At 35.6% G+C, this 72089-nt stretch overlaps 1 long non-coding RNA gene across 1 annotated transcript; it reads left to right on the top strand.

Moving 5' to 3' along the window:
• The first annotated feature begins 15333 nt into the window (after window positions 1-15333).
• Window positions 15334-60414, top strand: LOC123386666. The gene is made up of 3 exons (XR_006600922.1): window positions 15334-15648; window positions 43346-43380; window positions 59888-60414. It is a non-coding gene; the product is annotated as an uncharacterized LOC123386666 (long non-coding RNA).
• The last annotated feature ends 11675 nt before the right edge of the window (window positions 60415-72089 follow it).

Raw genomic sequence — 72089 nt, 5'->3', positions numbered from 1 at the left:
TAACCTTTGTTGTATACAAAACACCCAGACTCAGTGGCTAATAGCCCACCACCACAGCATAGTACTCCCTGTACGCTTTTGCTAATTTCACTGGCCTCACTCATGTAGATTCACTCAGGTGGCATTCAGCTGGGATGGATAGTCTCGGGTTCTTTTTTTTTTTTTTTAATGTATATTTATTTTTGAAGGAGAGAGAGACAGAGCATGAGTGGGGGAGGGGCAGAGAGAAAGGGAGACACAAAATCTGAAGCAGGCTCCAGGTTCTGAGCTGTCAGCACAGAGCCTGAAGCAGGTCTCGAACTTACGAGTTGTGAGATCATAACCTAAACTGAATTAAGATGTTTAACCGACTGAGCCACCCAGATGCCCCGGGAGTCCTAGGTTTTGAGACTTGCCTGGTAGGGCTGGAAATTTGGGAAGTCCAAGCCCTTTTCTTCATGTGGTGTTCCATGCTGGGCTTCTTCACCTGATGACAGAGGATCCACAACGATGAACACAACAATTGCAAGAACTTCTACAGTGTTACCTGTGCCAAATTCTATTGGTCAAAAAAGGTCACAAGAAGTCCAGATTTAAAGGATGGGAAAAGAGATTCTACTTCTCAATGGGAGGAGCTGAAAAAATGGTATAGTCTTTTTTTTCAATGCACTAAAAGTTGATTGCCTCCCAAACAATAACCTAATGAAAAGATATGCGCTGGGTGTTAACACTCAGTTTATTTCAATTTCAATAAATTTCAATTTATTTAAAGAGAACAAATTAATTTTGGCGAGTTTAACACTTTCTGATTGATTCTATGCATGAGAATATCGATATGAGGACAACTAATTCAGTAATTAATAAAAACATCTTCAGTTAATCTCCATTTCTGTACCTTTACCTTTTATCTTCTGTACCTGTACACCTTGAGGCTAGTGCCTGTCCATAATTACTGCAAGAATGTGCTACCTCATCCACTGCAGCCCAATTATTTGCATATTGTAGACTGCTGCCTTTTCCACTTTGTTTCATTTACTGGAACATTTCCATCTCATTTGCATCTTCTAGAACTATGTTGAAATTTCTAGCTGCTGGTGACCTCTCACCCAATCTCTTTGCTGGTTGTGTTATTCATTTCCACTGTGTCCTACGCTTTCTACTCTGTCTCAAGGGGCTGAAAGCCTGGGAACTACATTTCTAGAGTACTTTGCTTCAAAGTTTTTGATGTCATTTCTGTTCTTTTAATAATATGCACTCATAAAAAGTTACAAAGGAAAAGAGAAGCAGAAACCATTCTTCGAACTGCAGTTGCTTTGAACTCTAGCAGGCGTGTGCTTCTGCAGCAGCTGGATTCTATGTTCCACTGCCAGCCACTGGCTTGGGGGTTGGGAGCAATTGTAACCCTGTGAATTTGTGTGGGAGTTTCCTGACTTCTTGACTGCAGTTTGCTGCTGGGTGACCTAAAGAACTAGGAGCTGTTTATTCCTGATGTTTACTTTTGAGCCTTTGGAGTTATTTTGTAAACTGTATCAATTCTGTATCAATTCCCTTTATGCTTGAAATCCCTAGAGTTGTTTCTGATTTCCTAATGGGTACTTGGAGTTATTTCTTTAAGTATTCCTTTATTGTAATTTTAATTCAGTCAGGAGGAAAGGAGGGCAAATGTATGCATTCAGTCTGTTGTTTTGAATTAGAAACCATTTACATTTCTTTATCACCTGTTTTGCTCAGTTGTTTGAGGTTTTTATCCTATATACTTTCTCAAGAAAAAAGTTAGGACATACAAAAGGGTATGATATTGAAAAGATAATTTCTTGATTTTTAAAAATAACCTTAATCTGATGTCTCATGGACATTCTGATAGCAGCTTTCCTAGGAGAACATTATTCCTTCCTCTGTGATGGACAGTTTCTTGTGTCAGCTTGGCTGGATTTTAGTTCCCAGTTATTCAACCAAACACAATCTAGGTGTTGCTCTGAAGATATTTTGTAGATGTGGAAAAAGTCCATAATCACTTGACTTTAAATAAAGGAGATTATTCTCAGTAATTTTGGTGGGCCTGAAATAATTAGTTGAAGGACTTAATGAAATCTTCCTGAGGAAGAAATTCCAACTGTGAACTTCAGCTCCAGCTTTCACCTGAGAGTTTTCAGTCTGCCCTTCTTTTTTTTTTTTAATTTTTTTTTTCAACGTTTATTTATTTTTTTTGGGACAGAGAGAGACAGAGCATGAACGGGGGAGGGGCAGAGAGAGAGGGAGACACAGAATCAGAAACAGGCTCCAGGCTCCGAGCCATCAGACCAGAGTCTGACGCGGGTCTCGAACTCACGGCCCGCGAGATCGTGACCTGGCTGAAGTCGGACACTTAACCGACTGCACCACCCAGGCGCCCCTAGTCTGCCCTTCTTGACGGATAGTCCTCCAGATTTTGGTCTCGCCCAGCCTGCCCTCATACCCCATAATCCTGTAAACCAATTCCTTGCATTAAACCATCTATCTATGTATCTAGCCAGCCATCTAGCTATCTAGGTTCTTATTCCCTGATGGTACCCTGTTACAACCTTTAAGCCCCAAATTGGAAAGTCACTATTTCTCCATATCCCAAACAAACAATGGGATTTTGTCAAGTTTTAGTCTTTTTTGCCCATTTGTTCTCTAGATATTTTATAGTTTTATTTTTATTCTTAAATCTTTCATCTATTTAGAGTTTATTCTGGAGTACAGGGTGAGGAAGATTCAAATTTATCTTTTTCAAGATGACCGCTCAATTGCCCAATGACATTCATTAATATCTTAAATCCCTGTGTAGATGTGAGAATACTTCTGGAGTTTCTATTGTAATACTGTTTTAAATTTTGAGGCTTTATAATATATTTTAATATCCAATAGGGTTTTCCCAATTTTGTTCCTTTTTTTTTAGCTTGATATTCTTGGTTTTTGTTTTTTTTAGCTTTTTCTACAGAAACTTTAAGATGTACAGCTTCACTAAAATGTACTGGTGTTTTTACTGGGATCATACTGAATTTATAAAATCAAGGAGAATTGATATCATCATGAAGTTGAGTTTTCTTAATTACAAATATGGAAAATCTTACTATTCATTTAACTCTACCTTTATGGCCTTTTAGTTTTTTCATTTAGGTTTTGTGTATTTCTTTTTAAGTTCATTTCTAGATGTTCTGTCATTTTGCTGCTATTATAATTTCAATCTTTGCTTCTTTTATAGCTTTGCTTCCTAACGTTTATTCTTTTTACATGATAAAGACGATTGCCTTCTGAATTCTCAGGTATTAAACTAAATCTTCTTACTTTTTGTAGAACTTTTATAATGGATTCTTTTCAGTTTCCAGGTACATGATAATTTCAGCTGCAAGTAGTTATAATTTAATCTTTTCTACTTTTTATTTTTTAAATCTTTAATTTCCTTTTATTTCTTTTTTTCTCTTTTGTTATCAACACTGGCTAACACCTTTAGTAGAATGTTACATTAAAATACTACCAGAGAACCTATTCACTGTATCAATTTCTTTAGTTTAAATATTTCCAGTATGTCCCTGTTCACTTTAATGCTGGCATACTATCGTAAGGAAGTATCTATCAGTTCTTATTTTAATGAAGATTTTTAATTTTTTAAATTTTATTTATTTTGAGACAGAGAGTGAGAGTGTGTATGCGTGTGAGCAGGGGAGGAGCAGAGAGGGAGAGAGAGAATCCCAAGCGGGCTCCATGCTGTCAGCACAGAGCCCAATGCAGGGCTTATTCTTGTGAATCATGATATCATGACCTGAGCCGTTATCAAGAGTTGGAAGCTTAATCGATTGAGCCACCCAGGTGCCCCCAAATGAAGCTTTTTAAAAAGTAAAAATGAGTTGGAGTGCCTAGGTGGCTCAGTTGGAAAGCATCCAACTTTGGTTCAGGTCATGATCTCACAGCTCCTGAGTTCAAGCCCCTGTGTCAGGCTCTGAGCTGTCAGCACAGAGCCTGGAGCCTCAGATTCTGTGTCTCCCTTCCTCTCTCTCTCCCCCTCCCCTGCTTGCACTCCATCTCTGTCTCTCTCAAAAATAAATAAATATTAAAAAAAATTTTTTTTAAGTGAAAACGAGTGCTAAGTTTTTGTCAAATGGTCTTTCAGTATCTATTGAATTGATCACACAATTTTCTAGGTATATTAATAAGATAATTTTTTATTAATAATTTTCTACTGTGAAATTATCTTTGAATACAGGAAACAAATCCCATTTGTTTATGAAATAATAAACTTTCATTAGTCTTCCAATTGTTTTGCAACAATATTCATAACTGAGATACAACTGTCTATTTCTTTTTATTTATTTATTTACCCACGTTTTTCTTTAATGTTTATTTATTTATTTTGAAAGAGAGAGAGAGTGCAAGCAAGGGAGGGGCACAGAGAGAGGGAGAGAATCAGGCTTTGTACTATCTGTGCAGAGCCCGAGGCGGTGCTTCAACTCAGGAACCGTGAGACCGTGAGTTGAGCCAAAATCAAGAGTCTGACACAACCAACTGAGCCATCCAGCTGCTCCTGTCTATTTCTTTTAGATCAGGTTTGTTTTGAGGGTTGCAATTAATTCAGGTAGTAGATTTTTTTGTTGTTGTACCAATTATTCACTACCCATCCCAGTGAAGGATTATAATTCCTCACCCCATTGGCATCAGTTTGGCCTTGTTACTTGCTTTGACCATCTGGGCAGTTGTGACCTATGCTACTCATCAACAGAAAGCTTAGGAACCATCAGCCTTTTCCTTTTGCTTGTGAGGCCAGCATATCTTTCATAGCTGATGATCCTTTAATCTGAGTTCCCAAATGAAGAAAACATGGGATATATAAGCAGTCAACTGTCTAGACATGGAATATGAATGAGGAGTAAACATTTGTTCTGTAAGCCAACATTTGGGACATTTACTAATGTAGCATAACCTTCTGGTTAAAATTATTCTTTAGTATTTAATCATGTTTGCTTGTATTTTTTTTTTTTTAATGCTTGCTGGTATTTTAATTGCAGGCATTTCTCCCATTATTTATTCCTGATGGTTGCTCTTTGTATACATGAAGGAAACTGATTTCTGATATAGCTCAGGGGAAAAATATTAGAAAGTTCTCTTCCTTTTCTTGCCATCTTGAATTACATGATAATTTTCCTTGTGAAGTCATCTGAAACTGATACCTTTTTTGGAGGGTGGAATATCTCTTTGATAGTTTTAAAATTACTTTTTTGTAAAGGAGGATTTTCTTTTTAGGCTTTTTATCTTTCATTGTCAGTGGTGCTAATTTTCCCGGAAAATCATCGATTTATTTCAGATTTTCATCTTTGCTAATAAAACATAGCCACTTTTGATTTAAATAATTTCCTCTGTATTTTTGTCTCAAGCTTTAAAAAATCTTTATTTGTATAGAAAAATAGGTGAATGACTTAAAATTAGCATCTAAATTTGAAATTTTAACATTGAAAAATAAAAATCAGTACTTATTCGGGTCAGGATGGAGGTAAATTTTATTTTTTATAGTTACATATTACAGGGAATACACTTTCAAGTGTTAAAAATCTATTATCATATATGTCATTAAGAATATGCTTCAACTTGCTTGGTTTTCATCTTTTCTATCTCTTATAAAACCTCCACCTTGAAAAAGTTGAGAAAACCTCATTAATATATCGACACTGGTGATATGAGAGGAAAATGACAAAATCTCTTCCATTATAATTGTAGAAAAATAGAGATAAGCAGTCAAATCAAAGATCAATTTGGAGCAGGTTTAGCAGTAGAGAAATATTGATTCACCATCCACGTTTTAATCCTTAACTCGGAGGGTGACAGAAACTTTACTTAAAATTTGCTGCTCTCAAAAAGCTAGGTGAGATAAATAATTATGATGGGTCATAAAATGAACATTCAAAATGACCTCAATCAAAATGAGTGAAGGAGGTCAAAAGTTACAAACATCTGGTTATGAGATAAATCAGTCCTGGGGTATAAGCTACAGCATGTTGACAGTAGTTAATCCTGTATTGTACTTTTGAAAGTTACTAAGGAGCTGGATCTTAAGTTCTCATCCCAAGAAAAAAATCTGTAACTATGTGTGGTGATGGATGGATGTTAGCTAATCTTGCTGTGGTAATTCTTTTGTAATAAATACACACACCAAATCAATATGTTGTACATCTAAAATTGATACAATTGTATGATGATTAAATCTTGATAAAAAAAAAAAAAGGAAAAAATGGCCTCAATTGTTTGGAATACAAGGCTGAAACAAGTAAGATGCAATTTAATGGGATGGAGGGAAACATCAGTATTTTGGTATAGATACGAATTGTCACTCTAATGGAATAAGGCTTAGCACCAGTACAGTGATGCAAGTTTAATTCACCATTACCAACATTCGAGCCAGCATTGTTATGTTGGTTTATGCTATTTAAGAGTTACCCTGTTCTTAGTTTGAACTAACAGACGTGCAAGAAACATATCATAAGAGATACATATCTGACTATTCTCTGTGCTAGAAAGACTCCTTTGGAATTACTGTATTCAGTTTTTAGTCATATTTTAAGAGAGAGACTGAAACCTGCAATTTGTCAAATAGCTATCTGGACTGTGAAGCTGTTATAGAAACAATATCATGAGAAGTATTGGAAGTGTCTGAAAATTTGAATGTGAAGATTAAGACTGAAGGGAATTTCTCTTCTAGGAAGTTTTACATGAATCTCTGTGTTTGTCCAAAGATCCGTCTGCTAAGCCTGTCCCACATACTGCACATTCATTCATTCATTCCATCAAGAATTATATGGAATGTCTGCACATACCAGGAGCTGTTCTACACTTTAGGGCACTTAGTGTGAGGGAAACAGACACTTATGGAACTGACTCTGTGGGAGTCACAGACATTAAACAGGAACACGTTAGTGATAAGTGCCATGAGAAAGTAAAACGGCATGATAATGAAAAGTAACTAAAGAGAGAGTGATTTTTATATCTTAGTTATGAAAGGCCTCTCTGAGGAGGTGACATTTGACACAAGATGAATTACAGGAAGAAATCAGCCAAGATATAGGATTGGCATCTCCCTTGCACAGGGATTCGGGAGGGCAGAGGTCTTCTCTTGTAGGAATGAGCTTGGCTTGTGGCAGGAGCAAGGGATAGAATGGTAGGCGATGAAATTGGAAACATAAGCAGGGCAATTTCTTTTATTTTTATTGTAGAGTGACAGAGAGAGTGTGAGCAGGGGAGAGGGGCAGAAGGAGAGAGAGAATCTTAAGCAGGCTCCAGACTCAGAGCAGAGCCCAGTGTGGGGCTCGATCTCACAACCATGGGATCACGACCTGAGCCGAAATAAAGAGTCCAATGCTCGATGGACCAAGCCACCCAGGTGCCCCAGGGCTATTTCTTGTAGAAAGTTTAGACTGTGGTTATAAGTTTAAATTTTATTCTTAGTGTCTGAGAAGTTCATGGAAGGTTTAAACAGGGAAATTCCATGATCAGATCTGTAAGCTACAAGGCTGCTGTAACTCAGGGGGGAAGTGTGAAAGAAAGAAACACTCAGGGGTGCCTGGGTGGCTCAGTCGGTTCAACGTCTGACTCTTCAACCCAGGTCATGATCTCATGTTTTGGGAGCTCTGTGCTGACAGTGCAGAGCCTGCTTGTGATTCTTTCTCTCCCTCTTTCTCTGCCCCTCCCCTGCTCATGCACGCATATGCTTGCTCTCTCTCAAAATAAGTAAGCTTAAAAAAAATTTAAAACAAAGAAAAGAAACACTTAGGAAGCACTTTATTTTTAGCATTTTCCATATTAAGTAGATGTTGTTTGCTTACTCATATTCATTTTCCTCTAAACTGTAGCTTCCTCAAGAGCAAGAATCATATCTTGTTTATTTTTGTGTGGCCAGCACCCAGAAAAATATCTGGAACCCAAGACATACGCAATAAATGTTTCCTTGAAGATTTTAATGTTATTATCTCTTAAATAAAAAAAAATATTTGGAAGCTGGTGAGATCTATTTCTGTCACAGAAATGGTAGCAAAGAAAGCCAGTTTGGAACAACAGCACAGTGAAACTGACATAGGAGCAAACAATGAGGTGTATTTCTGTTCCCTTTTATCCTATCAGCTCATTCCAGCTTATTCCTGATTGTCTTCTGAATTTGAGTGTCACGAGTCAATATCTGAATCCTTAAACTATTTTTCACCTTTTTTATTAACTGGTGCTGACTTATTTCTGTTACTTTTAAAAGAGAAAGAGCCCTAGGATTAATTTTTGATTTCTACTTACTTGCTGAATGATTTTGGGCAAGTTATTTAACTTCTATAAGTTTTAGTTTTATATTCCTTAAACCAGGTTTGATAAAAGTACAATATCTGATGAGAATACAAATTCAGATAATGCAATTAATTGGGTTCTTCTCTGTCTAGATTCCATTAGTCATACTACGTGTGGAAGGTAGCCATGATGGTATTTGGATTGGAATGAAATGCCAGGTGAGTTAATGACAAGCTAGCCCATTTGGATTTCTTCATCCAAGAAGGAGAGTGAGTCTCCAAGTCCCTAGCACTTTCTTAGCCCAATTGCCCCATATCTGTTTTACCAAATGGGCCCTGAAAGATTCCTGGAACTGATGCCTATGACCTAGAAGTCCAAACTATCATTGTCAGACACATGGAAATATTTAAGCCAGAGTTGATAGCTGTTACTAGATGACACCAAGCTATAATTGGGACCAGCATGGCTGGTCCATCTCAATCCTTTCCCCCCTCTCCCTGATCCGCCTCATCGGAAATCTTGGGCAGGCTCAACCTAATCATTTAATTACACTTATACTAATATTACTTCATATGTTATGCAGTTGAAAATTTTATACATCAATTGTGACATTATGGTGGGGTTCTGCCATAATAAAGTCTACCGATAAGGTATCAAGAGAATTAAATGAGATTATATATGTGAAGTTCTTGGTGTTGAGCATTAAACACTCAATGACTGTGAAACTGGTATCAATCATTAGTATTATAGTCCTCAAAATTATGGTTATTACAGTTGGAGGATGAGCAGTAAAGGAGTTGAAACTCAACATGGCTAATTCTAATATTTCTTATATAGTTGGAGAATAGAGTTAATACAAATGGCTGAAGTGATAATCTGTGAATTTCACTTGTATAAGTTACTTTTTTTTACTCTTCTATCCAGATCAATTGTGAATTGGATGCATATTTAATATTTTCAAAAGAAGAATTGGCAGTGAGTTTGTTCCGTTGGCATTTTTGCTTAGACATATGCTCTATCTATGCCCAGAGATGGTATTATTTTTACCTTCCTGTCAGCACACTGATCTCTTTTATAACAGCAAACATTTCAAAATATGAACTTTTGGGATTTAGTTTATTCATTTTAAAGCAGTCATCTTTTAAACTTGTATTCATTTCCCTTGATATATGAAGTCTGTAGATTCTATGCTACTTAGGATTTGTAAAGCAATTATTAAAAGTCTTTGATATTTATAAAGGATCTGAAGCTTTCAGAGTGATTAATTATTGATTACCCAAATGAATCAACCTATCAGGCCATAATAAATATTTAATATTTCCTTGGAATGAAGTAATGCACTTCATGAAGTTTTTTCATTATATTGTTATTCGGGTTTTAACATTTCTCATGTGTTGTTTTGCAATTAGATGTAATCGGCTTTTTGAAAACAGATATTTTTGGTTCTTATAGCATATTTGTTATTTTAAATAAACCAAAAATATAACATAGTTAATAACCACACATTTCTCATTTAAATCTGAATGGTTTTAAATTTATCTGTTAGGAATTTTTTGGTGTCTGATATTTATAAGCAAGAAAAATATCCTTCTTTCTCCCTCCCTTCCTTCCTTCCTTCCTTCCTTCCTTCCTTCCTTCCTTCCTTCCTCCCTTCTTTTTCTTTACACAAAAACAGGTTTGGATGTTTTCACTGTTCTAACAATGTCAATCAGTACAAGTCACTTCTCAAAAACTGATTGGTTCAGATTAATACTTGTAAGAAATTTGTTAAGCACTAAGTACAAAGTGCTGTTACCTGTGTCTATGGAATCAATGTCTCCATTAAAAAACTGCTGTTCAGTGATGGAAACATGGACCTATTCAACAATGAAAACCTTTACAATGCAGCAACTGCATTCAAATAGTAAAACACTTATGATATATTCTTTGTGTGAACAGGTCCAAGAGTCTTTGAAGAATGTAGTCACATTAGCAGCACTACCCATACACAATTAAAAACTGTGTAAATATGCTGTGCGCTATGACAGATTAGGATGTAACAACAAAAAGGACATAGTTCCTACATCTCAGAGCTTGTAGTGTGAGAGATAAGTGCAAAGCCAATCACATAAAAGTGCTGTGATAATGAAAACATCTAGAACTAAGGCAGTACATAGTGAATATATAACACCCTATGTGTTTATGTCTATGTATGTGGAGAGGGGATAAGTAGGAATTTGCAAAGTGAATAAGTTGGGAGGAAAATATTTGTAATAAAAATAGAGTCCATAAAAATGCTTAGGGTTTTGAAAAAGGTAGTTGGAAGAGTGGGATGAAGGGGAAAGAGAATTATGTTAAAGTAACTGAATAAATAGAGCTTTAAATAAACATTGATGAATAAACAAATGAAATAGTTAAGGGTGTTAGACCAAGTGAAAGAATAAGAACTATGAAAAAAGGCAAAATTTTTTTTAAAAGAATGGGAGGAAAACTCAGAATAATGCAAAATTGGAAATTAAAACACTTATGAATTAAATGTTTAAAAGGTAAATGTGAAAATGAAAGATAGTGACTGGAAAATGTATTTCTATGGGCACTCTTGAGTATTACCTTAAAAATACGTTTCATTGCAATATAAAGTTTAGGAAAAATTGGATAGATTTATTTATCACAGGACTTCTCAGAGCCGTTGATATGTGAATACACACTGTGATTCTTGCAGAAAGAAATATACTATGGCAGCTTTCCCTATATTTCTTGACTACACATTTTTTTCTTACTAGAATTTCCAGGGATTAATATTCTGAGAAACACAATGAAAAATACTATATTAACAGAGATGTATCAAAAAATGGAGCAGAGATGGGGAATAAGAAACCAACTTTACTTGTTTTCCCTGAATTTGACATTAATTCTCCCTGGGCAAACCCCTTTTGGTTTCAGTCACACCTTTTCCCACCTACTTTCCAGTCTGCCATAATTTATTTTTCATATTTTCAAGCATAAAATCCCATTATGTACTGTATGTATTCATGTGTGTATATACATGTACATGTGTAAGTACATACATTCATACATATATGTAGTGTGTATATACAATGTATATATATGTGTGTGTATGCATATATATATATATATATCTCGCATCTTTGGTTCTCCTTAAAAATCAGTTTTCTGAGTTCAAAGGTAAATAGTATCAACAATTTTGACAGCAGTTAAGAGTAGTATATGACAGAAAATGTAATGAAGACCATCTTTGGTTTAAAGTAAAAATAAAAAAATATATAATATACAAAAAATATAATATACAAAATATAATGTGGAAAATGCAGTAGGAATATTCCCGCAGTCTTCAAACATATTACCACACAGAAACTCTTAAGGGATCAATAACCAGAGTGTTTATGCATGCCATATGGAAATATTTCCTCTGCAGTGTGCCTGCATTGCTATTTAAGTGGAGAATAAATGTTATGTTAGCAATATTTTTATATAGCCTAGAATTTTTTTTATTTTTTTCTCCATTGCATCTGGATGGCAAATAAAAGATAAAATTCAGCTAGAGAAAAAGTTATTTATATAATCTTACACAATGATATGATTTTAAATGAAACTTTTACAATTTTACTCTTGAAAGAATAAGCAGCTTTTGCTTTTTCAAAAATAATAAGTTCAGCACATAGGTAAATATGTGCTCCGACAACAAGAAAAAATATTTTATGGACTGTTATTCTATAACTTTAAGCCAATGCTGGACATAACAATGCATTTTATACACTAAAATGATAATTCAAATAGGAAAATTCAGTAACTTTGGAATTTCTAAAGCTATTGTGCTTGGATGTCTATCCAGAGGATTTTCATAATGCACCAATTTCTTTTTATGACTTTTATCTACCAAATAAGAGTAAAGATGAAAATCATCTTAACACTGTTAACTTTTCACATTATAAAGCACTACATATTATAAAGCATTCTTCTCAATCATAGAATAATTGAAAAACAGGAAATTATAGAAAGAATATTAAAATTGTACACATCCACTCACCCAGTGTTAACCATTCTTAGCATTTGCCATATTTGCCTACACATGGCTTGGATATGCACTGCTCTATTTATCATGCATTATAGATACACAGTTTTACTTTGCAGCACAGCATCACTCTGTATGTATTCCAAGCCACATAACATTGTTGTTTTTTTCCCATCAGTGGCACTGTAAGGAGATTCTCATGTTTACTCAGACATAAATCCCATAGTCTACTACATGGTATCCACAGCTTGTTTCCTTTCCTGACTCTAGCAGCCCTTTCATGCTGTCTGTGACTATCACTTCTCTTAGGTAATGTTGTTGCATACTGTGCTGTAATCACACAACAAATCCTGCTCCCTCCTCCATGGGACCCTATCAGAACTGATTTCTTTGAAACTTTTGAGAAGCATCCTTCTATACTCTAGGTAGTAGGGAAGAAAAGACCTTTATCTAAATCCCTAAACTTATGTTTTCCTTGGTGTATTATTAAACTTCTGAGGTCTGGATTTTAATGTTATGCAGATTTTTTTTAATAGAAAAAAGGTTTTAATTATGGTTGCAACTTCTTCCCTCCATGAAATGACAGAGTAGGGCAGGAGTTACATCTAATTGACAATTCTGTGTAGTGAGAATGTCCTCTCCTCTCACACCCTAAAAACTTTGTGACTTTCCCAAATTTATGACTTTCTGGTGCAGAAGTATACCTTTGTCAGTTCTGTACCTCCAGGGTCTAATATCATGTTTGGCATATAATACACCTTGAAAATGTGTTTTATTTGTGTGTATATGTGTGTGTTGGGGTTCGTTAGCATTTGTGTATACATATTTGTATGTGTGTGTGCATTATTTTATTATTGATGATTGGTGGTTATTTTTTTCCTGAATAAATGTTGGTTATATTGGTTAAAAATGTAGAGAGAAATATATATCTTGTTTTAGTAAAAAGAAGCATTGACTCTTGCTAGAGTAGCACTAAATCTTCCTCCAGGTAATTTCCATATATATTAAGACACCAAGGCACTCATATTATGGAGAGAAACGGGGTTCCTATTGTTTATCTGAAGATAGAGCTATAGTACAGTGCAGGTGCAAAGCTATGCCATGATAAGAAACGTTACATAATAAGAATGTACAGCTCCTGCTCAGAGTGAATTACCATTAGGAAAATCCCTAAAGATGTTTTCAGTGATGTCCCATTCATCTTCTTTGAGAGTTTAGGAAAGGGGACATTTATCGAAACCTTAGAATTTGGCCAATTTATTTCTTGGAAGATAGAAAAACTACTCTTAGGAGAACTCTGTTTTACTGAAATTTCTACTTCTCCTTAATTTACTTGACTTCTTTTCTATTGAATAAATTACACTTCACAGAGATCTTGGAAATTCTTTTAATGACTTTGGGATATACAGCTGGGCTCCAACTCATTAAATAGTTCTGTCAACTTCTACCAAATAACTATGTCTAGTCCTTGCCCAATGAGTGTTGGAAAGTTCTAGAACTACCATCCTTTTTGGGGAGTGCAAGTGATATATGCTTGTTTCATCCTCAGAGCAACACCAACCAGGGATTTCCCATATTATGCCAAACCCAGCCACCAATCGTTTAAATGCAAAAAAAAAAAAAAAAAAAAAAAAAAATCAAGGAAGTTTCCCTAAACAGCAGACACTGGTGAACTTATTATCTACCACATTTTGAAATTTCCTAAAAGCTATCATGTAAGCATAGATACATATTTTAACGTTAGCCATGATAAATTACATAAAAGATATAATTCACATTCACAAAATATACAGCTTTCCATTAATAAATATGTATTAGATTTCTTCTATATATTTATAAGATGTCAAGTATTAATATTTCTAAGTTAAATATCACCAAAAAGAGTGTCCTAGTTAATCTTTTATGATTGTAAAAATTAAAGGCAGAAAAGATAAAAAAAATGTAATAATACTAAAATTTGTCTCAAAACACACTTTAACTTTTACTCAAGTGAGTCTTGATTACTGATTTCATACTTAATAAGGATGAACAACTTTCACTTAAGCTGTTCAGTTATGTAGTGGCTACCCCTGAATCATTGGACATCCTTCTGATTTCTCATCAAGTCATCCTTTCCAATGGGAAATTGATTTTTGCCCCCTGTTATCATCCTTGAATTATCTTGTAGGTGAACCTGAAACTCAGCTTTTTGAAGTCAATCCTGTCAAGGTTAGTGTTGTTTTGTAAGCATTAATGAATATATGAGCACATATTGTCGTCTAACTCTAATAAATAGAGCATCAATGGAGAATCCTTAACTCTAGGAAACAACTGGATACAGGAAGGTCAAAAAAAGGAAGAAGTGGTCTTGCTTTGATTCTAGGCTAATGAATGAATTGGCATTAGAAAATCCTCTACTTGTATGCACCATGCCAGGATCCCTGAGATGGCAACAGTCTATACCCCCAAATGGAATGCAACACACATTTCTGTCTGCTCATATTTTCGGGGCCCCCAATCTGATGGTTGCCAAGCCAAATTCTCAGCAAACAAAAAACAAGGCAATAGCTGTCCCTGAGAGATAAAGGACCGACAGCTAATAAGCACCCTAAAGCTAATTCACGAGTCACAGTTCAAAGATCTAATTCTTACAGATGTTTTTAATCTGACAATCTAAATTTGGAAAGAAAGTGACAATGTGAAATTTTACCTTTCTCTCTCAACCAGGCACCTCTATTCGAAATCTAGGAGGGTTGACTTTGATTAACTTTTGCCTGGGTCTGCCAGTTTTCCCAGGATCTTGTCTGCAGGCTCTGGAGTGAGTGCAATGTCCCAGCAGGTATTATCCTGGTTATGAGAAACTGTAAAGTAAGAAAAATAATTTTCCCTGTCCCCTTTATGGTGAGTGCTTGGCTGAGCTCCTTTTTTGTCTAGGACACCTCGTAAATGGATAAACCTATCTAGGTTAAACGTTCTCCACTGTGGCCACTGTAATTCAAGATTATCTTTGGTAAGATTAACCTGCTCGTTCAGGCTTTAAACGAAATTTTATTCACCTGAGGCATAGCACTGGCGCCAGTCCAGCTTAAGTCCGACTAGGTCCTTCCCCCGGAACTAGCCTGGTTTCTGGTTTCTGATTTCCGGGCCGGAACCGGTCCGACCCTGGACTCGGTCCGGTTTTTAAGTCAGACCCGGGCTGGCTCTTACACCGGGTCCGATTTTTAAGGGGGACTCAATTTTTCTTGTGCCAGTTTTTGGGCCCAGTCTGGAAAAAGAAATGGTAAAAAAAAAAAAAGTTCTCAAGCTCCTAAGGCAAAACTGTGAAGGATCCATAAGGACTTAGCTAACCCGTCTTGAAGCGTCTTGAAGCAGCGAGAAAGCGGCGAGCTCCAGGGGCCCAACAGGTACGTACGGTTGGTTGTTGGATGTTCCCGGGAGCTGACGGGGCCTTGTTAGGTTCCTTTTCAAGGTTACTCATAGAACTGTTGAATGATAAACTGAGGCATATTAAAATTTTTAAGTTTATTTGTGCAAAAATTGGGCAGCTTCCAATATAGCAGGTAGGAAGGAGCTCTGAGGAACTTTGCAAAATGAAAGACTTTTATAGGCAGAAGGGAGCAGGAACAAGGAGGTTACGTTAGGCACAAACAAACAAACAAAAACAGCAAAAAAACCCCAGATTTGTTATTGCAGTTACTTTCCTTTGGGGAATGGCAGGCATCTAGGAGGCAGATTATTTAAATAACACTATTTAGGTGAATCCTGATTGGTTTTAAGTTTGCTTTTCTGGGAAAGCCAGAACTGTAATTAAGTTAGGTCTCAGTTTGATGGAGTGGGACTTAGCATAAGCTGCCCCGTTTGGAGCCTGTTGGCTGGTTTTTAACACCTATATGGCTTATATACAATGTCATGCTTAAAAGAGAGTTCTTATTACAACGTGTTAGAATGTTAGTGCCTTTTTTGTACGTTTCTGACCGTAATTAGTATATTTTTTTCTTTTAAAGTTTATTGTTTTGTGAGAATATAAAAAAGATCCACCTATATTTTTCTGTAAGGCTAGTAGAATTTTCTCTGCATCCTTTATTGATGTATCTGTCTTTTCGCTATCTGTTTGGAATACATATTTTTCAGAGATCCTATTTAACTGGTTCATCTCTGAATATTCTGTTGGATTCATCTATTTGTATATTATAGTGTTTCTCACATTGTTTTTTTTTTTTATTTTATTAGAGAAGATGTCGCCTTAGCCAACATGATTAGAAATAGTATTTTCTCGATAATAATTTAAGAAGTGCCTGGGTGACTCGGTTGAGCATCGGTCACACTCTTGATTTCAGCTTAGGTCATGATCCCAGGGTCACGGGATCTAGCTGGATGACAGGCTCTGTGCTGAGCATGGAGCTGCTTAATATTCTCCTTCTCTCTCCATACTGCCCCATTCCCCTATTCACACTCTCTCTAAAAACAAAACAAAAAACCAAAAAACAACAACCAAAAAACTGGTTACATCAATCATAAAAAATGATTATCATTAAAAAATCCTAATTATTTTAATTTAAAAGATATGAATGCACATTTATTTGCAGTCTGTTGAATGAGATCTTAGGCTTTTTCTTTGACTATGGTTTTATTAATTTTGTGTCATTGGTCTTGCATTAATGATGCATATATCTTTCTTTGAAATAGGGCATAACCTTTTCTCATCCACAGAGTTGAAAAGATTTTTTTCTAGCAATTTACATTTATTATGTTTTTCTAAAACATTTAGTTTTCATGGCAATAATTTTCTTTTTGAACACACATTTCATGGGTTTACATAATATGTAATTAAACTAGGTAATTATTTAGCATCAATAGGCATAAACAGTTCTGAGTTTTTAGTTTTAAATACAAGTCATTGGCTGTGCCTTTAGTATTCAGACAGCATCAGATGGTATGTTTGGTGGTGAAAGAATTCCTTAAATGGGTAGATTATTTAAGAAAGGATATTTGTACTTGTGTTACAATCATCTGGGACTCTTGTTATAATAAAATGGCATATTTCCATGCTGTAGTCCTGACCTAGAAAATCAGAATTTTTAATGTTTGACCCACAGGAAAATTTCAGACTTAACATGAATTCTAGGTGATTCTTCTGCATTATTCTTTATTTATACCAAGCTAATTTATGTAATCTTTTTATATTTTAATATTCTGCAGGGCTCCTCCCTCAATTTTCTTTTCTTGATGTTCTTGGCTAGTTCTGTATATTTGTTTTAACAGATCAAAGTTAAAATTTTACTTTCAAATTATTTTGTTTCTAGTAATAACTGCTTTAATAGATTAATTTGGAGACAATTAACATCTTTACAATGTAGAATTTTAGTTTCCACAAACAAGTTATGAGTTTCTATTTATTTAAGGCTTTTAAGTATGAGTCATTAGGGTTTTAAAATTTTCTTTGTATAAACCCTACACAATTCTTGTTAAGTTTCTTCCTAAATGTTTTATCTTCTTTTGTTATCCCTATTGGAAACAAGATCTATTTATCCATTAAATATTATAATTCACTTTGGTTTATATATTGAAACCTTTCGCTTTTATAGTTTGATTTTGTTATCCATCTCCTGATTTATATTTTGTCCCATTGTTTGTAATACATGTTTCAGTGTGTTGTGTTGTGTTTTCCAAATATTTAGTCATATCTACTACAAAGAATAATTGTTCTGCTTTTTCCTTCTCACTATGTTTCTTTCTTTAAAAAAATTTTTTTAATGTCTATTTATTTTTGAGAGCAAGAGAGAAAGAGAGACAGAGACAGAGACAGAACATGAACAGGGGAGGAACAGAGAGAGTGGGAGGCACAGAATCCGAAGCACGCTCCAGGCTCTGAGCTGTCAGCACAGAGCCCGACGCGGGGCTCGAACTCACGAACCATGAGGTCATGACCTGAACCTAAGTGGGACGCTTAACTGAGCCACCCAGGCACCCCTCACTATGTTTATTTCTTGTTTCTCATTTTAACTGACTTCCAGAATGGTACTCTGCTGTTCTGCAATATGGAACTAGGTCGCCACAGGGACCTTGTTTACTCCTCCTGTCTCTGGCACATGGCTATGACTCTTATCAGTACCAATTAATCATGCTGGGATCTTACAGAGCTGCACCATTTTCTTCTTGAATATTCTTCCCTGAAGTATGGAAGGTTATATCCTCCCTCAATTGCTTCACAGAGCTTCATGTTTAGCAGACATTTTTCTTAGTTTGTGTTTTGAGTTTGGAGTGGTTTATCTTATTTAATTGAAGATGCTGTATTTTTTATTTTTGTTGAGTTTTGTATAGAGTATAATTACTTTTATCTACTTAATTGTCACAGGAAATATTCTCCATAAATTTTTTAAAGATATATGAAAAATATATTGTTCGGATTTTAATTTTTTTCTTTTAACATAAATTTACACAGTCAAATATGTAGAATTTTTCTTGGTTTATCAATGTCACAGAAGGTTGCAGAATGTAGTTAATTGCTGAAGCTGGACATGGAAACAGGAATTCGTCATGCTATTCTCACTGCTTTTTGTGTTTATAAATTTTCAAAATAAAAAAAATGTGGTTCTCTCCTTTGAGATCTGTCAGATCTTTACCAAACATTTTCTCCTCTTATGATTTTATTTTCAGTTAATTCTTTCATTAATTTGAATTAATCTTTTTGTGTATTGTTACGTGAGTATATATTTTCCCCCTCAGAGAAGTTTACCAATAATCTTAGCATTATATATTGAATAAACTTCACACACTCTGTGTCATTTTCCCCCAACAGATTTATGATGCTACTTTCATTGTTGTCTAACATCATCATGAAGGTCTGTTCCTGGAAATTTAATTTCATTCCATTTACCTATTTTTCTTTCAATTCTTACATAATCTATTTATAGCTTTTGCAGTTTTAATTATTTTTCATAGGAAATTTCCCTCCTTTTCTTTTTATAAGTTTTCTTTAATCTTTTAATCCATTCACATTTCTTGATGAACTTTGGAACCATTTTGTCAGTTCTAAAAACAACCACTTTGGGATATGATTAAATAGCATTAAACCTACTTAATAATTTGAGAAAACTCTTAAAAGTCTTCTCAGCTGGATGCAAGGTGTGGTTTTCCAGTTACTCCAGTCTTGGTTTTAGATGCTTAATGAAATTTTATAGCTTTTTTTTTTCAAATATGTCCAGCATATTTCTTCTTAAATTTACTTTTAATGTATTTTATACTTTTTATTAGCATTGCAAATTATAGATAAGATAGGTATAGGTATAGATATAGATATATTTATAATTACAATTTCTACTTTGTTGGTTTTTCTTGGGTTATACAGCACCAATGACTTTTTTTTAAATGTTTATTCATTTATTGAGACAGAGTGGGGAGGAGCATTAGCAGGGGAAGGGCAGAGAGAGAGGGGGAGGGAGAAAGAATCCCAAGCAGGCTCTGTGCTGCGAGTATAGAGCCTGATGCAGGGCTTGAACTCACAAACCCTGAGATCATGAGCTGAGCCAAAATCAAGAGTCAGATGCTTAACTGACTGAGCCACCCAGGTGTCCCACATCCAATGATTTTTGTAAGCTTCTTTAGTGTATAGCTCTCTATTGATTCTTTTATCAATTTTCCTTTTGTTTCTAGAAGATTATTTTTTATTTCTTGCATTTACTGGAAGGATAGCCATTTTCAAGGAATAATTGACTTTTAATTTCTTCTTGATATTATTCATTGGGGAAGGGTCCCAGAATAGAATTATATTACAATGATGATACTGGGTAAACTTTTGCTACCTGTTTTAATGGACGTTTCTCTAGTGTTCTGCTGTTAATTATGAGGCTGTAGGTTGATTTCATGTTAACAAAATAATTTTAAACTTTTGAACTTTTGCTTGCTAAGATGTTTGTTTATTGTTTTGAAATTTAAATATTTCAACTTTGTCTCATGTCAAAATGTATCTTATTTATAATTTCTTACTTTCTCATCAATTTTATATATATTTTATCATTCTTAATTTTATATCTTTATATTTACCCTTTATCTTGATTAGACTTATTAGAAATCTGACTATTAATGCTCTTTTAACAGAAAAAAAATCTGGTTGTTAGATTCACTATTCTGCTTTTTTTTTTAAGTTTATTTCTTTATTTTGAGAGAGAGAGAGAGAGAGAGAAGAGAGAGAGAGAGAGAGAGAGAGAGAGAGAGAGAGAGAGAACGTACACAAGTTGGGGAGGGACAGAGAGAGAGGGAAAGAGAATCCTAAGCAGGCTCTGCACTGGCGGCACAGAGCCCAATGCAGGGCTCCATCTCACAAACTGTGAGATTGTGACCTGAGCCAAAACCAAGAGTCAGATGCTTAACCGACTGAGACACCCAGGTGCCCCTCTGTTACTCATGTTTAATTTAGTAATATTTGCATTTATCTTTCTTATTTCCTTTTGTATTCCTTACACTTTTTTATGATCCTCTTTCCAACTTTTTGAGTTGAGCTTTTGATATTTGCTTTCATTTTCATTTATTTTTAGTATGATTTTGGCCACAAACTGAACACTTTGATAGTTAGCTTATCGGTTACCAAGAATTAGCCAAGAATTAAAGATAACCGGTCAAGTATTAATTTATTTAAGAAATCTTTATTTGGATTCTAATATTAGATTTTTCTCTTGAATATTATCATTAACATACATCTAGTATTGAGTTCTCTGTCCAACTACTAGAGGACACTCTATCCTTCCATACCTATAGTTAGAAAGACTAATTATTGCTGTGATAACACTGTGTATTGATCAACTGCAAACTGTTATGATTTTTCAGCACAGAAATTTTTTTCCCCATTCAGGGATTAGAAAGTCAGCCATGCAGCTTTGCTTCAGGCTTTAGGTCAAGATCTGCCCTGCTTATAACTGTACACTATCACTTTTACTCAAATTCAGCTGGTCAAAGCAGGTTATATGGCAAGCCCAAATGGGGTGGATAATTATTCTCTCTCCACAGGAAAATGATGGCAAGAGCAGGGAATGAAGAAAGAATTGTGAGACAGTAATATAGTTGACCTCAAGCATTATGATGGAACAAATGCTTTACTTTCCTGATCTATTTTTAAACAGCAGAGGTAAAGACCAAGAAGGCTAAGCTTAGAGTTTAGCAAAGAATCCAATGAGGCACCTGCTTATTATAGAATTAAGGACTACAGTAATTCTTACTATAATGTGGTTTAGTAGGGAAAGAAAGTTAATAAGGAATTCATTCCAGAACCCTAGCTAAAGTACCCAGACTAAATGTTAGTTTATAAACTCAGGTGTGGAAGAAATATCACATTTCTTTATTTCCTTATATTAAACTGTATTAGACTCAGTCCCTATGCTACTTTGGGATTTATATCACAATCATAGTTTAAGTTTTCCTTATCTCCTCACTGAAGATTATAAGCAACTTGGGAAATTTATGTGGTTCCCAGAAAGTATTGCAAGGGTCTTTACCAAGCCATCAGAATTACTCCAGATAGTCTTATTATTCCACAAACAAAGAGTCAGAAGGAAAATACAACAAAAGGTTAACAATAGTTACATGTAGCGTGGGGGTGCACAGATGGAAGATGAGATTGGAGGGAGGGAGGGGACATATTTTTCTTTTCTATGTATTTCTTTTCTATGTTTATGTGTAGTTTTTTTTATCATTTTTCTATTCTCAATATTTTTCAAGTAAAAAACAAAGATAAATATTGCACTACTTTCATAACATTGTTATGAAGATTAACTAAATAATATATGTAAAGGGTTTAGCACAGTGTCTGCCTCATAATAAACTCCTTAACCCACTGTGTGGGATTTTCCTACTGTTAACATGGTTATATCAGAGACTGTATTTCCTAGAGTATCCTTCCTTGTGTTCTACCAGATTAGAGTTGTCTAAAAGTGAAGTTGCATGATATTTGAGAGGCAGAAGTGAAGCAACAACTATGCTCTGAAGATCATTGTGGGTTAGAGATTAGGAGGGATTGATGTACTTGGGTGGACAGGATCCATTTTGTCCTTGCTCATGCCTATTCCATGTCTAGAATCTCTTCAACTCTCCACCACCCTCCTAATGCAGAGCAGTGAGAGTCACTACAGCATGCTTGATTATGAACTCACAGAGGTATTGGCCATAGAAAGGGGATCAGTTAGGAAAGAATGGGACACTGAAAATTGAGTTAAGTATTTATAACAGATTCCAATGAAATGAGTTGCCTTGAACCCAAAAAGACTCTTAAGCTTTCTTCTCTAGTAAAAGTAGCCATTCCTCCCTAGTCTGAAGTGTTTATTTTTCCTTTCCTTGGAAAACTAAAATGGCCTGTTATAGTTGCCTTGTAGGAGATTGCTGATCCTTTTAAATATCTACCTCTACCACCTCTCATTGCTTCTAGACCTATGATTGCGCTCAAGTTCTGACAGGCTCCTAGGGGTCAGACACAAAATGTGAACAATGAGGAGGTGCCATAAATACCAAAAGACTTGCTAGATTCTGCCAATTTACATCAACAAAACTTGAGGAATATGTGTGAAAATGGAATGAATGTTCTATTTAATTTGGCATAAGTTGATATGAGTGCACTAAGCAGAGATTCTGGATTCAGTGTGTTAGCTTGAGTATCTGGGAGTGACTTTACGAGTTTGTTTTGTTTATTGACTGATGTCTGGACCCAAAATTGGACTATACTGCAGTGTACCTAAAATACCAGAATTTCCTTGGAATAATGTAGAAGAAGGTATCAGAAGGCCCAGAGAGATCAGAGTGCTACAGTGGATTTATAGAAGGTATGCTCACCAACTTCTTAAATGTGTCTCTTGGGAAGGTCAGGTGGACCTCCATTTTCCAAGATTTTGAGAAATATATAGATGAAGGAAGCACTGACATCCTGGATATCCCTTGGCACTTTGTATGTAACTATTGATCTGGCTCATGCTACTTTCTCTACACCTGTTAGGAAAGAACAGTAGAAGTTTACTTTCAGTTGTCAAGGACATTAAATACTTTCACTGTCCTACCTCAGGACTATTTCAATTATTTAGCCCTCTGTCATAATCTAGTGCACAGGGACCTTGATTGTTTCTCTATTCAACCGTATATTACTTTGGTCCACTGAATTGATGATATTTTGTTTGGACCTGGTAGGCAGGAAGTAGCAACTATTCTATATACCTTGGTAAGACAAATATGTGACAGTAAAGTGGGAAATAAATCTCATAGGAATCCAGGGACCTTCAGCCTTATTGAAGTTTTTAGAGGTCCAGTGGTTTAGGGCATGTCAAAATATCCCATTAAAGATAAAGGACAGATGTTGCATCTAGCCCTTGGTACCACTAAGAAAGAGGTACAATGCATACAATGTTTATTAATTTTTAAATTTGCCATTATATCAATAGAATTTCTTCATATTCCTGAAGAGTATGATAGAAATGCTACATTATATAGATGTACTACAATTACTTAATGACTTATGCTATGAATTACTTATGCTGTTTTTGCCTATTATAAAAATAATTGAATGCAAATATAAGTATTAAATTCAAATCGGTTGTCATCTTTCAGAATCAGTTTTCACTAGGCCAGGTAACCCCTGCATAAATTCTCAGATTGTCATATGTTTCATTTCCCTTCTTGCCTTTTGCTTTTCTAAGTTTGGTAGGACATTCTAATTCTAAATCTTAGGGAGATTTTTCATCTGTTATTGCTAAAAGTAAAAATGCTAATAATATTTTATTTCAAAAGTATATTCTAAAAAATATACAGAATTTTTATTGATATCAATAATTTGATATGGAACATTGTGGAATGTGACTTAATTATCATTCCAGATCAAAGTCAAATAAAGCATGAAACACTTTTTATACTTTATCATCTTTGTGTATCTTTTATGTATTCAGGATAGTGGGATAATAAACATTCCTAAATTAGTGATAGAATAAATGCTTTGGTTTATTATAGCTACGTTATCAAGTAATACTAGAGCTTAATTACCCATTTCCTAAAATCATTGTATTTTCTGCTGATAGCTGCTTGGCATAGAGCAAAAAATCCTTCCTGTCTTTGAAAAGAAATCAAAGGATTCACATCAGGCATCTAAAACTTGAGAAGCTGCAGTGAGAGAATCATATAAACTTAATAAGAAAATATCCTCTGACAAGTAGGATTTCACCCACACAATTGAATGATCATGACAAGCTGTGATCAATAATATCAAATGTCCCTGGGACTGTTTCTTATCCATTGTTATATTTCTGAAAAATGATTTATAGTTCTGAATACAGTGACTTCAAAGCAGATTTGAGGGTCTTGATGAAGAAACAGGAGATGGACTTACTTATATCTCTAGGGCATTAATACCTAAATATAATCCGTATAGAATTTTGCATTAGTGTGGACATCAATGTGTATTTAATTAGAAGATACTAGATAGATGATAAATATAGATTTTCTGTAATTGTTATTCACTTAATGCATGCTACAAATTTATAGTGGAAAAGAATAGAAGAAAAAAACCTTAGAATCTGAAATATGCTAGTTTTGTAAACTATGTACCTTCAGTGTTAATGTTAAAAAAAATCATTGGCATAAGGTAAACTAACATCACCACCTGTAAAAATATTAAACTACAGTAATATTAATGGTAACTATTAGCTCTATAAGTGGAGAAGAGTAGGGAAAATACACTCAAAATATGTAGTATCATAATAAAATACATTAAGGCACATCAAGATTTCAGTCACCAAGATATTGGTTTCACATGGAGTCATAATTAACTCATATTTGTCTCTTCCGTACAGAAGTTCATAAACAAGAGGAGTTTTCATTCCCAACTCCTCTTCTGCCAAATTCCAAATGAAATGAAACCAAAGCAAGCACACTACAAAATTTGATTCAAAGGAAACCTCAGACACTGAAGCCATTAAGCACACATTTCCTAAATAAAAAATGAGTTGTCTGCATGCTGTCTTGACACGGTCTGCAAAGTCTCCCTGAATAAAACAGCAGCTCAGCAGATTGTCAGAGAGCTCCTGAGATAAACAAAAACCAAATCAAACTCCCCTCTTCCTGTCTTTCCACCATTTCAGCTTCATCTTGACAGAAGAAAAATGCTTCTCCACTTTCAAAGAGAGATCCTCAAATATCGCCACACAGCATATGGGCATTGCCTTTGATTTGGAATAGGTTTTCAAAACCTGGGAAGTAATGCACTGACTGTTTGCAAAAGACGCCTGACTAATGAATCATTTAGGAGTTTAAGAATTAATTACTTTTATTAGATTTATCAACCCCTGGCAATTAAAATTCAAATTTCAGAAAAGACTTTAGGGTAATTGTAGTTGTTAAGAATAAAGAGTCTGGAATTGAACAGTTGGGTTTAAATACTATGCATACTTGGCTTGTCTGGGTCTCATTTTCTTTATCTTCAGTGGGAATAATGATAATCTTTACCTCACATAATTGTCTTGAGTTAAATTAGTTAATATATTTTTTAGAACAACATTTCATGCCATGTAGTGAATTTTATGTATGCTACCTTGAACATGGTGATTATTATAATATTACTATTATAGTTTTGCTTTTTTAAAAATTCCTGGGTATTTTCAGTAACCTGTATCTCCTGCCACTGTATAGCTATCTGAGGATCATTAGCTATGTTCTATCATTAACATAGTTTATAAACCTCTTTCTAGATTTCTAGGCCTATGATAAACAATGTGTATATTCACAGAGATGAGATGGGATGGAAAGTGAGCAGCAGTTGGTACCAAAAGCAGTTGGTAGCTTTTAGAAAGTCCTAGAAATAAAAACTCTGTGCTTCTGTTTTTTTTAATATGAAATTTATTGTCAAATTGGTTTCCATACAACACCCAGTGCTCATCCCAACAGGTGCCCTCCTCAATGCCCATCACCCACCCTCACCTCCCTCCCACCCCGCAATGTGCTTCTGTTTTGTAAGACTATTTACTTACAGGAAAAACTGTGAAGTTAGAAGATTGTTTCAGATTTTCTTCTGTGGTGGCTGCTCCTTGCTATCCCCCTGAAACCAAGGTTTGAAAGATGCTCCTGTCTTCTTAGAGCCTGTTATGGTAGGTCCAGCGTCTTGACATCAGGGTCCTGCGTCTTGACACATGCTCTGCATCTTTCTCTTGTTCTTCAATTCATTTGCTACTGTATCATCCCCAGTGGAACAAGTGCCCAAGTGCCACGTCTCTCAGAATGTTGCCTTCTCTTAGAGAATGCTGGATTATAATGTGTTCATGCAAAAAATGAATCCCAACTGGAACATTAGCTAATATTTTACCATTCCCAAATATTTCCTCAAACTCTCTCCTTCTGTTCCTTTAACACATAAATCACACATATTCACTAATTTTTTAAAATACTCATTTTGCATGAATTAGAAGACCCATCATGGTTCATCTGTAATTTTTTTAATGTTTATTTATTTTTGAGAGAGAGAGAGAGAGAGAGAGAGAGAGAGAGAGAACACGAGAGGGGGAGGGACAGAGAAAGAGGGAGACACAGAATCCATGAAGCAGACTCCACCCTCTGTGCTGACGCGGGGCTTGGACTCATGTACCATATCACTACCTGAGCTGAAGTCAGACCCTTAACTGGCTGAACCACCCAGGCACCCCTCGTCATGGCTCATATGTAGAAGATAATGCTTTATCATGTGCCCTTTGCATAAATACCTGAGGTCAGCTTAGATGTTACATGGATTATTTTATTACTTGTTGAACCTATAAGTTTATTGTCTGTTTCAGGAATGGGAGAGGCATGGCCCATTCTTACATATTTTAAGATGAAGTTGTCTTAACTGGATCAGCATTTCCCAATTCATGATTGGTGGTCCTTGAGAAGACCAATGACAAAAAGAGGGTATTGTTGCCAAATTGAGAAACACAGCCTACTCCCCAGTACTTTGAGAGATTCATAATGCACATTATCATATTAAAGGTCATGAGAATTTCCATAGAAAAGAAGAATATATAATTTTACTTTAATCTACACTTCCATTGTACTTTGTAGAGTATCCACTAACATATTATGGGACAAGTGTTCCTTGGAATATCCTTTGGAAAAGACTGTTTCAGATGAGAAGTAGTGGAGTATATTCAGATGACTTAAATAATTGTATTTAAAGAAGAACTTGCTATAAGTGAAAAACAGACGTGAAACTAGAGTTATGCTTACTTTACAAATTGTTTAAAAATATTTGAGCTAACCATTTATCAGACTTTTCTTCTTCTAATTTGCACTCTTGACTCTATAAGTAGGCAGATTTTGATTTTAATAAGTGATAAGTGAGAGTGAATTAAGATCCACACACCAAGAGAATGGCAAATGGCTCATGGCATAGCCTCTATGTCACTAACTGCATGAAGTGAGAAAATTAGGTTGTCTTATTCCGTGGATTGTACAGTAGCTCATGCTGTGCTGGGAATTAGGCTAAATTAAATCTAGATCACAAAAAGCTTTATATGCTATTAGCAAAACTGTAGTTATCAATCCTTTCTCTAATGAGAAGTCAGAATAATGGAAACTGAACTGGACTAATGTATCTCCAATTCTTAGTGCTATTGGTGAACACAGAAGCAGACAGTCTACAATGACTATTTTTATTGTTTAGCAACTCTGCCAATTGTGCATTATGGTGGGAAAAAATGGGCTTCTATTAAATGCTTTAGCTCCCTGTTAGAGGCTGGAAGAATGTTAATTTACCTTCTTTTTTATGCAGGGTCACAATTACTCTGAATCTGAATCAAGTAGAAATAAGTTGTCCCCACATACCAATACCTACTGGAAAACTCCTCATGCTTCCCGTCATTCCCCTCCCAGAATATTTAAGGGCACCACATGCTTAAATGGAATAAGCTAATCATACCAACTGAACATGTTTTTACATTTCCCCAAGTAATCATTTCCTAGTGTTTCCAAGTCTCCTCATGTCAGAAGTGCCAGGTAGAATTGTGCCTCTAATGTCTTCTCTAATTTGCTCACCTTGGAACACTCATCTTTCTCACTGTTAGTCTAAATGACTAATTTGTAGCAAATTAGTCTGGTGTTAAGATTCATCCCAGACCCCCACGAGTATTTTCTTTTCTTGCTCCTGAATATATTCTCAGGGCATAAGAGAGAGACTAGAAAATAGAAATGTATTGGTTGAGGGGCTTTCAACTAAACCTCACTCATTTTCTTTTTTCTGTTTGCTATCTTTGTTAAAAAGTGAGCATTTGGATATTGAAACTTTGAGAAGTTTATGGTGAGGTTAAAAAGAGGGATGTAGTGCACCTGATGGGTGTAGGGAGTGTGTAGGAACAGGGAAGCCAATGAGGAGGAAATTTCCTCAGTTATAAATGTGCTTTGAGGAGCTTTTCCAGCATATGACAAATATCTGATTGAAGTTGATAGTTAAAACAAACAAAAATAGCAGTGAGTTAGGATAAACTGCGAAGAGAATCCTTGTCTACATATTGTGGGGAAAAAAACAGATAGTAAAATAAAATAGACACAAGTGGATACAAGAATAAAGTAAGTACAAATGACAAATGAGAATGGAATAGATGTAGCAATGAGGAGTACCAATAGGGAAGGTTGAAAATATACTCAAATTTTTTGGACATTAAAAATGTTTAAAAGGTATTTGCGAGTTGGTAGTTTTTAGAGTTTTGAGGAACACCATTTCATTTGAAGTTTAAAAGTAATTGAGATGAAGGATATATCCATGTGTAAGACCTATAAGGTAAGGGATTATTATCCAAGATCTAGAAATTCATATAAACTTGCTGTATTGCCTTGAAATAACCAGTTAACACCTGAACATATTTCTTCTAAGGTAAAGCAGGTTAATGATAAAATATCATCCCCTTCTCTTTATTTTTTAATGTTTTTATTCATGTTTGAGAGGCAGAGAGAGAGCACAAGTGGGGGAGGGTCAGAGAGAGAGGGAGAGCAGAATCTGAAGCAGGCTCCAGGCTCTGAGCTGTCAGCACAGAGCCTGATGCAAGTCTTGAACTCACAGATCATGAGATCATGACCTGAGCTGAAGTTGGATGCTCAATTGACTGAGCCAACCAAGATGCCCCATCATCCCTTTCCCTTTAAAAAGCACTTTGACTTTAAAAGCCCTCATTTAATGTCAAGTCATTTTTTTAAAATTTTTTTTCAACGTTTTTTATTTATTTTTGGGACAGAGACAGAGCATGAACGGGGGAGGGGCAGAGAGAGAGGGAGACACAGAATCGGAAACAGGCTCCAGGCTCTGAGCCATCAGCCCCGAGCCTGATGCGGGGCTCGAACTCACGGACCGCGAGATCGTGACCTGGCTGAAGTCAGACGCTTAACCGACTGCGCCACCCAGGCGCCCCTCAAGTCATTTTTTAAAGCTTCCAAGCAACACAGAGGGATGAGAAGTGTTTAGAGGTGTGTATACTTTCCCAAGTAGTAAGATGGGTAAACTGAGTGACAGAACTTTAAGAACAAATAAAATTAGTCCAACCAAATTAAGATCAAAATGGAAAGATACATTCAGGAGAAATTGCCAAAGAAACACTTGGAATTAAAGGGCTGAAGAAAGGGGCCAAGAAATCAGTAATAGATAACTCTGAGCCAATGCACGCCAGATGGGAACCATACGGCATGTTATATTTACAGATATTTTCTTGAGAAAGAACTAGATCTGTAATATTCTGAATCAATTATTTTCCTTAATGCTATTACATCTGTTATATCAAGTAGTTATAGGAACGCGAATGATGATTGACTTCCAATTCCTATAGGTAATGGTAATTGCCTAAATTAAAATTTCTAAAACAAACCAAAACCAAAAACAAAACACAAATTTCTCCAAAACAATGTATGCCAAAGAGAATAGCAAATAAAGTTACCCACAGTTGATATCTAAGACATGATTAAAACTCCAAGACTATTACAAATTTCAAATTATCTATAGGTAGTAAAATAAACATACAAATTCAATGGATTTATTCTCAGAGCACACAACCATGTAGGAGTCAGTCAAAGATTGAGCAGAAAGTAGGAAAAGTAGATAGGGACCTAACAGTGATAAAACACTGTTAAAATCACACACAGCAAGAGAGTCAACACCCTGAGTAGAGAAATACAGAGAATGTGTCAGGGACCTTGTTTATCATAGTTCTGGCTAGTGGAGGATAAAAAAGGAAAAGAAACAGAAGTATACAGAACCAATGGAGGAAGTTTTGGAAACACATCTGCTCTGGGGTAGAGTGGGGAGACTTGGAGTAGGGAAGCATTCCTTGGGGTCTTGTTGGTGAAAGAAAAGGAAGCAAGCAGTGGGAGTTGAGGATCCTACAGAAATAAAAAGACCTACAAAATAAGAAAAAATACTAGTCATTCTGTCTCTCAGTACCTGCCTAAATAAATGGCACTGTTAATTAAAGAAACTTCAGTATAATAACAGAGGGTGATGATCTTGAACTAAAAATTCTAGTAAACAACCCAAACTTTCAACATTGGCCCAGATAAACCTATTACTTTTGTATATGAAAATATGAGATGAACAGAACTGAACAAAACAGAAAAATGCATACAACATCCACACAAAGCTACTATAAAAAGAAAATTGAAAATAAAAATGGTTCTGGCTGCCATAATAAAATAAATACCATAGGCTGGTGACCGAAACAACAGAAATTTGTGTATCACAGTTCTGGAAACTGGAAATTTGAGGTCAGTATGCCAACATGGTCAAGGACAGGTGGGGCTCTTTTCCTGGCTTGTAGGTGGCCACCTTCTTGTGTGTGCTCACATGGCCTTCCCTTGGTGCATGTTTATGGAAAATAAGGGGGAAATATTTCTTTTTCCTCTTATAAGGCCACCAGCCCTATTGGATTAGGACCCTACTTTTATGAACTCATTTAACCTTAATTACCTCCTGAAAGCTCTATCTCTAAATACAGCCACTTTGGAGATTAGACATCAACACATGAGTTTTGGGGAGATGCTATTCAGTCCCTAGTAAGTGGAAATTGTTTTAGATGCTGCATGATCTTTCCCTGAAACCAACAATGAAGCAGAAGGAGTCAGTAACGTAGCAGTCAATGTTAACTATATAGCCTAAGGAAGTGTGTGCAGGTATGGACAAGCACTTCACATTAGAAATACAACATTTTGAAATAGAAGTGGACAAAAAACAGGAAGATATGAAATGAGAGTCAATTAGAAAGAAATAGAAGAAAAAGGCAAAATCATCTCAGAATAAAAACAAAAGAGAAATAGTCTCAGAATACTTTATTAAAAGCCTAAGGAAAAATTGACTGAAAATTTTATAAGGTTTAATGAGGGATTAAATGAAAATTGAACACTAAATACATTTAATTGTAGCTTTATGACTAAAAGATGGGGACAAGGATGGAAGAAACATGAAATTACAAAGTAGAGATAAGGTAATCAAAAATGGGAAAAGGGTGAAATAAAAAATTGAATAAGCTTATTGCTTGTCACATAAGTATTAGGGGTGTAATTACATTTGAGAAATCAAATAGTTGAAGCCTCAGTAAGGAAACAAAGTTATAATAAAAACATTTAAACAATTTATTTTAGAAATTTGGTAAGAGAATAAATCTTAAAGGTTCTTATCACAAGAACAAAATTTGTAATTATGGATGGTGATGGATAGTAACTAGTCTTATGGTGATCAGTTCACTGTATACAAAAATATGGGATTATGTTATATAAGTGAAATTACTATGTTATATGCCAGTGATACCTTGATTTAAAAAAGCATTCACATAAAGACAGTCATAAGGATAAAAATACAAACCTTTCTATACATCATAGGAGATACAAAAGAAGAGCAAAATAGACTACTGCCTAGAGACAAAAAATATGAACATTACATAATACACAGTAAATATAATAACATATTAATAAGAAGTTATGTAAATGGTCTTAAATCACTTATTAAAAGAAAGATTTTTCAGAATAGCTCATTATGAAAATCCAACTAAATATAAGAGATGCCTGCAACAAGTGACTGAGAAAAATTGCAATGAAAAAAATTGATAAAATTTCATCTGACAAATGCAAATAATGAGAAAGTAGAGGTTTTAATCCTTACATTGGAAAAGTAGGTATCAATCAGGTCAAAAGCCATAAAATAGTGACAGAGAAGGGAACTTAATAGGGTTGAAGGCCAAAATTCACAAAGAAGATACAACAGTAGTGAATATGTAACAAGTAATACAGCATTTGCCTTTGAAAACATATATAGAATTGTTTATAGAAGAAAACAGCATGCAAAATAACAAATATAGAATGTTTTGTTTTTTATAAAACAAGGGGAGATATGTGCATGCGTGTCTGTGTATATGTATATACTTATTTTTTTTTAAGTCTCTGAAAGGAAAGAATAAAAGGGAAACTATAATGAATATGTGGGAACTCATTAGAAGGCATAATAGAAAGGAAATTTATCTTGTATATGTTTATATATAATATATTTAATGTATTTGCATATTTTATGTGTAATATGTATTTATATATTTTAACTTCAAAATCTGTAATGATTTACATTTTTAAAAATTGAAGTAAAATAAATAAGCGGGAAAGAAAAATTATATAATTAATTAGGGGCAGATACAAATAAAGCCAAGTGTGTATCAAGCGATAAAATAGCCATATAGGAAAGGGAGTTATTCAAGGAACTTTCGAATGGGGTTCTCTGAATATCCTTTATGAGTTATAGATGTGGGTAAAGAAAGAATTAAAAAAGCAAAAACAAAAACCTGTGTTTCATTTGGTAGGTTTGCTCCTAGTGACATTGGTTCAATAGTTCTGAAATTATTTTGTGTGTCATGAAGGGTAAAACAGATGGGTAAATATATCGATGTTGTTGGGAAACAGAGTAAAATTGTGAGAAATATAGGTAAAATCCACAGATAAGGAGAAACCTTGTAAATTATAAATATATGTATCTTTCTTATCACCGTCCATGGAACTGAACCAGAATCAAAGACAAGTCATTGGCAATGAAAACATCTAGAAAACCAAACCCAGGTATTGGTTTCTAAACAATATTTCACATTAAAATAAACAAAGGTTCTATGGAGAAATGGGTGAATCTAGGTTTCCTACCAGGAAAATGGTAATGTGAACCCAGAATATTTTGATGTACCAAAAAGCTAGAAATCAATACTATTTTGCTGAGAAAATAACATGGGAACAAAATTCTGTTTACATTAAAGTAGGAGCAGGCTAGATGGAACTCACATGGCTAAACTTGGGACAATTTTAATATCAAATATGATGGCATTAATGCATTATTAAAAATTGATTTTTAAAAAATCCATGTACTTTTGGTAATCAAAAAGGAACAAAATATTTTAAGATCTTTTACAAATAAATTGTGCTAACTCTGTATTAATCAGAGTTGAAAAATAAGATATGTCTCACTTTTTTTAAGATTAAAATTTTGGAGGGGTGCATGGGTGGCTCAGTCAGTTAAACCCAAGATCTGGCTCTTGATTGCAGCTCAGGTCATAATCTCACAGTTTGTGGGATTGAACCCCACGTTGGGCTCTGCACTAACAGCACAGAGCCTGGTTGGGATTCTCTCTCTACCCCTGTCTCTTCCCTTCCCCTGTCCACACTCACTCTCTCTGAAAATGGATAAATAAATTTTAAAAGAAAAAGATTAAAGTTTTGGAAAACTCAAATTTGGTCAGTCATTTATTAACTATCAAAACTAACAATGAATGCTTAGAATGTGTTTTCAGCCCTGCCCTAACCACTTTTACATGTTTTATCTTATTTGATTCTCTTAATGCCCCTGAGCAGTTAGTTTTATTTTATAGATGGCAGCATTTATTTGGAGAGTTAAAAAAAAAAAAAATATATATATATATATTAGCCCAGGGTCATGAGAAAGAGCCAAGATTTTAACACAGGTCAATGTATCTCTGAAGTTTACATTACTGTTCTTTGACCTGTCATTTGTCCCACTTAATAGTTTTAAAGGACTAAGTCACCAACTCATTTGGTTATCCCAATATTCTGTGATCTAGTCAAATTGTGGACTATTTATTACCTTTGTTTACAAGTGAAGACATTGAGGTTTACAAATGTTAAATATCTTGATCTAATTCATAGCATAGCCAGAACTTGGATTTAAGCATTTTTAATCCTACTCATTTTTTTTTTTCATAGTAGAATGCTGCCAAGAAGCTACTATCTGGGGAAGTTTTGAAAAACTTAAAAAATTAAATCTTTCCTGATGTACAAAGGTTGCTTTTACATGGGTTTTCAGGAAGAAATACCAAAACATTTTTAGAGACTATAAATGGTCCCCAAAAGATTATCACATACATTTGAATTCCCAGAACCTGTGAGTATGTTAGTTTGCATGGCAAAGGGCAATTGAAGTTGAAGATGGAATTAAGATTGTTAATCAGCTGCTATTAAAATAGATTTTTCTAGGGGCGCCTGGGTGGCGCAGTCGGTTAAGCGTCCGACTTCAGCCAGGTCACGATCTCGTGGTCCGTGAGCTCGAGCCCTGCGTCGGGCTCTGGGCTGATGGCTTGGAGCCTGGAGCCTGTTTCCGATTCTGTGTCTCCCTCTCTCTCTGCCCCTCCCCCGTTCATACTCTGTCTCTCTCTGTCCCCCCCCCCAAAAAAAACCAAAAAAACAAAAAACAAAAAAAAAAAAACGTTGAAAGAAAAATAGATTTTTCTAGTAAATCCAATGAAATCACAAGGATCCTTAAAAATGGAAAAGGGAGAGGGCGCCTGGGTGGCTCAGTCGGTTATGCGGCCGACTTCAGCTCAGGTCATGATCTCGCAGTCCGTGAGTTCGAGCCCCGCGTCAGGTTCTGTGCTGACAGCTCAGAGCCTGGAGCCTGTTTCAGATTCTGTGTCTCCCTCTCTCTGACCCTCCCCCATTCATGCTCTGTCTCTCTCTGTCTCAAAAATAAATAAACGTTAAAAAAATTTTTAAAAAAATGGAAAAGGGAGAGACATCTGGGTGGCTCAGTTGGTGAAGCATCTGACTCTTGATTTAAGCTCAAGGTTCGTGAGTTCAAGCCCCAAGTCGGGCTCCATGCTGACAGTGCGGACCTTGCTTGGGATTCTCCCTGTCTCTCCCACTCTCTCTGCCCCTCTCCTGTGTGTGTGCTCTTTCTCTCTCAAAATAAATAAACTTAAAAAAGGTAAAAAAAAAAAATGAAAGAGGGAGACATAAGAGAGACTGATATAAGATGATGAAAGCAGGGTCTAGGTGAGAAGGATTTGCTGGCTTTAAAGATGTGCAAAAGGGGCCATGAGTCAGGGAATATGGGTCTTTAGATGCTAGAAAAGACAAGGAAAGAGATTGTTCTCCAGAGCTTTAAGAAGGATTCTCCCAACACCTTGATTTTAGTTAGGGAGATCCTGCATTAGTGTTCAAAACATCTAGAATTGTAAGGTAATAAATTGATGTTGGTTTTAGCCACTAAGTTTGTAGTAATTTGTTACAGCAGCAATAGAAAACTGATACAGAGACAAAAGATTTGAACAGGAAGAAAGTAAGCTGATAAATAATAGTGGGTTATTTTTGAGTCAGTCCTCATGAGATGGAAATGGATGGATATACTGATACCATCAATTTTGAGAAGGCTAGAAAGTTATAATGTGTTTGAGGTTAGAAGTTACGATACCTGACTAGGGAATTATAAAACATATCTAGGCTAGGGAGGATCATAACTCTTCCTCGGTTTCAATAACTTTCTCATTTGCTCTCTCATCTTTGGAAAAGAATCAAAGTCTTTGTAAAGAGGTGTTATTGTGTTGAGAAAAGAACATGGGAACAAAATTCTGTTTAAATTAAAATGAACTGAGAGAAATGTTTAAAAAGTGCATAGAAGAGCAAGGGGCTTTGTCTGATCTCACCATTTCTTCTCAGCCTCTCTGACCTGCTATGCCTACCAGGTCAAAGAAGACTGTTTAGCATTTTCTTTTGTGAATCAGTTTGAAAGAGAGTAAGAACAAATGCATGCTGGGTCCAAAATTTCAGTAAATCTTTTTAGGGAAATTTCAGAGGTCTATGCACAGAGAAATGGAGAAATTTTAAGATCATTCCTTTGCAGACTGTCAGATAAGATTACATTAGGCTGACCTGCATGGTTTCAGCGTAACTGAAGAGAATTGCTTGAAAATGAGTAGGTGATTGATTCAAGTCTCTCATTTCACTTTCATGTTACATCCTTCAACATATATATTTTCCTTCTGTACTGTAAAATCTTTCTGTTAAGGGGCTATAGGTCTGCAGAAAATTGACATTTTGGATACAATCATTTTTAATACTGACATAGTGGTCATAATGTATTTCATTTTCCATTTGGAAATATATATCAAGGGTTAGTTTCTCTGAAGTTGGAAAAATTACAGTATTTTAGTCATGCTTACATCTAGACATTATTCTCTTTTGGAAAGCTCTTAGACTACGAAACTCTAATTATGGCAATGACTGAATCTATAATGATGCAGTATTGCCATAATGTGGATCCAACAAAGACATTAAGGCAAATGAAACATTTAGCCCATCATTATCATGGAAAAAGAACAACTGCTCCAAACCGGGCAGGATGGGCGAGAAAACGGTTTGATTTGCCAAATAGACGAGATCATAGTGGATAGTTATGAATTTTCACTTATTGCATTTATATAAATCAGGCCATGTTGTGGATGATCTTGATGTTCTATTGAGAAATTTCATCGTAAGCATATAGTAGTAACAAACCATCTAGTATGTGTGCTTTTATTTGGAGGAGCCTGGGTGACACAGCAAAGCCATAAGAGATTTACTTTATAGCATTTGCACATTATAGCCCACACACCACGGTCAACAATTGTTTCTAACTAATTTATATGAAACTGCATCTCAGGTAATACACTTTGTGGTTTCACTGGAACAAAATGAATCAACCAGAACAAAAATGAATTTTAACTTCATGAGAAGGATATGTATGAGTAAAAAAATACTCCTTAGCAGGCTGGGAAATGGATTATTTTGTGCTGTAGCAGTCTTGATTTACAAACTCTCTGAAGTTATACAAACATGTTTTCTCTAGTTTTGTCGTGTGTGTGTGTGTGTGTGTGTGTGTGTGACAGAGAGAGAGTGAGAGCGAGAGTGAGCACACACTATAGCAGCAAAGGACTTCTGGGTGTAATTCATCAGAAACCCAAAAACATGAGCTATGCTTGGGGCCTTCTAGAAAACTAAATGCTAGTTTCTTGGTATAACTGAAAATGTTGGGGCTTTTATTTGCTTCCTAACTTGTGATCTGAATAGGGCTACAATGAAGCTTTAGTGACTCTTCATCTCAGGTGAGTTTAGTTAACTTATGTTCAATGTCATATTCTTAAATCATTACATATATAGCTTCATCACATATATGGCTAAGTTCTCTGGGGGACTCCTTCTGCTCGCCCAAGGTTGATTTCCTCATCATTGTTCTACATCACATTTCTCTCACATTTTGACTTTGCTTCAATAATTATCCTCTTGCTTCTAGTTAGCATATAGATAGGCTCAAACTAATCCCATCTTTGAAAAGCAAAATAAAGTCAAAACTTTCACTGAACCCTATCATCTTTTATGGACACTTTTTTCCTTCCTTTCAGAGTTCTATGTTATACCTAGGCCTCACACTCAAATCTCTGCACAGACTAGCCTTTTGATGGAAATGAGAAAAGTGGAGCCTTGGGGAGACCAAAGAAGGTTGCAGGGTGTGTGTTCATCAGCTTCTGCTGGGGCTCATTCCTTCCTTGCAAAAATGCAGATCCAGATACCAGAGGGTATCTAGTTTCTCATTTTTCCAAGAGGACATGGAAATCTGATCTAAAATGTTTTTTTTTTTTTTTTTTTTTTTTTTTTGAGGAGGAGAGCACATTAACAGGGGAGGGACATGGAGAGAGAATCCAAGCAGGCCCCTCTCTGTCAGCCCAGAGCCCAATGTGAGGCTTGAACTCACAAACTTCGAGATAATGATCTGAGCCAAAATCAAGAGTCGGACGCTTAACCAACTGAGCCACCCAGGGGCCCCTAATCTAAAATGTCTTCAGTGCTACATGTCACTGACTAATAAAACCCAGCCCAAATCAAAACAAAACACGTTGCAGGTCTGTTAAAATTTCCCCTGGGTTGAATTCAGCTCATCACTTGCTAGTATGGGCTAGTTTGCAGTCTTTGGAATATTCTTATTGTCCTCACTTTATCTCTTCTCACTAATTCTTCAAACTGTTTTAATATAGCATTACATAAATTAAACTGTAAATAAAACTCAACATAAATAAAACTGCTCCTACTAAACTCATTTGTGATCTCCTAAATACCAAACTCAATGATCGTCTCTCTGAAGCATTTGATATTCAGGATCACTCCTTCTTCCAGGTGCTTCTTACCGATGTACCTGTCACTTCTCAGTGACTTCCTCATTGAAAGTGCTTTCATATTTTCCTTTGCAGACTCCTTTCCTTCTACATTTTCTTAAATACAAATGTCATTAAAATTTCCATAGTCTTCCATTTTATTATTAATATTATTGTACATTAATTAATGTATATGCAATCTCTTCTGAGTGGTGTCATCTGATTTCTTCACTTCAACTTCTACCTGTGTAATAGTGACTTTTAAATGTGTATTTCCAGCTAATATCTCTTTTCTTGGTTTCTAAATTCATACCTAAATGTTTATTAGGCATCTATAGTTAGCCTTTCCTAAAACTTCTCTTGCTTAATTAAAGACATTTTTTCTCTTCTAAATTTTGGGTGAACAGCCATCTGGTTTTTCCCAGGACTAAGGAATTTCCCAGAATGGAGGACTTTCAGTGTGAGAATACTGGTATAGTCCCAGACCAAACAAATGAACAAGCAATGATTGGTCACCCCACCTTTTTCCCACCTTGTTTCTTTTCTCTCTTTTTAATATTGGTTTATATAACTACCAAAAAGTCAGTTCCTAAAACAGGAAAACTTAGAATCATTCTAGATCTGAATTCCCAAAATGTGGTCCTTAGAACCTCTGTGCTGCTAATTAAAAGTGAAGATTTGAAACACAACTCCTGTCTTCTACCAATTGAAACAAAATATCTGAGGATGGGTCATTTGGACTTGCATTTTAACAAGTTTCCCAAGAAATGATTAAAGTCATTTAGGTTTTAAAATCCCTGTTATTGACCCTTTCCTCTCTTGTTCTGCTTCACACAATCAATAGGCAAAACCATTTCCCTTATTGTCTCTTTTTTTTTTCCTCATTCTTACAAGTGCCTCCTAGATGGGGCTGTCATCATTTTAATATTATGTTAGAGTAATTGTCCCCTAGATGATTGCCCTGATTCTAGTTAACTCTTTTTGAAAGCATCCTCTACAATGCTATTACAATGAATATTATAAAATGCAAATCTGGGGACGCCTGGGTGGCTCAGTCGGTTAAGTGTCCAACTTCCGCTCAGGTCATGATCTCATGGTTCATGAATTTGGGCCTCGCATCAGTCTCTGTGCTGATAGTCCCGACAGAGCCCGGAGCCTGCTTCAGACTGTTTGTCTGCCTCTCTCTCTAACCCTCCTCAGTTCATGCTCTGTACCTCTCTCTCAAAAATAGACATTAAAAAAAATTAAAATGCAAATCTGAAACCTACTCATAATCTCTCAGTTGTTTCTTATCTCCTATAGTTACAATTAATAATAATAATAATTATTATTATTATTATTATTATTATTATTTGCATGGTATATGAACATGGTTGGGAGCTAGTTTCTCATCTACATCCTTCACAGTGCCCTTAAACATTCCTGTGTATTGTTGGGTACCACTATCAATTTATGAGCTTTGGGTGGAATTGAATGGAATTGGCTCTACCTGAGACCAGGCATGGCCAATCAAATAATAAGTTTCTGAAAGCAACATGACTGGAAAGGCATGTCACATCGTCCAAATAAGTCTGGTCTTACTAAAGCCAATTGCTGAATACTGCATGCATGAATGAAAGCAAAAGAGGCGTTCTTTTCTCGTAGTCTTGAGCCTGGAATGTGGACTTCGACACCATGAACTTTTTACCTAAGAATGAAACCAACATAGAGGAGAGAAAAGTCAAAAGATGGCTCCTGATGACATCCTTTAAGTTCTTGGGTCAATCCTGATTTGTGCGGTGATTCACTTAATATCTCTTAGCTCCAAATCCATGCTTCTAAATTTAGGGGACTGGGACTTGGCCAACTAACTTCACAGACTCTCTTGATAGCCAACTTCCCATTGGGTTCTCCTAGTGGGAGGTGCTAGAGTCAAAGGGAAAGAAACAGAGGGACTTCCCTTCTGGTCACAGCTCCTGACAGTGTGGCTCCAAAAAACTGAAGACAATTATAGCTCTAGCCTCTAATTTATTTATTTTTATAATAGATTTTTTGTATCATGGTAAAATATGCTTAACACAAAATGTCATAAAATGTACCATTTTAACTATTTTCAATTGTGTCATTTCAAAAGGCTTTAAAAAAAGCAATATAGGCATATCTTATTTTTATTGTTTGTTTTTTTTTTTATCTTTCTTTTGTACTTCACACATACAGTTTTTTTTTTAATAAATTGAATGTTTGTGGCATTAAGTGAGTGTATTAGTGCCTTTTTCCTAACAGCATTTGTTCACTTCATGTTTCTGTGTCACATTTTGGTAATTCTTTAAAAAATTTTTTTTAATATTTATTTAATTTTGAGAGGGAGAGAGAGAGAAGCAGAGAGAGGGAGACACAGAATCTGAAGCAGGCTCCAGGCTCTGAGCTGTTAGCACAGAGTCTGATGCAGGGTTCGAACTCATGAACCGTGAGATCATGACCTGAGCTGAAGTTGGACGGTTAACCAACTGAGCCACCCAGGCGCCCCACATTTTGGTAATTCTTGAAGTATTTAAAGCATTTCATTATTATTACATTTTTTATGGGATCTGTGATCAGTGATCTTTTATTTTATTATTTTAATTGTTGTAGGGTGCCACAAACCATACCCATATAAGATAGTGAACTTATTCTATAAATGTGATGTGTTCTGATTTCTCCACCATTTGGCCATTCCTCCATCTCTCTCCCTCTCCTTGGGCCTCCCTAGTCCCTAAAACACAACAATACTGAAATTAGGCAATTAATAACCCTACATGGCCTCTACGTCTTCAAGTGAAAGAAATGTCACATATCTCTCACTTTAAATCAAAAGCTAGAAGATTAAGCTTAGTGAGGGAAGCATGTTGAAAGTTGAGGCAGGCCAAAAACTAGGCCTCTTGCACCAAATAGTGAATTAGCTAAGTTGTGAATACAAAGTAAAGATTCTTGAAGGAAATCAAAGGTGCTATTCCAGTGAACACACAAATGATTAGAAAACACAGCTTTTTTTTTTTTTTTTCATTGCTCATTGCAGATATGGAAAGAAAAAGTTTTAGTGGTGTGGACAGAAGATCAAACCAGACAACCCAAAGCCTGAGGACACAAGATATTTAGGTTAGCTTATTAACATCCCCTTGTGCTTCTACCATCAGAGTAACCAATTTCCTGGAAGTAAATGCTTTCTATTTAAAATGGCCTCCGTTTTTATGTCTGGACCTTGGCTGGTCTAGGAGCTAACTCTCTTTTTCTTTGCTTAAGCCAATTTGGGTTATGTTTCTTGTCTCTTGTGATCAAAAAAGTGTTAAATAATATGCTTTTCTCTCTGCCTAGAATGTTCTTTCATTGCCCATGTGGAAAATTGTCAACAATTCTTTGAGGTTCAGTTAAAGCATTATGTTTTCTGCAACTCTCTAACTATGCCCATCCCTTGGCATCACACCAATGACATTGTACCCTTTCAGCCAGAGCTATGTACTTCTTTCTCTTTCTTCTTAGAACGTCTTCTGAATATTGAGTTTTCTTATTGTATGAGAGTGCATCAGACATTAAATGAATTTTATAATAATTTATAGATATCTCTTTATATTTGAAATCTCTTAATGCTTTATTTGCTTCTTTATTTTTTTAAGTGTTTATTTTTTTTGAGGGAGAGAGAGAGAGAGTGCAAGCATGAGCAGGGGAGGGGTAAAGAGAGAGGGAGAGAGAATCCAAGCAGGCTCTGTGCTGTCACTGCAGAGCCCATTGCGGGGCTCAGACTCACAAACCATAAGATCACGACCTAAGCCGCAATCAAGAGACAGATCCTTAACTAACTGAATCACCCAGGCACCCCTATTTATTTATTTTTTTAAAGTTTGCTTACTTATTTTGAGAGAGAGAGCATGAACAGGAAAGGAACAGAGAAGGAGAGAGAGAGATGAAGAGACAATCCCAAGCAGGCTCTGCACTGTCAGCATGAAGCCCGATACAGAGCTTGAACTCATGAACTATGAGATCATGACTTGAGCTGAAATGAAGAGTCAGATGCCTAGCTGACTGAGCCACCCAGGCATCCCTTTAATGCTTTAAGTTGTTGTGATTTTAAAAGGGCCTGTGGCACTAAAGCATTTGTATATTTTACTTGGTATAGATATGGTTCACATGAACATATATTTTACAAATCATATTACACTCACTGCTTAGTTGAAAAAATGTTTCTAGTATGTTTTTTTCAATGAAAAAAGTGCAGTGTCTGAAACTGCATTGATACTGAAAAATTTTTTTTTTCACACTTACAAAGTTTTTGTGTGTTATCAAAGGATAGAATTTTGCCCTTTGGTATATTGCAGCTTATTTTATTGTCTGGAGGATTTCTGCTAAATTCAATCATGAGAGCATATGTTTCATGATTTGACTCCTTTGGATTTAAACCATATTCTAGATTTTTATGCATCATTTTAATTTCTACTATATATCAAAAGAACCCAAAACTATTTCTAGATTTTCCATTTATAATTCGCTCTGAAAAAAATCCATTGAAAGTAGATACTATATCCATATGAGCTCTCAACTACTCTGATATTTCTAGGTTTGCTTTTAAAGTTACCAAAAATAATAGAATGCATTTTATCCTACATTTTGAATGTAGGATAGTGCCATTTTATTAAAAGCTTTAGTGCTATTTTATTAAAAGCCTGATAATATTGGTCTTTTACAGCTCAAGGAAACCTTCTGAAGGATCTATTGATAAAGGTATGTCAAATGAGATATTTGCTTCTTCTTTTTTTTATTGCAAAATTGTGTAATGATAGCCAGTGAGATTATATATCAGTATAAGATCTCTTGAATTTTTTAAACATAAACCAAATTTGGAATAAATATACCCAAATCTTGTTGGTGTTTCAGTGGCACTGAGGTTCTCTTGAAATGTCTTAGGGTTGCCCTCTGCAGAGATTCTCAAGGACTGTATCACTATGTTTTATCTCTATAGAGGAAATCCACTGAAGTTGTTACTGATGTACCTGTATGTCTGTAATGTACCTGTACATTAATTAATCCATTAATTCATTATTTCACTTTCTGAGTGCCAATCATATGCCACAAACATAGGCACTGATGGTATAGACAATGAAGAGAGAATTGTTTTGTAGGATGGAAGTGCAAGGAGAGTGGTATACACAGAGTAGTTGGGGAGATTTGTATCAATGCAACCCAGCTTTGTTTCTGGGGAAAAAGGGAGGACAGGGTACATAAGAAAGCATTAGTACCAGGTGACTATATCTCAGACTATTTAAACATTTTTCCCAGCCAGATACTTGCCCAGCCAGGAATGAATGAGGAGGGAAAATTTCACACTACGGAAAATAAATTGATATATAGAAAAGAATTCAGAAAACCAGAGCAGTGCATCCTGTTAATCCTAATATGATCTGATTACTCTGAAGACCCGTGGTTCCTCATTACAGAAAATCATCATGAATACTGCTGCCCCTTGCTAGGTGTGCTTCTGCTGGGGACTATGTCACCTGGTAATAGTCAACCACAGTCACTGGAGTCTCCTCTGTCCCATCAACATAAGCTTGTTACTGTAAATAATTTGACATCACCAGATTTCACAGTTCTGCTGAAACTACCACCATTGCCATCTATTAAAAAGCATAAAGTGCCCTTTTTGGAGCTTTTAGTCCATATTTGATAGGAATAGAATTTACTAACATCATTATATTATATTATCTGGAGCCAGCTTCATTTGGAAACCTCATGTCATTTCAGTGCAGTCTCATTTTGTTATTAGTGTGGGAATAATACAGTAGCATGCCATAGTGTATGATTTCTACACTTTTGCATTTCATAGTGCAATAAAACTAAAAAAAGTGGAGATATGCAGGCTTAATAATGTATAATTTTAGCTGAAAAGACATGAGAAACATCTACCATCTACAATAACTACTGCTTTAAAATTATATATATATATAAAGTATATATTAAATAATATATATATATATATATATATATAATGTTTAAATAACCACTGAATTTGAAAAATATGAATATAGTTCACTTTGAAAAACTCCATGATTATACAATCTTAATTTTTCTACAGTTTAGAGAAGGTTTTTATACCACTGAGTACTGTGGGCCAGTAGGCCTGGGTTTGAGAACAAGTGATGTAAGGGTTAGGGAATGGCCTTGAAGTTGGACATGAGTTTATATCTAAGTTATGCCATTTTTCTAGTTGTGTGAAGTTGGTTAATGTATTTAACTTCTCTGAACCTGTCTCTTTACCTGCATGTAAGGGTTAATTGTCTGCTTTGCTCTCAGCACAAGGTTGTTGGAAGTATTTAAAAAGCTAATGCATGTGAAAAAAAATTAAACAATAAATATTATAAAATATAATTCTAAAAAATTCTATTGAGGACCCTGAAGGAATTACAAATATTCCCCTCCTCCCAATGTGAAGAAAGAAGAAAGATAGGGAGTTAAAAATTACTTACTGCCTTTTAGATTCCAGAAACAGATATAACTGCCTTTCATTTCTTTTATTCCTCACAACAAAGCTAAACATTACATATTTTAATAAACATTTCACAACTGGAAAAAAAATCATGAAGCTCAAAGAGTTACCCAATTTGCCCCAATCACATAGTTGATGAAAGGTGAAATTAGGAATTCAGTCCAAAACATGTTCAATTTTCACTATTTCATGCTCCTCTGCAAGACAAAAAGCAGCATACTCTGTGTTGTCAAAAAGCATAATCATTCTTTTTAGCTCTTAAAAGTATGAAATGTTAATTTTGGGGTTAGCTTATAGCAGAGGCCACAGTCAAGGACAAATTCTGTCAGTGTAGTTTATCCTTTAGGCATTAAATTCCTGGATTACATTCAGGAACCTTCTCCTTTATTATAATTAACTGCCAAATTAACTTTCATGATGAATAATTTAACACAATTATTCAGATGTACTTCAGGAAGATTCTTACAAAGAAAATTAGGCAATACCATGACATTTAAAATAAAGTTTCCGCAACTTCTTTTTGGGGGCTAAAACAAAGTAATAATACAGTCTTAGAAACTAATAATATAATTTTTGAACTCAGGAATCATTTCTAAAATGACACTCTGTATTATCAAGTAAGAATGGCATATGAGGGGTGCCTGGATGGCTCAGTTGGTTAAGCATCCAACTTCGGCTCTGGTCATGATTTCGCAGTTCATGAGTTCAAGCCCCACATCAGGCTCTCTGCTGACAGCCGTGAGCCTGGACGGAGTCTGCTTCAGATTCTGTGTCTCCCTCTCTACCTCTCACCCACTCACACTCTGTCTCTGTCTCTCTGTCAAAAATAAATAAACATAAAAAAATTAAAAAAAAAGAAAGGCATATGAAACTAATGATTGAATTAAGTGCATCCATGTGCTATTTTGTGTTCCTAATAATAAAGACAATATATTTAGGGTCAGGTTCATACAGTCTTAGAATATTTTCAAATGATTTTCTCACTTTCCCAATATATAGATTTACATTATGAGAGAATATACCTTGTTCCTATACATTTAAGATATAAAATGACTTACTTACAAATCAATTGTGTTAGTGTCCTATGAGTCTTTAAAGTTAGAGATACATTTGGTGGAGCTCAGACTTTCAAGACTGTTTATATTCAGACTGTTTATATTCATGCTATGTTAAAGTAAGACAAAATAAAACATGGATGGAAGTTGAGAGTGGAAAACAGGTATCTTTGTGTACCTCCCGTATGTATCATAATTAGAGAAAATTCTTATTGCTTTTACATCCATTTTTTAGTACCTAGTATTATAAGTGGTACAGAGTGAACAGTAGGTAATTGTCCATATCTCAAAAGTATCTTGGTATTTGGCACCATAGAAAAATACTTTTCTGTGTCTAACTGAAGTTTCCATTTTGTAAGACTTCAGCTTTTACAAAAGTCAGGTTTAAGGAATTGAAAAAAAAAAAGGTATTATCAGTGAAGTGGTGACTTACCAATGTTTAAGTTTCTTTGCTCTGGGCAATCCTTGTACGTGGCTTTAAAGAAGAGAACAATCAGATGTGTATTAGATATGAAACTAGTCCTATTAGATATCTCCTGTGGCCTCTGGAGCATCACTGGCACTATTAGGCTGAGGCACACTCTCCGTATAAATTGTTGGGATGTAAAAATAGCAAATGTCAATGTGCTCCTTTTCTTTCCTTTCTTAACCTTCATGTGTTGATTCTGAAAAATCATTACTAAGCTATATTTGCTACCTTAGTTTCTTGGAAACCTAGACAGAGGATCTGGAGATAAGTAGCAAGCAATTTCATTCTTTACTTCCCACTGCGTTTTGCTATTGCAGCTGAAATGGTATGTGACCTCTGTATTGCCTAGTCACAGCAGGGTAACTTTAAAGGACTAGGAATTTGGCTGGAGTTAACGCTTCAACCCTTGAACATTCAGGTTATTATTTATATAAGACCAAGTATACACAACTATTATTGGCTGAGCATAGACTGATTTTCCCCCTTTGCCTTTTTTTTTCTTCAGTTCAGATAAAATTTACTCTTTGTGCAAGAATACTATCTTAAAGTAGCCTTGCCTCAATTTATCCATTTTCTTCTGGAAAAAAATTCTTTTTGGCTATACCAACAAGTCAGAACACTTTGTTATTTCTATTAGATGTCCTTGGCTTATATTTTATGGGATCCTTGAGGATGAGAAGTATGTATTCTTTTTTACTAATATCCACAGAATTTTTATTATACTTTGTACTTTTTAGCTGCTTGAAAAATATTGGAAAGTAAGTTATTTGGTTTATATATAGGTCTCTGTATTTACATGAGTCCCTTTTTTTTTCAAACAATAATATTCACATATTACTATGATGAATAAAAACAATAGCTACTACTAGTTCTTGATCATTTTCTTTATGTCAAGCACTGTATTTGTGCACATGCATCACATGGAAATCTTGTTAAATTGCAGATTATGATTTAGGACACCGGGAACAAATCTTAGATTTTGTTTTTGTTTTTTTGGGGGGTATTTTTTCACAAGTACCTATGTGATCCTGATATTGCTTGTCAAGGACCACACAACAGCCATATAAATAGTAGGTACTCATTTTCTCATTTTTCAGATGAGTAAATTAAAACTTAGATAGATGAAGTAACTTGCCCAGTGTTGTACAATTAGAATTTAGCAGAGCTGTTCTCAAAACAATTTGTGTTTATTGTGAAAACTAATCCTTAAACCAGTGCTTCTAAATCTTAGCTGTAGGAAAGAACCTGTTTTTCTCCTCCCAAACTATTACCATTCAAAGATTTTGTGAAGTACAGTATAAATGAATTACTAGAGAAATGAGATGCAAGCTTGTATGTTTTATTTTTAGATTCAACAGATGTAAAATTACACAAAGTTACTATAAAAATTTCTAAACAATTACTCCCAATTTCCATGTTTTTCCATAGCAGATCAATAATAATTCTAAGACCAGCAGTGGTCCGTGAGGGCACTTTGAATAGCATTGCTCTAAACTACTATGACATTCAGGAGAGCAGAATTTTTTTTAAACAATCTCTACAACCAACATGGGGCTTGAACTCACAGCCCCAAGATCAAGAGTCACATGTTCTGCTGACTGACCCAGCTGGGTGCCCCAGGAAAGCAGGATTTTTAAATGTACTTGTCAACTTAATGGAAATTACAATGGTAGTTTTTTAAATAAAAAAGTATTAGTTTCTTTACATTTAATAAATACATTTTGTTTAAAAAAAAAAAGGAAAAGGAAGAAAGAAAATACCAAGAAGAAAAACTGAAACTAAAACATAATTCTACAGATGGGTCTTAGAATATAAGAAGACTTTTGCTCAACTAAGCAGAAATGAATTGATTTTTTTTTTAATTTTAGAGATAGAGTATGTGAGTGGGGGAGAGGGACAGAGGGAAGGAGGGGGCAAGAGCAAGAGCGAGAAAGAGAGAGAATCTTAAACAGGCTCCACACTCAGTGTGGATCTTGGGATCATGACCTGAGCCGAAATCAAGAGTCAGATGCTCAACTCACTGAGCCACCCAGGTGCCTCTGTATGGATCTTTTTATCTTGTCCCCAGTTATTTAGAGAAAGTTATATTTTTTTCCAGAAGTATTGCTATTTATTTCTTAATTCAGTTGCATTTTTATACCTTGTAGTTTCTCTGTGAATGTTTAGTGGCATTAGGCATCTCATCCTTGGCTCTAAGTGTAGAGTCAGGCAGAGGTTATGGCAATATTTTTATATCATTTCATAAGAAAACTAACACTTTGTGTTATTTAATCTATTTTAAACATTCTCCCTTCTTCAGCAATCTGAGAAGAAAACACAAGATAAAGCAGCACTACTTGTGAACACATTATCCTTTTCATCGATCAGTATGGAGAATGTCTGGTGTTTCTCCTTTTATCTCATTAATCTGGAGTGTTTGCATATTTTTTTCAGAAGAGAATCTGCCAGTTTCAGAATTATATTACTCCAGAATCATTTAAAATCAATCTCCTTTTTAGGGTAGATGATTAGCTTTAGTTCCTTCATGGTGTTTGAGCTTCTGTTGAAATCCTAAGATTTTCTGTTGTGACTATTGATCTAGCATCTAAGATCCAATATTTTGTGTTTGACATGTTAATATTTTTGTCTACCTGCTAACTATAGTCAAATTCCAGTGCTAAGCAACTTAAAACTTTGTTCCTTTGTTCATATTGTTTAACTTTTTCCTTACTGGGTAAAAATGATAGTATCATTGCTCTAAATCTATAAAAAATAGCATAGGAATTAAAAATCCCCCAGCATTTGCAGTAGTATTGTCTAGGAAATAAGTATGTAATAAGTTGACTAATACCTGAGATTGTACCAGGATAACCTAAGGAAATCTATACATCAAATATGAAGACAGAGTTACTTAATTTTCTTCAAGTCTTTCCTTTCAGGAGTCAACCTCACACAGCAAACCCAGATAGACCTGGTTTGTACATTGGTTCTGTTGCTGGAAGCTCCCTGGATTTAAACAGATTTATGTATGTATGTATGTATGTATGTATGTATGTATGTATGTGCTCTCAGCTATAAAATAGGACTAATAATATATCCACCTCACAGTTGCTTGATATGACCCAAGATAGTCTATGGAAGGAACCTAGAATGTTGTAAGATGTTCAATAATGTTCCTTTCTTTCCTTTAAATTTTATTTTTGAGGTGAATATGTGTGGAGGGGCCACATAGACAGTTTTGTATTCAGGAACAATATCTGTGAAGTAATACTTTTCTGCAAGACTAATTCTTTATTGTTTTTGTGGTGGGATATTTTATACCTATGTCTATATCAATATTTCTGTATGTATTCCTGCATCTATATCTATATTCAACTCCATGTTTCACTGTGTATCTTTATTCATCATGTATACCTATATATCTGATATATTTGTATCTGTCTATCATCATCTATCAATCCGCCTACATTTTGATTATTTTTCTATCTGTACTGAGGAGGTAATATTTACTCATATTCCATACCAAATGTGTGAAGAAAATGCAATTTTTTGCTTTTATAACAGATGTAATCTTCCTCTCTCCATTTAACCCCACGGGGTGTTACATTGGAAGGAGAACTTTAAACATGTCAATTAACAGTGCCACTGTTTTTTTTCTAGTTAAAATATTGTTCTGTGGATGACTCGATCTCCTTTAGGCAAATGTCTGGCTGTTCATATTTTCTCCCCCAATAATCTGCTTCTATGCAAGTTGACATCTGGGTACAGAGGGGGCCTGAACCATTTGGAGTGGTGGGAAAAAAAGGGTGTTGTTTCCTGAATCCCCCATGTCTGTTGTGAGTAGCTGGTATTCTCTGGCCTTTTTTGAGTGGTGGGTGGCAGTTATGGCCAAAACTTGTGTTTCTGTCTATGTTTCCCTCACTTACTATAAGCTGTGATCCCTCTTAGAATCTTCTTGTTCCTTTACTGGGGTACATGGGAACCTCTCAATCATTTACATGCCTTATAGACCACAAGGAGCCAGGGTACTGAATAGACTCCTTTTTCAGATAACTTTTTATGCCAGAGTTCTACTAGTCATATACCATGATGGACCTAAAATTGAGTTGGTTGCTAGTCTTCTTCTAAAGGCCTTTAGTTTCTCCAGATATGCTAACAGTGGTCCCACTGTTTTTTGGCCATTCCCAAAAATAATTGGGTAGGAATACCACCCTTGTGCAGCTTAGTCATGAGCAGTAGAAAAAATTAGAACCCTGAAATTTACCCTTTTATCTTACTTTCATCTCTGTTATCCTCCTATAGTCCTATTGAGGGAGAGGAAGAAAGGGACCAATTCTGTATTTCCTCTCCCTTTCTAACCCAACTCCCTTAATGTCATATCCCTTACTTCCTTTCATGGACTCAGGGAGGAAGGGGTATCATTATTTGGATTTGATATGTATTACAAATTATTCCAAGAATATTGGGATGGATGTCCATAAGGCCATAAATCTCCTTTGAAAGGGAAAAGTTATAACTGAGACTAAATTTATATAACCCACTTTATATGACTTCAGAACATTTAATGACCTAGGAATTGGTTATAAGTAAACACATCACCATAATGGAGTTTATCTATAAATATTACTTTAATCTTCTGGCAAGCATTATGACCTATAGCTCTTCTCAGTTAATGTGTCCTTTTCATCCATGAGTTTGTCAGTATTGTAATGTAACCTCCAACTGCCTACAACTATTGTATCACTTTCAGCTTAAAAAAGTTAAACCAGTGCTATTGATGTATTTTTCTCCAAGATTTCTTAAATGGAGACTTTCCATGATTGAAGCAGATTAATACCTTATCACAGTGATGAGACTAAGTTCAGACTGCCATTTCATTTATGTAACATGTTGGGGTAGATGTACTGTATGTATCATCCTGAATATTTAGTATGCATGCATTTTTTTCCAAAGGCATGAAAAACATTGTTTAGTTATTTATTTCATTTATTCAATAAAATATCTGTTGAATATTACTAAAAAGAAAGCAATGAAATGTGGCTGCATAGATAAATAAAAAAATTTCCCGGGATATCTGGGTGGCTCATTCGGTTAGGCATCAATCTCTTGATTTTGGCTCAGGTCATGATCTCGTAGTTCGTGAGATGGAGCCCCGCATTGGGCTCTGAGGTGAAAGCGTGGATCCTGCTTGGGATTCTCTCTCTGCCCTTCTGTCTTTGCCCTTCCTTTGTTTGTACTCTCTCTCTCTCTCAAAAATAAACATTAAAAAAAAAAAGAAAAACATTTCCCTACCCTTCTCTTGGACATATAGCCAATCAAGATAAGTATGTAAACAAATTATTTAATAGGATGTCTTTTTTTAAATATACCTTTAATATACTTACCAGTTTCTTTAAAGTTCCTGTCCAATAACCCCAACAAGTGATTTATATCTGCCTTAATTGGACATTTCTTTTCTTGATAATGGGTTAACATTTTCTTACATCTTGTAATTTTTATTGTATGCTTGACACTGTGGGGTAAAAGTATAATAGATACTGAAGTGAATAAAATTTACCGATGGAAAAAGGAATGCCTCTCCTTTGGTTTCTAGTATGGGGAGTGGATGAATCAATACACTATGTAGGTAAGCTGTATTTAGGTTTTGTTGCACTTTAGTTACATTTAGTTAACCATTTGGTTCAAATATTTCGGAGCAGATTTAGGATTTTCCCTTTAGCAGAGCTTGGAGTCTGGTCACTGAATCAAGTGATTATTGCCACCTAGGAAACTTTCTGCAGCATGGAAGTTCCCTCTCTGTCTTGTTGACAAGTTCCAAACTTTGGAGGACATCTAAAAGTTCAGAGTGCCTGGCAGGCATTTCTCTCAGATCTTCTGCTCAGGTTTTAGCCTTCAGATGGCTGCTGAAGTGTACTCAATGAAGGCTGAGTGCTTTGTGAGGGATTTCTGTGAACTCTTCTACCTTGCTCTCAGTTTTTAGTGAGCTGTAATAAACAAGAGTTAACAGAGTTATCATGGCAGAGTGCTGATGGGCTGGTAAGACCTTAGTGTGTGACACATGAGCTGGCTATTGAAAGATAAACAGGATTCAGACTGAGAGAAGTAGTAATAGGACCCTAATCCATATGCTTTAACATTTAGATTGATATTGATAGATCTACTTTACCTTATAACATCACCAGGAAAACTGGTCCTTAGCTTGTGTGCTTTTCTTTTATTTGCTTTATATTTTATAGGCACAATTGTATCATCAGGTATATACTGTCTCTTTTGTATATTATTTCCTGACAAAATTTAATTGTTGACTGACACACAAAAATACACGTTTTAACCAATACTTTCTTTATTTAAAAATTTTTTTTATTTAAAATTTTTTTTAATGTTTTTTATTTTTGACAGAGAGAGAGAGAGAGAGAGAGTGAGCGAGCGAGCATGAGTGGGGGAGGGGCAGAGAGAGAGGGAGACACAGAATCTGAAGCAGGCTCCAGACTCTGAGCTGTCCGCACAGAGCCCTATGCAGAGCTCGAACTCACAGTTGGTGAGATCATGACCTGAGCCAAAGTCAGACGCTCAACCGACTAAGCCACCCAGGCGCCCCCCAATACCGTCTTTCTAATTGCATTTTATTTAGACTCATTGAGATTATCATTGTGTTTTGATAGGAATAGTTGCCCAGAAATAATTGTAGGTAAGATTTAAGAGATACTTAACTATATTTAAAGGGTGGTGTAAATGCTTTATAGGAATTATATCTTTTAGGACAACCTTTGGATGCGGAACTAATATTATGGTCACCTTATGGATAAGAACATTAAGAATTACAGCACTTATGTGACTTATTCAAGGTGATATGGTTAGCACTTGGTGGAGCCGGAGCCCAGTTTATTTGACCCTGCAGTCAGAGATGTTAATCGCTGAGTTCTCCATTTTGCCAGTAGAAAGAGATAAAATCAGCAAGTCCTGATACTCCTGTGGAGTATCTCTGCTGTGATCTAATAATGAAGATGGCACTGCTTATAGAAAATTAAAGATTTGAACTGAACTACTACAATCTTGCTATCAATCTTGCTTATTCTATGTTATCTCTAGGTAGGTATTTATATAATGTTTGTAAAAATGATATTTAACTTGCCTCATTTTCTGTTGTTCTTCATTTACCTGTGTAGCACTAAGTAATCTATTTTAATCATCTAATTCTGTACTTTAAGTATGAAAGAACATTCAGAGTCCCATACCTCAAGATTACTTTTTCAAAATACTCAACATATTTAATTAAAAGACTTGGTTAAGAAATATGGAAATGTGGGGTACATGTGTGGTTCATTTGGTTAAGTGTCTGACTCTTAATCTCAGCTCAGGTCTTGATCTCAGGGTTGTGAGTTCAAGCCCCACATTGGGCTCCACACTCAGTGTGGAGCCTACTTAAAAAAAAATGAAAATGTTTCCACAAAATAAGATTTATAAAAATATTTTTCTTTAATTTACAAATATTAATTTTACTTATTAAACATCCATGGTAAGCTGAAAAGTAAAATAACAATCAACACATAGTTTATATTTTCCTAAGTCATAAGTTGGGATGGCAAATATTAGAGAAATTATAGAAGAATAGAACCTGTTTTTGTGTATGTTTGGTATAACATTTAGCATTCTATTATTGATTTTTTATAGGCTTCCATGTGTGTCTACTTGCATACTTTCTTCATATGTAATATTTTGAACCCTACACATGTATTTAAGTCAGAGTTATTTTTTATTTTATTTTATTTAAAAAAATTTTTTTTAACATTTATTTATTTTTGAGACAGAGAGAGACAGAGCATGAACGGGGGAGGGGAAGAGAGAGAGGGAGACACAGAATTGGAAGCAGGCTCCAGGCTCTGAGCCATCAGCCCAGAGCCCGACGCGGGACTTGAACTCACGGACCGTGAGATCGTGACCTGAGCTGAAGTCGGACGCTCAACCGACAGAGCCACCCAGGCGCCCCCAGAGTTATTTTTTAAAATGTTAATCAGATCATGTCACTTTCCCATTTTCAGCATTTTAATAGTTTCTCATCATCAGTATGAGATTTGAAGTCTTTACTATCACTTGCAAGGTCTTACATCAGCTGGCTTCTCTGACCTTATTTCTGACCCCTTTCATCCTGACTCATTCTTCTTCAGCCACCTAGTTTACTTGTTGCTCCTTCAACATGGTAAGAAAGATTCAACATGAGGAAATTACAGATTTTCTTCCATTTTTATGGAAGGTTTATGTCCCAGATAATCACATAGTTTGCATCCTGACTTCCTTCTTGTCTTCCTTCTTGCCTAAATACCATCTCCTCTGTGGAACCTTTCATGATTATCTAAAGTAGCACCCCTCTTTACCCTGTCTTTACATACTGTTCCTACAGTGCTGGGACCCATGCTTTTACCACAAGTCTTAGCTCTCTGGAAATGCCATTGGCTAGGATACTCCTTCCATCCTGAAATCAAACTTCCCTATATATCAGAGGAGCCTGGTCATTCACTGGGAAGAGTTCTCAGATTCATGTTTAGCAGTTGCTCAGAGTTCAGTGCTTACTGTCTAACTTCTTTTTCAGTTGGGATGGGAGCTGAGGGAGTAATACAATGTATTGGAAATGGAGAAGATTTTTACTTCAACCTGAGAAAGGCTACAAGTTAACAAGCCTGAGGTGAATATAGTAGAGTTCAAGAAAACCCACCAAAACTAAGAGATAACAACAGCAAAGCATGTATCAAGACCAGAGTCAAAGATATAAACATAAAAATTAAGGGGACGCCTGAGTGGCTCAGTTGGTTAAGTGTCTGACTTCGGCTCAGGTCATGAACTCACAGTTCCTGGCTTCAAACCCCATGTTGGGCTCTGTGTTGACAGCTCAGAGCCTGGAGCCTGCTTCAGATTCTGTGTCACCCTCTCTCCTTGCCCCTTCCCTGCTCACACTCTTTCTCTCTCTCCCAGAAATTAAATATATATATATATATATATATATATATACATATATATATATATATACACTTATATGTATATATATATATACACATTTATATGTATATATATATATATATACACACACATTTATATGTATATATATATATACACACACACATATATATATAAAATAATTAAAAAAAAATAAAAATTAGGTAGATAAGGGGGAGAGCAGAATAATTGAAAGTTAATTGAGTGGAATCTGGAGAAAATGCCTAGAGATTCATGCTAGTTTGCTGATATAGGTATGTATTAGTTATGATGTGATGCACCCCAAGACAAAAAGTGCCAGGAGTATGTATTATCAGGTACAGAGTTAGGTGTTTAAAATATTTTCGTCACAATGATGTTGAACAGTTTACAGATGCAAGAAGTATAATAGAAAATCATAAGCAGTTCTATCTTACTGCAATGCTGTGGACATGATGTTATGCTCCATGGGTGAGGTATGATTTGAGTTGGGCCTTGAGTGTTGGATAATAGTTGTAGGCAAGAGTAGGCAGTAAGATGGGAAAAGATGTACACAGGCCATGAAAGAATATCATGAAAAGTTCAAAGGTAGGGACTTGGGGATATGTTAGAGGAATAAAAAAGGGCTTTTTATCCTATCTTATTAATGTCAGATTAAATTCAATATGTGTAAAATTAAACAGATCTTAGCTATATTTTGGACTATATCCTAGGGCATATGTAAAGGTTGATATCAGCTACAAAACCTGAATACCAACCTCTGTCAATTACTGAATTACCAAGAGGAACAAAAATTGCAAAGTTTTTCTGATGATAATCACTAATTCAGTAAGCACTTGGGTGCAGTTTATTTGGCAAACATTTATTGAGCTCTAATGTGATAGGTAGTGTATTCAATGATGGGGTTATGAAGATAAGTAAGACGTAGTCCCTCAAGGGGCACAATAGTGGGAGAGACAGATTGGTAGATAATTAAAATACAGCTTTCTACATGTACAGTGTGTACTCACCAATATTGAGATTTCCCTTACAGCTGTAATTATTATTCAAACCAATAAGGAATTGATTGTTAAAGAAAAGTACTTCTGATTTCTAGATTTTTTGTTTTTGTATTTGAGCAAGAACATGTACATTTTTTGTTTATATTATACATATATTTAGACTTTAAAAATGATTTACAGATATCAAGGGATATTTTATGAATTGGACAGTAAACACATTTTTTAGGTCAGAAAGAAACAAAGGCGATCATAATAGAAGATGCTGTTAGTTATAAATAAGGATTTCATTGGCTGGACCCCTATCTTTTATCCTATGTCATCATATCCAGTGAAAACTCAGAACTTCACAGGCTTTCTCTCACACATCTCTTGGAAGCATAGTGATTTATTGTTTGTTGTTGTTCCTGGTTGATGCCAGGGTGTTTACCTGCCATCTCATGTGTGTTTGAGTTAGCATTAGATGGACAACTGGATGCAAACATAAATATCCTACAGGTCAATGTTTGTAAGTTGCATTAAAATCAGAAAAAAAAACAACAGTAGTTTGCCTTTTTGGAAGATCTTTATATAATATTTGAGCATAACCAATATTTTTAGAAACCTCTCAATTGAATGAATTAATACTTCTATATACAAGTAGGAATTTGATCCTAGAAAAAACAATAATGAAAATCAAAAACTATGATTCAATAATGATTTCTACTTGGTGCCTGATAGATTGAACATAGCAGTGGTAAGGATGGGATGCCTAGTCCTTTAGCTACCTGACAAAGGCAAGTCAATGAGGAATAGGATACAGGTGTAGTCATGACTTAGATTCCATAGGAGAAACCACAAAACAGATTTTTACAATTTCTGTCACTGAGGGTTTTATCTTCATATCTGTGTAAACCATCAGAGATTATGCAGCTCATACTTTTTTTGTAGAGTAAATCATTACTTGCCACATTTACTGCTGTACTTTCCTGAAGTCCAGCTTGATGGACTATAAAAATGAGAATGATTTACTCTCAATATATTTCTATTGAAGCAATAATCATTGCAAGCCATGAACATACACAGGCTGTTTTTCTTCTGGGTGAGCATATCTCAAACCAGCTCAAGAAAGAGAAAGTTTAGGAATGTAGCTAAGTTGGGTGAAGCCACTCAACAGATGTTGAGTGAGTGTAATGTGTTCATGCCATACTAGGTACTATACACACTGGTAAGGAAGAATTAGGTGGCAATTTAAAAAAGTGTCAGGGGGGAGACTAATAGTGTTGAAAGTTTGAAGAGGACAAGATGGAGGACAAACCATGTATCTTAAGATGTTTGGTTTCAATTATCTGGAAGACCATACTCAAAGCAGGAAGATACATGTTTTAGGGTAGAGAGACCGCTAGGCTTCAAGTCAGGACCTAGAGGCTAATTTTGTTCTGGCATTAATTTGCATTTTCAATTTAGGCAATGGGCTTTAAAGAATTGAATTTCAGTTTTGTCCAATGTACAGTGGTCTACTTTATGTATGAGTTGTTTCAGGTCTGACTCTGTGATCCATGAATTCGTTCTCTAGTTCCACTGAGGAAAGAACAAGAGAAACAGGATTTAGATAATAAAACGTAGGAAGTTAGAAATAAAGACACAATAGCTGGTGATGAGAGAGACTCAATATCAGGAAATGCTTTTAAGAGAAGTCAAGATGCCACTGTTTCAGCAGATAAGTGATAATGTTTGGCTTTCTAGGCTGCTCAAATCACTGGCTGAAAGCAGTAGGGACAGATGATTTCCATGGGCTTCTTCAGCCTTCTGAATCACTTCCTAGATTGCCAGCTTTGAAGTGTCAAAGAGAAACAAAGGTGGATTTTGTTCAAGATGGCAAGACAAATTTTATTCAGATTATTGCAGTGGGGGAGAGGCACTTCAGTATAAACAGCTCAAATCCACTGAAACAAAAGGTAGGAAGCTTGTTTAAATGCTGGGGGATGCGAAAAGAAATGTCCTGGGCGGGAGCTGCGTGGGGGATGTTAGGGTAGGGGCGGTTGGTCAGTGTGCTCAGGCCTTGTGTCTGCTAAGTGGCATGTATTGAAGTTAGACTCCTACCTCCCACAGGGGCCCTAGTCTTCTTGATTACATTTCAAAGGGATGACTCCTAGGTCCTTGAGAGAGACCTTTCTGGGTTATAAAAGATATATTTTAAAGAGATAGAGGTCGGATTTACAACTGTATACTTTCTAAAGTAAATGCTCTGAGAAAAAGGAGGTCAGGGGACTGAAGTCATGTTTTGGCTGGAAGAAACAGTAAATTCTTTTGGCAACACTGAACTTTCTCAGGCAGATATTTTAAGGGGCTTGGGGTAGTCATCCTAGGGACATGACCTTGAGCTGATAGAAGCTATGCTGGAGTTTGGTCAAATGCCTTAGTGTGTGTGAGGGAAGTAGATGCAGTCATCTGTGCTGAGAATCTGTGCAGCCAGTCTACAATTCTCAGAAGGCAAACTGTAAAATTATACTTACTGTTGGCTTTCAGGGTAAGGATGTTTTCCCTCCATGTTGTTCTGAAGCTCCCTCATTGGAACTACAACTGTCTTCTTGTACCTTAGTTTTTACTCTTGCAGCTCACTTGGTTACTAAAATGATGGAAAATTAGGGAACAGTCTTACTCGAACTGCTCAAACACACCTTGGTGTAATGCATGTCCCCACTAGATGGCACTCTAATCATAGAACGATCATTTAAAAAATCAATAATATCGACTTTATATATGAAAAATTCCACTTACTTTCTGTCTTAAAATTGTTTTCTCTTTACCACTCAAATGAAAAGCATAGCTCTCAGAACACTTGAATTTTTTATATGTAGTTTTAGAAAATTGTCAAGTTCAGTTATTTTGTTGGGCATTCAATAATTTATAAGGCCTTTTTATACACCATATAACAAGAAGCAAAATTCAATAAATACATGGGTGGTATGAAATATTAGTTTATGTTTAGTTGGTTCAGTTTGGTTGTTGTAAAGTGAATTATACACTTTTTAAACTCTACAATGTAATGTAAACATTTTAAAGTGTTTCAAAAACATAAGGGAGGTGTGAAGGGAAATGCAATTGCTGTGAAATAAGCCAGAAAAATGGCCTTTTTGCGTTCCCATTTTGACATCTCTATGTATTTGTTGCTTATAACTATGGTTATACTTAATGGAAATAAATGGGTTTTTAAAAACTTTCCATAAAAATCTCTTCTAAAAATCTCAGCTCCAAAGATAGGTAACTGTCCTCTCTCCTCTGCTTGGCCTTTCAGGAACCTGGCTTTCACTGATGAACAATGGATTATTTACATATGTATTTATACGCCAATAGCAGGAAGCTTTTAAAATTAGAATGAAAGTGACCTTTCCATTTCTGGAATGACCAAATAGACCAGAAATCAAAACTAAATTTATCTGTGGTTTAACTTAGTTGAGCTAGGAGGGGAAAAAATAAGATAAGTAGATAAAGTGTGCATTGCAAAAGTGATTCCTTTTTCAGGAATAAAACGAAAGATTTATAGTCAAATAGCAAAGAGGCCCATATTTAGGGTTGGTTTTCAATAGCAACAAGAGTCCAAATTAGGAATAAAATAAAATAGGAAATAAATGTCAAGCAATGTGCATTTTCTTTTATAAAATCAATACCTGAAAAATGACTTTCTATACACTGATAAATTTCATAAGATTTTTTTAAAATAGTATGAATGCAACCTGAGAAACATTATCTGATTTTAAAATGTAGATTTAAAAGGTAGATAACTTGGCACAAAAACAGACACATAGACCAATGGAATAGAATAGAAACCCCAGAACTAGACCCACAGACATATGGCCAACTCATCTTTGACAAAGCAGGAAAGAACATCCAATGGAAAAAAGACAGCTTCTTTAACAAATGGTGCTGGGAGAACTGGACAGCAACATGCAGAAGGTTGAAACTAGACCACTTTCTCACACCATTCACAAAAATAAACTCAAAATGGATAAAGGACCTAAATGTGAGACAGGAAACCATCAAAACCTTAGAGGAGAAAGCAGGAAAAGACCTCTCTGACCTCACCCGTAGCAATCTCTTACTCGACGCATCCCCAAAGGCAAGGGAATTAAAAGCAAAAGTCAATTACTGGGACCTTATGAAGATAAAAAGCTTCTGCACAGCAAAGGAAACAACCAACAAAACTAAAAGGCAACCAACGGAATGGGAAAAGATATTTGCAAATGACATATCAGACAAAGGGCTAGTATCCAAACTAGCTTTATAGCTCAAAATCTATAAAGAGCTCACCAAACTCCACACCCGAAAAACAAATAACCCAGTGAAGAAATGGGCAGAAAACATGAATAGACACTTCTCTAAAGAAGACATCCGGATGGCCAACAGGCACATGAAAAGATGTTCAGCGTCGCTCCTTATCAGGGAAATACAAATCAAAACCACACTCAGGTATCACCTCACGCCAGTCAGAATGGCCAAAATGAACAAATCAGGAGACTATAGATGCTGGAGAGGATATGGAGAAACGGGAACCCTCTTGCACTGTTGGTGGGAATGCAAATTGGTGCAGCCGCTCTGGAAAGCAGTGTGGAGGTTCCTCAGAAAATTAAAAATAGACCTACCCTATGACCCAGCAATAGCACTGCTAGGAATTTACCCAAGGGATACAGGAGTGCTGATGCATAGGGGCACTTGTACCCCAATGTCTATAGCAGCACTCTCAACAATAGCCAAATTATGGAAAAAGCCTAAATGTCCATCAACTGATGAATGGATAAAGAAATTGTGGTTTATATACACAATGGAGTACTATGTGGCAATGAGAAAAAATGAAATATGGCCTTTTGTAGCAACGTGGATGGAACTGGAGAGTGTGATGCTAAGTGAAATAAGCCATACAGAGAAAGACAGATACCATATGGTTTCACTCTTATGTGGATCCTGAGAAACTTAACAGAAACCCATGGGGGAGGGGAAGGAAAAAAAAAAAGAGGTTAGAGTGGGAGAGAGCCAAAGCATAAGAGACTGTTAAAAACTGAGAACAAACTGAGGGTTGATGGGGGGTGGGAGGGAGGAGAGGGTGGGTGATGGGTATTGAGGAGGGCACCTTTTGGGATGAGCACTGGGTGTTGTATGGAAACCAATTTGTCAATAAATTTCATATATATATAAAAAAAAAAGGTAGATAACTTAGGAAAAAAATATATTCTTTGTAAAAGGATTAATTTCACTTTTCTTTTTGGTGAATTATATGAAGTCATTTGAAATATGATTAAAATTAAATATGTATATAACTTATAAGAATATATTAACTGGCACTTGTATGTTTCTTACCCTCCTGGAGTAATTTATTTACTTCTCCCTCTTTTTTTGTTAATATTTTAAATTTCTTATTAAAGTTTATAATTTCCCTGGGTAAGTCCAATGTGTGTCTTGTAGTAGATATCTGATAAATGTGTGAATAAATTGGTGAATATTGTATGAAAAGACATGATTTTACACAGCTATGAAAACAAATTATGAACATTTATAATGTAGTTGAAAGAATAAAAAAAATATCTTCCAAGTGGCCAAAATGGCCTTAATATGCCTTCTTTGCTTGACTGAACTTTAGACAGGTTTCTTTCTAATTGTAGGCACCTGATTTTTTTCTTAGAGCATTCTCTTTAAAAAACTTGCTAGTGTAGGGGCACCTGTGTGGCTCAGTCAGTTGAGTGTCTAGCTCTTGATTTTGGCTCAGGTCATGATCCCAGGGTTCTGGCATCAAGCCCTGTGTGGGGTTCCACGGTCAGCATGGAGCCTGCTTAAGATTCTCTCCCTCCTTCTGCCCCTCTCCCCCGCTCACACACACTCTCTAAAATAAAAAGACAAAAACAAAAAAATAACTTGCTATTGTCAATTCTTTGTCCGTCTCTTAGATATAAGTCTTCTCTCTGCCTTCAGCTGATTTTACAGCCCAAGAGTATCGTTCTTTCTCTTGGACCTGGGAGCCATCCCTTTGAAATATAATCATCAAGAAAGGTATTACCCCTATTACTCATTCTCTGTGTGAGGCTAGGAGCCTAATTTATTTAAGTGCCAGTCAGTAAACACTGATGGACTGATCCCACTGGCCACCTCTCCCTCCACCAGCCAAATTCCTTCAGTCCAGTACTTTTCCATTAGCTTACCCCAGTGATAAAAAATTGTCTCTTCTCTTTTTGTTTCATGGAATTGAATTCACTCACTCTACCCTATAACTGTAAACTTGAATTAAGTCTCCCTTGCTTTTTAATTTGTCTTGTGCAATTTTCTTTGAAACTAGTTTCATTTTTAAGAAACAAATGGATATTGGAACAAAAAATGTGCTATACTAGGTTACACTGGTGGTTATTTGGGCCAGTGTTATTTCCCTAATAGGAGTATTAGAGATGTTTGTATTATTTTTATGAATATCGACTTCAAATGTTTAGGATATACTGCAACCATCTATATAATTATTAATATTTTATTTTCTCTTAGAAAGAAATAAAAATTATTATAAATCACTCCAGTAAAAGTGTTAACAGAGGTCTGGTATCAGGGTTGGGAGGGGAGTATGCTTTTGTGTGGCAGGGTCATAGATGTCATTCAGGGAGGGTAAACCAGAATTAGAGGAGCATCTTTTCAGAGTTCCATGTAACTATCTTAGGATTTACACACTCACAGTCAATATGCTTGAAATTAATATGGGGCCCTGTTGATCCTATAATTGATCATTGAGGACCCAGACTTAGGGATTCCACATACTTGATCATGGTTTTTATGGCATTACTTGATTATCTTCTAAAAATATTTCTTTGAAACTTAAAGGGATGAGTTTAATGATACAGATTTTGATTATATACTCCTCAGATTATCCCTCAATGCAGCTCTACAATTCTAAAGGGAAGATCAGATAACTATGTTCATAGAGTAACTGACTATGAAATTTTAATACTGGAAAGGAAGGAAGCTTCTTCTCCATTGCCCTGAACTCACTAGTCAAGATCATAATACAGTTGTGTTTTGTGTTAAGCTATCTCAACCTAATTTTGAAGTCCTGGATAGAAGTTGACCTCTTCTCCTTGATTAGTTAATTAAGTCTACACCCAACCACTTCTTTTATTGAGCTTTCATACTGGGTCTACTGTATACCCACCCTAATTGTCCCAGGGCCAGGTTACCAATAATTGGGGACAGCCCCTATGTCCTTGTCCTGGGAAACTGAAATTATGCAGTTTAGCCAGTCCACTACAAGCCTTAGAAACCTACATAACTAGAAGCCACACATAAGCTGCCTCCTACTAGTCCAGCTTGCTTATACCCTGTTCTGGGATGTGACCTCCTGTGTAGCCCTGACTGGCAGGCTTTTCTACTTCGGAGCTGTAAGTAATAGTTCTGCATTTCATCTATTCAAGTATCAGTGTGTTGTGTTCTGTCATGGAAGAATCTTTATATCTTATAAAACAAAAGTTTTATAACCTTTATAACAAAAGTCAGTAAATTCCATGCTCTCTTCTGTTGCTTCCAGACCATTGATATCACACCAGAGCTGATCCATCCCTCTTTCTTTATGACCCATGCCATCTAATCATGTCACTTTCCTTTTATTATGACTATTGTCTGTCAGTATCTGTGTTTTACTTTTACCTTATTTCAATTAATTAAACACATCTTATTTCCATAAGATATTTCATATTTCCATATTATTCCAATGTTGGACACTGTTTCAGTAAGAAGCTGTAATATTAAGTCCATTATCCCTTGTTTTTAGAGTTCCTCAAACTCTACAACCACATTCAATTTCAAAAAATCAGCCACTCATGTTCATCACTCTCCTTTTGTTTTGAACAGTTTGTGGGCTATCTACACATGCAGTTCAAGATCTGCAGAAATTCCTCTCTACCTTCAATCTTACATGTTCAATTAATTTCAGTCAACACTGCTCTCTACAACATGTACATTTTTAAAAACCGATGAGGGTGCAAAGAGGCACAAGAAGCTATCCTTTTTTTTTCAATACCTTATAATCTGAAAGAAGAGATAAGGACACAAATAACATGACCAGGCAGAACTTACAACATAGTTGAGGCAAAAACCAAGAGCTCAAGAGATTAAGTGTAGCCATTAGAGAAAGTATAGCATCATGCCCTCACTCTTGCTTAGCTTACTTACCTTGCCTTTTTTACTTAATGCACCAACTAGCAGTTTATATTTCTCTATTTTCCTGGTCCATTACCTTTTCACTTGCCTTGCTAACAAACTGGAACCCATATATTTCGATAATGCTCTAACACATTTAATGCTATATTAATGGGTGGGCTGGGGATAAGTTGCCTGAGATATCAATTTATAAAGATCTTTAATGTAACATTGGAATGCTGAAGTACTATTGGAAATGTAAGGAGATGGAGAAAAAGTTGTAGATAATAGAAATTCTCTCAGGGAGCATATTATACTTGGCTGAAGAAATATTTGGTAAGCCCTTTGAATTTGTTTTTGCTTGAATAAGTAAATGGTGGCCATTCTGAAAAGGAGCATTGTTCCAGGGAGCTATAGCCTTTCATTTTTCTTAGTGGGATATGCAAGTTGGGGACTTGAGCTTCACTAATTTCTTGAAACAACAAAAGTAGTTATTCTCTTAATTCTTCCTTTTCTCAATATGGCAATCAGCCTTTTGTTTCTGAACATAGATTGAAAAAAGATTTAAAAAATAATCTGCCTGCAGCTTTCCTTGGGAGCTCAAATGCTGCATTCTAGTCCTGATCACGTAAAACTTCCTATCTCTTTGACCTTCAGTCATGCTTGCTCTGCCATTCCTCAGACTGAGCAATAGGTACTAAATTATTGAATCAGAGATAAAATGAATCACTAGATGAAACTCTTTGGAAGCAAGTTAACTTTGGGGAGGACTATAAACATGAAAAAATAATCTGGTTATATGAAAAGTAAATTATTTATTAAAGTATACACATAGGATACATCTATGTATCTATGTATCTATGTATCTATGTATCTATCTCTGTCTAAACTGATCTAATTGAATTCAGGTTGTATGTCTGTCCAGGTCTCCCAGTGCCAACTTAATGATTTTAAATTTATAGCTTTCCAATTTACTCTGAGCCTTATCAAAGTATTTCTATATAAACTCATGTGCTACCAGAACTGATTATATTGCAGTATCCCTAATATACATTTCAGCTCTAAACCTCTCTTGTTTAATGGAAGAAATATTTATTTATAATTTGTCTTGTTCCATGTAGAATTATTAAGCCCATACATTTCTGTTGATTATTCACATGACCTATAATGGAAATGCAACAATAGATGGGTATATCCATAAATAGGTAGTAAGCTTAAGTCAATATTTTATCATATAGGCAGCCAGCAATTTCAGTGATTACATTTCCTGTATCAACCTGACCAGGAGTGCAGAAAGTGATTATTAAAGGATTTAATTTATTTATTTATTTTACATAAAAATGAAAATTGCCAAATTTGAAGGAAAAAAAATTACCTACAAGTATTATGGAATGCTTTTAGGTATTAGAATTTACAATACCTTTTATGTTGTGGTCTTTAGTGCAACTAAATTAGCATAGAATAGCATACAAAATTCCTTTATTCAAACTTTGATCCAATCCACCTGCATTAAAATTAACTTAATTTGTTGAAATGAAGATTCCTGACCACAGGCATAAAAATCAGAATATCTTGGATACAGTCCATTAACAGAACCAGAGCATTTTAATAAGCTTCTTAGATAATTTTTATGCATGTTAAAGTTCAAGAACTAGTGCCTTAGAGATAATTTATACTCAGAAAATGCAATAAGATTGTGGGCATACAAAGCACAGGCCAAAGATTTAAGACTCTTCAGGAACTCGGAGGAGATTTCTATCAAAATAAACAACTTTATTGAAATAATAGCATGACATAAGAAAATAATAAACCAGGAAATAAAATAGGAGTAAGAAAACAAACAAGTAGGCACAATGCATATTTTTATGCTGATTTGTACTCAAATAAAAAGTTGTATTTTCCTGTAGTATATTCTGAAACCTCCCTCTTAGAAAGATGAGGCTCACCAAGGTGGACACCTAAATTGAGTTACAGAGATGCTTTTTTGGCTGCTGATCTACTATCTTGAAAGATAATTTGTTGATGCATTGTTATGTAATGATTTTACAAATGTAAAACTTTCTTTAATCTGTAACTTCTAAAAGAAAGGAGATCACATCAATACTGTCAGAAGCTATATATTTCTCAGATATCAGAGTTTATAAAAGTCCCAAGAGGGAGAGGGAATAACATTTATATTTCCCATTTTAGAATACCTTTCACTTGAGGGGTACCTAGGTAGTTCAGTAGGTTAAGTGTCCAACTTTGTCTCAGGTCATGATCTCATTGTTTGTGAGTTCAGGCTCCACATCAGGCTCTGTGCTGTCAGTGCAGAGCCCGCTTCAGATTCTCTGTCTTCCTCTCTCTCTGCCACGCCTCTCAAAAATAAATAAAACATTAAAAAAAGTTAAAATTTATTAAAAAATACCTTTCACTTGAGAAATTAATATACTGTAAAACCTTGGATTGTGAGTAACTTGTTCTGCAAGTGTTCCTCAAGACAAGCAAACATTTCTAATAAATTTTAACTTGATAAATAAGCTATGTCTTATAAAAACAAGTAATACGTGACACCGAATGTCATATGATCACAACTGAACCAATGGTTCTTCTCTTTGTCTCTCACTGTGGGATTGTGGGTAATCGTCTCCCATGCTCGGATGCTCCGTTTCAGGCTGCGGTGTTTGGCAGAAATCAGTGATTTTTCAGGTGCCCACAGCTGACAATAGTGTGTTTATTTTTCATCATTTCCAAGTGCCTATGGACAGTCCTTTGCTTTTCCATACAAGAGTACGCTTAGGAATGCTTTGCTTCATTCTAGGTCAGACTGCCTGCAGATACAGACCCTTTCCTCTGCTGCCTTATTTCCAGTTACATTAAATACAGTATATGACAAGAGTTTATTTAATATTGTAGTCAACATCTGTGTGAGCATATACAATGGCCCCATGCAGAAAAACGCTGAAAAGAAAGACAATAAGAAGTAGATGATTACGGTGGAAGAAGGAAATTGTTGAGAAGTATGAATGAGGTATGTGAGTGGCCGAAATTACAAGATTTTATAAGAAATCTATGTCTACATCTCATCTACAGAGGAGGTAGAGAAAAAGGTGGAGGAATCCCTCACTTCAGATGAGATTAGGGAGGTGTGTAAAATGTGGGAAACATTTTTAGAAAAGCACCACATGAATAAGGCTGTAGCAGTGTGGGCAATGAACCTGTTTAATGACAATGCAATGTCACATTTCCGCAGAATCCTCAAAAGAAGGCAAAAGTAAGTGTCATTGGATAGATTTCTTGTTAAAGTTGCAGGAAATTAAAAAGATTCCATTGAGCCAATAGGTAGCAGTGATTCTATTAGTGATAGTGAAAGTCGTCCCCCACAATAACACTCCTTTTTCATCTCCCTTGCACCAGCCAAGAAAGTTTTCAAAAGTAAGTGTAGGCTAATTTGTTTAGTTTTCTTTATATTTTGTATTTTCTTTAATATTTTGTGTTATATTACAGTATCGTAATAATTTTATGTGAATATTTTCGGGTTGTGCAACAAATCATCTGAGTTTCCATTATTTCTTATGGGGAAGTTTACTTTGATATATAAGTGCTTTTGATTATAAGCATGTTTCCGGAAGGGATTATGCTTGCAAACCAAGGTTTTACTATACTTGACTAAAGTTAATGGTGAACTGATCCTTATATTGTAAATGCTTGCCTCACTGGATAAAGATTTATTGTTGCTGCCCAATACTAAAAAGGAGTACTTAGTAGACAGTCTTAGAAAAACACGCTTTGTATATAGAAGTGTTAAAGCTTGATGGTATGGAAGTGTTTTGATGATCATGAGCAAATTGTTTAGTGTCATTTGTCACATTTTGCCCATTTTTGAATGGAGATGATAGTGGTTACTGTATCGGATTACTGTGAGGCTATATTGAGTTAACAAATGGAAAATGGTTAGAATAGTGCTTAGCAATGGCAAATAATCAATGAATGGTAATTTATTTATCTACAAGAATATTTAAATTTTTTTTTCAACGTTTATTTATTTTTAGAACAGAGAGAGACAGAGCATGAACAGGGGAGGGGCACAGAGAGAGGGAGACACAGAATGGGAAACAGGCTCCAGGCTCTGAGCCATCAGCCCAGAGCCCGACGCGGGACTCGAACTCACGGACCGTGAGATCGTGACCTGGCTGAAGTCGGACGCTTAACCGACTGCGCCACCCAGGCGCCCATCTACAAGAATATTTAAATGTTTACAATGTCCAGAGGTGCCTGAGTTGCTCAGTTGGTTAAGCATCTGACTGTTGATTTCAGCTCAGGTCACAATCTCACAGTTTGTGAGATCGAGCCCCACATTGGGCTCTGTACTGACAGTGCAGAACCTGTGTGGGATTCTCTCTCTCCCTATTTCTCTACACCTCCCCTGCTCACCTGTGCACATGCTCTTTCTTTCTCTCTCTTTCCAAATAAATAAATAAACTCTAAAAAAAATGTTTACAACATCCATAAGTTTCCTGTCCTGACATACTTTTTAGAGATTCTGCTCCTAACAGTCAAAATCTTTTTCTTAAAAAGAAAACAAAAACAAATAGCATTGTAAGTTTAGAAAATATATTCATATTACTGAAATAACAAAAAAAATCAAGAATTTCTGTGGCTTAGCACAAATACTATTTTTTACTTATGCCAAATGCAAATGCTTCTGGTTGGTGAATGGCCTCTGAGAGTCCACTACCAATTTTCTTGAGAGCCTTTGCCCCGGAATTGCATAAATCATTGCTACTCATATTTTTTTTGGTGAAATCTAATCATGTGGCTACACTTCTATGAAAGGAAAAGTGGAAAATTTAGTCTACGCTTAGGTTCTGCCACCCTGTGAAATGGGAAGCCCCAATTTTTGATGGACAGGTAGGCATCTTTCACACAGCTCCCACTTATACCAGATGTTTGAATCAATGGTTCTTCTACATTTCAAGTGACATGGTGATTCATGGTTATTGCGATTTGGCTATGTCTACACAGAAAAATGACTTTTTTTTTTCCCCCGGGAATCTTTTGTATTTGGTCAAACAGCTGGCTCTTTTGAGAGCAATTTGTGAATAATTAATCCTTTTTTGGAAAGCAGGCTTGATGAATAGTGGAGAAAATAAATGGATGTATATATTTAATTAGGAAGAGGAACCAGAAAGAGCAAAGGAGAGAAGGAAAAACATTTAAAGGCTTATTGACTGGCCTCTCAGTGTGTCTGAGACTGAATTATTTCCTCTCATTTGTGATAAAACTGTACCCCTCCAAATTTGTCCTTGTAATCAGTGCATTTCATATAGCTCATGTCTGGAGACAGAATAAGTCTGTGGCTTTGATATAGGCATACTAATTTACAATCTCTTCTGGTAGCCTAAAATCCTGAACAACATTCTTCTTTATCTCTGACTACCCTAGAAATAGGTAGAATGATTCAAATTCTGTACCATATAAGTAGATTTATTTTTAGAACTAATTCCACTAAAACAAATTCATTTGGTTTTGATTTGACAGAGGAACCAACTTCTTCTAAACCAAAAATTGCTTTTTCTAGTTTCATTTCTGGTGTATTTCCCCAACCCAGACTCTATATAGCCCACTTTGATCCACATAGTCGTGTCTTAGTAGTCTTTGTCCATCTCTTATATGTGTGCGTGAAGTTATTTCATGAAGTCTTATTTGTGAAGGACAGGACACCACTATATACCAGGAAGAGTCTGGACATGCTCAAATCTTTCTCATCTGAAGATACTCTCTTCCCTTGTTTTCTAGGTATTACTGAGCTACTGCCCACCTGTGCTGGACTGTATCCATCCCTTGCATTTACTTGGCCAATTGACTCTCAAATGCCTTTTATCTCTAGCAGCACAATATAGAACACAGCCCATGCAGCCTAAGTAGCACATAATCATGCATTCTAGTGATAGCTCAGAAAGACAATAATATCAACAACTATAAAAAGTTACTGTGACATTATCAATTTTCTCGTCAGTAAAATCAGACCAGTAGCATCTATCAAATGTGGCTTTTGACAAAAATAAGGAGAAATGAATGTGAGGTGGCTAGCCCAGTGTGACACTAAGGTCTCATTTAAAAATTATTATTGTTACTGTAAATGTTATTGTAATTAATTTTAATCTCTTGAGTGCTTTTTGTCCCATCTGTCGTAGCTCTTCCCCCGAGTTCATTCACAAAGCTTCAGCTCTTAGTCATGTGTCACGAGCTCCCAAATCTGCACCATTGTAGCCCTGGCATTCCTCATGAGGCTCAGGCCTGCATTCCCATCTGCCTCAATCTACCTAGTGAACTCCAGTGAGATTTTCTGGAGGTATCCCTACACCCCATACCAAATTTCTTTTCTCCTTTAATTCTTATTATAAAATTTTTTAAAACATTTATTCATTTTTGAAAGGCAGAGAGAGACAGAGCATGAATGAGGGAGAGGCAGAGAGAGAGGGAGACAGAATCTGAAGCAGGTTCCAGGGTCTGAGCCCTCAGCACAGAGCCCAATGCGGGGCTCAAACTCACAGACCAAGAGATCATGACCTGAGCTGAAGTCGGCCGCCCAACCGACTGAGCCACCCAGGCGCCCCTCCTTTAATTCTTATTATAATGCTGTTTGTAGTGTACCATTATTTTCCCAAGTTATAGGTGAGGAGACACTGAAACGGGAATCAAGCCCAGCAAAACACCCACACTCTCCAGGAACTTAAAATTGCTCTTCCTCCTTGATGCCAAGTAATTTTACCTCTTCCTCATATTTTTTTCCATCATCATACTTTGTGATTTGGGGTTACAAATATCACCTAAGATTTTTTTTTTTTTTCAATGATGGAGTTTCAATTTCTGACCTAGGTCTTTGATTTTTGGTGACATTTGAGAGGAGAAGGGGTAGATATTTTTATATTATACCATCAAGAATCTGGAAGACCCATGGCTGAACGTTCAAAAGTATAGTTACAGGTATTGAGGGCAACTAGGATGGTGAGAAAATTTGAACAGGGAAGCCAGAAGGGAGAATTGAGTCAAGATTTAAGAAGAGGCATTTCTCAAAGTAGATTTTAAAAGGCTGTGTACAATGGAAAGACAGGGGAGAAGTAGAGAAAGTGTAGACTTTGGTGTCACACTGACCTAGGTTAAAACTCCAGCTGCCATAGTCCTTTGTGATATGTAGTAAGTTTTTTTATATCAGAGCCTTGGTTCAGTAAAGGTTAGTTTCCATTCTTTCTATCCTCCACTTCAAAATTACATATGCTTAATACCTTGGATATGGCCATTTAACTGTATTATGGGTACAATCATCTGCACCTGCACATAATTAAGGTTCTTGC

The sequence above is a fragment of the Felis catus genome, chromosome B4 (assembly GCF_018350175.1).
Source record: "Felis catus isolate Fca126 chromosome B4, F.catus_Fca126_mat1.0, whole genome shotgun sequence".
Lineage (NCBI taxonomy): Eukaryota > Metazoa > Chordata > Mammalia > Carnivora > Felidae > Felis > Felis catus.
This window is presented reverse-complemented; position numbering and strand designations above follow the sequence as displayed.